At 38.5% G+C, this 72,089-nt stretch overlaps 3 protein-coding genes across 3 annotated transcripts; all 3 read right to left on the bottom strand.

Moving 5' to 3' along the window:
* Nucleotides 1-24,485: 24,485 nt before the first annotated feature.
* LOC126704848 (uncharacterized) lies at nt 24,486-24,875 on the bottom strand. Its single transcript, XM_050403841.1, has one exon. It carries the CDS (start codon nt 24,873-24,875, stop codon nt 24,486-24,488), a length of 390 nt encoding a protein of 129 aa, XP_050259798.1.
* A 2,094-nt stretch (nt 24,876-26,969) lies between these two features.
* Nucleotides 26,970-49,901, bottom strand: LOC126706733 (2-carboxy-1,4-naphthoquinone phytyltransferase, chloroplastic-like). Its single transcript, XM_050406267.1, has 4 exons — nt 49,595-49,901; nt 49,405-49,508; nt 47,701-47,772; nt 26,970-27,618 (listed from the first exon to the last, which is right to left on the bottom strand). Exons 1-4 carry the CDS (start codon nt 49,634-49,636, stop codon nt 27,579-27,581), a joined length of 258 nt encoding a protein of 85 aa, XP_050262224.1. The 5' UTR covers nt 49,637-49,901; the 3' UTR covers nt 26,970-27,578.
* LOC126706731 (2-carboxy-1,4-naphthoquinone phytyltransferase, chloroplastic-like) lies at nt 46,576-47,682 on the bottom strand. Its single transcript, XM_050406266.1, has 4 exons — nt 47,145-47,682; nt 46,960-47,059; nt 46,837-46,875; nt 46,576-46,743 (listed from the first exon to the last, which is right to left on the bottom strand). Exons 1-4 carry the CDS (start codon nt 47,297-47,299, stop codon nt 46,612-46,614), a joined length of 426 nt encoding a protein of 141 aa, XP_050262223.1. The 5' UTR covers nt 47,300-47,682; the 3' UTR covers nt 46,576-46,611.
* Nucleotides 49,902-72,089: the final 22,188 nt, after the last annotated feature.

Here is a 72,089-nt window from a genome sequence, read left to right as displayed (position 1 = left end):
AACACTTGGAGAATAGGTGGATTTACCAAACAAAAAATTGGTGGTTTATCCTAATGTCAGTAACTCTTCTTTTATATCGGTGGAGGCTACTTCCCTGCCCCGCTGGAAGCAATGTGTATTTTATATTAGAACTGTCGGGGCTTGGGAACTGGCAGACAATTCAAGAGCTTGGCGATTTAGTCCAGGCACAAAATCTTGTAGCCGTGTTTTTAGCCGAAACATGGCTGGATGAAGTTAGGCTAAGTGGTTTGTGTGATACTTTACTATTGAAAAACTTCTTTGGAGTTTCAAGAATTACTCGTGGGGGTGGATTGGCCATTTTTTGGAAGCAAGAATTTGATCTCCAAGTTGTGAATTCATCTTCGAATTTCATTGATACAATTATAAACCGTGACAAAGATGACGTTTGGCGGTTCATTAGTTTTTATGGAGCTCCCAAAACCTCTAGGCATCCGGAATCGTGGAACTTATTGAGGGGGCTCAACACTTTGACCTTTATTCCATGGTTTTGTGCTGGTGATTTCAATGAAATTACAAAGACCGATGAAAAGCTTGGGGGCTGGACTCAGCCTAACAATCAGATGCAAGACTTTAGGGATGTAATTGATGAAGTTGGTTTTCGAGACCTTGGATATGTAGGAAGTAAATTTACCTCGGTCAAACATAATCCGAATGGACCTATCATTTGGGAACATTCGGAGACAGAGCCCTTGGTATAAAAGAGTGGGTCAGCTTATTTCTCACTTTTTAGGTGGTGCATTTGGAATGTGGGATGTCCGACCATAAACCCATCCATATCCACCCTATGGGGGTTCTAACACGGAGGCAGAAACCATGGCGGTTTGAACAGGTATGGCTGTTCAAGGAGGGGTGCCATGAGACTGAAATTGGTTTGGGGGTCAGATTCAAACTGCTTTAATATGGGACAGGTTGGGGAAAAACTCAGGCGATGCCAGAGGGACATACAGTGGTGGTGTAAATGGTGGAACAGTGTACTTTGGTCCTGCTTCAGAAATAACTGTGGTAAGTTCTCTAATGTTTATGAAGTGTGTGTATATAATATTTATTTTGATTTTCAATCAAGTTGGCCGGTGATACCGCCATAGTTATCCATTATTTTGTGGTTATACATTACTTTGAAGTATGTTATCTCTAACAAACATTATTTTGTTTTATATCTATTTTCTGATAGCACTTCCACTCCCATATGTTGCATTTTTCGTTTACTACTTCATATCAGTTTGTAGTATCTGTTCTTTCTTTTGGTGGTAGGCTGAGCCTCCCGTTCATTCAAACTGTTTATTATCTTGTGATTATCTGTTTAAGCTAATCCTTTGCTTCCCAGTTATCTTCTTCTTCTTGTCTTTGTTTCTTTCCCCACAATTTGTTACGGATGTGTACTAAACCAGTTTCTATGAGGACATGTTGCCCGACAAGTCTAGGTAGAAGTCCAGTTCTGTGTAGGTTTTGCTGTCCGGTAAATCTAATCCCGAAGGTTGGTGTGAACTAAAGACCGAGAAACAAGCCCCGTTAGCCGTTAGTCAGGAGAGCGTTAGGCGTTTGAGGGAACGTGTAAGGGAAGGTTTGTATACACCAATAGCTAGGTACAACGGTGGTCAGTGGCAGCAAAAGACACAGAAGGCATCCGGAAACAGCCATAAGTGGCAACATATCATAGGAAGGTAGCCATACACTCCCTGTTTCAGATCTAAGGTTAGATCCAGAAATTGGAAGATAAAGGTAGTCTAGGTTGTAATTGATTTCTTAGGCTTGTAATCCAAAATGATAAATAGGATGTTTAGAAGGAGTGACTCTTCCACTTCCATTAGATCTAGCAGTACAAACCCTCCTGATATTCCACAAGAAGATGGAACAATCAACTCAGAGTCGTACAAGCTTTCAGATCTAGATCAGAAGTTAGGAGATTGGAACATACCCAAAGTTCCCACAACCCAGGTCTATAAGTCATCATCATGGTCCTTGAGAAAGTCTTTCAGAACGGACTACCATGTTAGGACTATAGAACAAGTTTACAGCATTAACAAGGAATATGAAACCTGTTATTTGTTGTCCCCTGCAGCCGTGACAGCTCACAGGGAAAAAGATCATAAATTCCTCCATATAGGACTTGTCCAAGTTGGAGTAAAACCATTGATCAGAGAAGGGTTGAACAACTCAATCCTTATGGCCCTTAGAGACACCCGCCTCATCAGGTTTAATGATAGTCTTCTAGGAACCATAGAATCCAGTTTGAGTAATGGTCCAGTTCACTTTGATTGTTACCCAAACCTCACAATTGCACTTGACGACCCTCACATCCTGAAGGTCCTCACTCTCAACATTAAAACCCATGGAAACCTTGTGTTACATGGCACCAGACAGATTGCTCTTATATACAGGGTGTATTATAAGTGCATGAGAACCAATATGTCCATACAAGCATTCGATAAGAGAAAGCCAGGTGAAACTACTCTTATCCAAACCTCGGATGTTAGATCCACAGTTCAGGTACCTAAAACCCTGAAATGGTCTGAAATAACATTCCCAGCACAATGGACTTTAGATAATGAGAATTATCCTCTACAGGTTCAGAACCCTATTAGGAACCCAGATCTAGATAGCATCCAGCAGTTAGCCGATGGAACGGTTAGACTAAGTTTTGATCAGTCTAGGTTTAGGTCACCCTTAGACTATGAGGAACCCAGATCTCCCATAGATCTACACTACAAGTCTAGATCCATAGATCTACGCCAACCCTTTAGGCAGCCAACTATCCTTCTCAGAGATAGGCCTGCATCCCAGTATAGTAGTTCGTCTAGAACACGAGCTCCTTCGTCTAGAACACGAGCTCCTACCTCTAGAAGAGACTTAGGTCCACAGTTTCAAGGTGTTAAAGACCACTCCCAGGTTAGTACCCCTTGTTACACAGCCAAACAAGACTCAGTTGCTGATCAAGAAGAAGACAGCAACAGTCAGGACAGTCTTAAACCACCTTCACCATCAGGATCTGATTTTAAGAATTCTATTCAGCAGGAAACTGAATACGACCATCAGCTCCTTGTATTGACCAAAGAGTTCATTCCTGATATGGACATGCTTGAAAAGGAATTTAATTCTGAAAAGAACAGAGTTAAAAGAGAAGCCTATCGAGCCAACCATACCAAGGAACAGAAAATTGAAGTTTTGGAGAAATGGAAGTTATTCATGAGAACGGTAAAAACAGATTATCCTTTCTTTGAATACTTTGAGAAACATTTCCGATGGCATAAAAAGAACTGTGTCATTACCAAAACTAATTGGAGACTACCTCCCAAAAAGGATACACCTAGTACTAGCAAACCAGAAATTGTTAGATCTAGTCATCCTCCTCAAGAAACCATACTCTTCAAAACTGGTAGTACAGATGTTATTGCTTCTCCCTTCAAATGTGCCACAACCCCAGAAGAAAAGGTTGTCCGGAAGGTAATAGAGCAAAACAACTACACCAACCAATGTTTAGGAGTTATAGGAAAACAACTTGATAGGATAGAAGACAGGATTGATGACAAGGTTCTAGGAAACCCTAGCAAACCAATCCAGATTCTAGAAAAACCCTTAGTCAAGCTCCCCACAACCAGGCAAACTAGCCTCAAACCTAAGGACCAGACAGCCTTACTGTAAGGTTGAATTTATTCAACCATCTAATTGGCTTTATTCCGTGCCAAATTTGCTTGTAATTCAGCATTTAGAAACCCTGTATTTAGGTGGGATTGTTGTAAGGGTAGTGAGTGAGATAGAGTGAAGATTGCTCAAGAGTGTGCAAGAAAACAGAGTGTCGCAGCTGGGACTCGCGGGTGGACTCGCGGCTTCAACCCGCCAGAAGATGCACACGTGCCAAGCATGCTGGAAGATGAACAGTCATGCTAGCTGGAGCACTACAGGACAAAACAGGACAACTGGCCATACGGTTAACTCGCGACTGGAACTCGCGACTTAGTCAAGCAGCGAGGTCAAGCCGCGAGCCACCCCTGTTTTGGAAAAACCTGACGTTTCGCATTCCTCTTCACTCCAGTATAAATACCCTTTTAACCCACGATTGAAAGAGAGCTTCCAGAGAGAATTTTGAGAGAGAAACCCTAAAGAAAAACCAGATTGTTTCACCCACAATCTCTACCTTAGAGTCTCTTCAAATTCCCCTACTCTCTTCCTCTCCATTGTCAAAACCTTGAGAGGCATTATACCAAACCTGGTTCTCACCATTATCATCTCTGTGAGACAGTCGTTTGGAGTTCTGGGAAGCAGTTAGGAAGGAGCCAATCTTCATTGGTTGATGCTACGGTGTAGTAGCGGAATCCGGAAAGCTAGAAAAGAAAAAGGTTCGGCGCAACCTCGTTGGAGCAAGAAGCTTGGAGGGCTTAGGTGCACTGGGTAGATTAGGCTTGGAAGGTCTATTGCTGTCCTTGTATCCCAACTGTATTTTCTAGTGGATTGATTACCGCTTGGAGGGCGGCGGAGAGGTTTTTCGCCGAGGTCTTCGGTTTCCTCTTCGATAACACATCGGGTGTTATCTTTGTGTTTGCATCTTCCTTCCTCTCTATCTCTGCCTTTACATTATCTGCTGTGGTTTTATTTTGTTATGGCTTAGATAGTTGTTTAACCAATTTCATATTATAACATATGTTAAGTTTCCGTACACTAGTTGTTTGACATATTGCTTGTGTTGGTTAAGTTGGTTTTTGGGGGTCTAAACGTTCAAAAGTGTTTTTGTACACGTTTTTGAACTTTCAATTGGTATCAGAGCGGGTACACTTGTTGTGGTTTAAATACCTAAGTGTGATCCTTGACCCCTTGTGTTTATTTGCCATGGATTGTGCTTTGTATGACTCTTTGCATGATTTGGTTGGTGATGAATGTAACATGCCACGTGTTTGTGAAAATGCCTCTATGAGTGTTAATCCTCATAAGTGTGATGACATGTTATTTGAATCTCTGGGTGTTGTTGACAAACTCTTCAAGAAAAATGCTAAGAAGTTTCAAAAGAATTTGAGCAAGATATTTTGTGAAAAGGATGATTTGATTGCTAAGCTCAATGAATCCAACAAATTGGTTGAGAAATATAAAAAACTTGCTGAAATTTCTCTTGAAAAGCTGAAAGAGTTTGAATGTTTGAATATGGACTTGGATGCTAAACTTGTTTTGTCTAACAAACTTGTTGATGATCTTAAATGTGAAAATGAATCTCTTAAGATGCATGCCAAGTGTTTGATTGCTGAACCTATTGTTAAAAAGGATGATAATGTTTGTTGCAATCATGTTGTGGTACCCGATTTTGTGCCTAGTGTGTGTTCTACCTTAAAGGACAAATCGGTGTACATTCCTCCACATAAAAGAAATCAAAAGGTGGAGAGAAAGGCTGTTAAGTCAAAGCCTTCGTTTAGGTCTCAACCTAAGGCTTTGGATGGATCTAAGTTTGTTCCAACTTGCCACCATTGTGGTGTGATTGGTCATATAAGACCTCAATGTCATAAGTTGAAGAGGGAACAAAACCATGTTGCTAGATCCATTCCCAAAAAGCCTAGTGGACCTAAACACATTATTTGTCACCATTGTGGTGCCTTTGGTCATCTAAGACCTCATTGCTCTAAGTTTCAAGCTCTTAAGAGAATCAAAAGAAAAGAGAAACTTGAGCTTTTTGGAAGTTGTGCTAAAAAGAGTAAACTGGATTTGAGTGAAAATAGCATGTTGTTAAAGAAAATGTTTAATGCTCTTAACTCCTTGACTATGTGCATCTCCGGTTCTCATTCTTCCAACCCTCGTCTCGCTTCTCTTGAGACACTCATTCCAAACAATCGTTCCGTTTGGATGAGGAAGGGTTCCTATGGTTGAGCTTTTGCTCTTTTGGTCCTTGATCTAATTCTTTCGATCTTTGTAGGACCCTTCATGCATTAAATGTCATATCTTCATGCATTTTGTGCATCTTGCATTTATTTGTATGCATTGTTTCGTTTTTGATCTTACTTTTATGTTTCTATTTTGTGTGAGTAAAAATCCAAAACCACATAAAAAATGAAAAATTCAAAAAGTTTGATCGTATATGTTTGAGCACATATCACATGTGAGTTTGGCCTTGTACCTTTGTACAAATGGCTTTGTGCATTTTCGAGCTTAGCTTGTTATTTTTGCACTTATATCTTTGTGGGAAAAATCTTGACATCTTTGTGTGATTGTTGTAAATCGATCTTCAAGCTTGTCATGAATGATTTGTCAATAGTCATGTTGGTTTTGATACATGCGTAGACTTGTGCTTATATCTCTTCCCACTCTTTTATCTTTATTGCTTAAAGAGCTCAATAAATGTAAATCTCAAAATGAAAAGAGATAATGAGCTGCAAAAGCTGTCGCACATACTAGTATTCGACTAGGAAAAAGGGAAAGCGACTTATATGAAAATGTATGATGCCCAAAAAGCCAAAGGCTTGTTCATCAAATTGAAATATCAAAAATTTCAGGCATCAATCTAAAAAATGAGATGTATTGCTCAAAATGAGTTGTATTGATTCAAAATGATCAAATGATATGAATTGTAAGAAGCCAAATGAAAAGCTTCAATCTTATGTAATCTTTTTCTTGTGGGAGGTCATATATGTTCACTTCTATAATTGAGATATACCACTTGACTTAGTACTAGTTGTGTATGACTTGATTGAATTGATCATTGAAGCTTCATTCTAGACTAAGGACTATTCCACATTTGATACACACACATAACACACTTGCCTTATGTTCAATGAATGTCTTATTCATTTGTTAGATTGTACTTGTCTAAATGTGATGTGTGTGTGCTCAATCATATATGGTTCAATCCAAAAAGATTTTTGATCATTTTATATGTTTTTGGAAGTGATTTTTATCACTCTTTGAGTTTATGTTTAGTGCTTACTTTGTTTTTCAATGTTTAAACATGTTCTGGATTGAAAAACAAGTGTCAGATTTTTTGGCCACTCATTTTGGCTACTTGCGTGAGCTGCCAGCAAGCTGCTAGTTTTGGCTGGTCGGTTTGGCGGCTTGCAAGCCGCGAGTCTAAGCCGCGAGTTCAGACAGAGAGGTTTCGCGGCTCACTCGCGACTTGGCTCGCGACTCGCCAGTCGCGAGTCGCCCAGAATCAGCTTTTTAAAGAGCTTTTTTGTGGGAAACTTGTTTTAAACCTCTCCCATCCTCTCTAAAACCCCTCTTTCAATATTTTTACATCAAAACCCAACCAATTTGAATGGTTTTTCAATCCATTAACATCTCTAAGGTAATTATAAACTCTTTTCATTGATTTTGATCCTTAGATTATGTTTTGGAGAGTTTTGTGCTCTTGGTTGGGATTTTCATCATAGGGGTTGGGAAAACTTATTTTTTGTCATTTTTCTTCATGGGATTGGTTTCTTTTGTTGATATACATTGGATGTTGGCCCCTTGTGGTAGTAAGAACATGTATTAAGGGTGGTTTTCATGATATTCATGCATTGTTTCACATTTTTGTTTATAGTGTGCATGCTAGGTGTTTGATAAAATGCCTCTTAGTCATTTTCTCGCTTGTTTGGACTCCGATGATTACCAAAATTTGGGGTTTCTCATGTTTCCTCATTAGGAACATGTTTGGTTCATTGGTTGTGTATTTTAACACACTTTGCCCCACATGTGCATTTTTCATGCATTGATCATGCATTGCACTTAGCCACCTCTTGCACACACCTTTGCTACCCTTGTCATGCATTGGTCTTGACCTTGCTGTTTCATCCTAGCATGTCATGCTTACCTTATGCTTTGTAGCATGTTACTTTGTCTTAGGTTTGAACTTCATTTTCTCATTCATCTTGCACCCCTCATGCATCATTAGCATTGTTCATACCTTCATCTCTTGCCCTCGTTTCTTCTTGACCCTTTGTCTATTCCTGACAAAAAGGGGGAGAGTATACTCTAGAGAATGTTTCGGAGTATTTTGTCTTTTCTATATGACTCTTGTGCACATCCTTAGGGGGAGAAATTCTATTTCTCATGCACATTTGTAGGGGGAGAGATATTCCATAGGGGAGATGCATATACCAAGGGGGAGAAGACATTGTGTTAACTAGAAAACCTTGTTCTGTTTGTTTTCTTGTTAGTTTTATGGTGCTTTGTGTTATGCTTTGGTGTTCTCATTGCATCATGTTTGTACTTTGGACATGCACATATCCCTATGTTATTATACTTCATTGAATGCATGTTCAGATGATCATTTGCTTTGCTATGTGATCATTGTAGTCATTTCTATACTTGTCATTTATTACTTGCTTTACCTTGAGGGTCTAATGTGGTTTGTGCAAGTGTTTCAGGGTACAAGTATAAATATGTTCCAAGTGCATCACAGCTTCTCATCACTTTGAAGGGGAGAAACTTTAATCACTTTGAAGGGGAGAAACTTTATGCACTTTTAGTTTATATTGTTTAAGTTTTTATTCAATATAATGTGTCTGTACCCATGTGCTTTTGTAAGCTTTTAGGGTTAATGTTTTATGCATAGTTTGTAGGCTTTATGGTTTGTACCTTGCTTAAGTGCAGCCTCTATGCTATGTTGAAATCAGTACCTTAATCTAAATGTTCTGCATTTTGGTTTATGTACTGTCACTCTTGTGCCCTTGTAGGATTGTTCCTAGATGCATATGCCATGTGTGCTATGCATTGGTTGAGTGTTGAGCATACAAGTGTCTTGCCTTGTGTTCGTTAACTTGTATGTCCTTGTGTTCATTCCAAGTGTGAATGAGCACTGTGATTACTACCTTATGGTGTTCACTTGGTTGATCAAGCCATGGTTTGTTTATTAACTCCATCTTTGCTTGATCACATTCTGCCTGTTTCATATGCATTTATATTTTTCTGCTTACAATGATCATGGTGTATTGTTGTGTTTCAGGAGTTTATGTTCATATGATTCAAGTGCTTCACAGCTTCTAGAGTTAGGTGTGAGTGAGTTTTGTTCAACTGTTCCCAACTCACATGTTAAGTCTAGAGTCTGTTTTAGGGTTTTGTCACGGAATAGCCAAAGGGGGAGATTGTAAGGTTGAATTTATTCAACCATCTAATTGGCTTTATTCCGTGCCAAATTTGCTTGTAATTCAGCATTTAGAAACCCTGTATTTAGGTGGGATTGTTGTAAGGGTAGTGAGTGAGATAGAGTGAAGATTGCTCAAGAGTGTGCAAGAAAACAGAGTGTCGCGGCTGGGACTCGCGGGTGGACTCGCGGCTTCAACCCGCCAGAAGATGCACACGTGCCAAGCATGCTGGAAGATGAACAGTCATGCTAGCTGGAGCACTACAGGACAAAACAGGACAACTGGCCATACGGTTAACTCGCGACTTAGTCAAGCCGCGAGGTCAAGCCGCGAGCCACCCCTGTTTTGGAAAAACCTGACGTTTCGCATTCCTCTTCACTCCAGTATAACTACCCTTTTAACCCACGATTGAAAGAGTGCTTTCAGAGAGAATTTTGAGAGAGAAACCCTAAAGAAAAACCAGATTGTTTCACCCACAATCTCTACCTTAGAGTCTCTTCAAATTCCCCTACTCTCTTCCTCTCCATTGTCAAAACCTTGAGAGGCATTATACCGAACCTGGTTCTCACCATTATCATCTCTGTGAGACAGTCGTTTGGAGTTCTGGGAAGCAATTAGGAAGGAGCCAATCTTCATTGGTTGATGCTACGGTGTAGTAGCGGAATCCGGAAAGCTAGAAAAGAAAAAGGTTCGGCGCAACCTCGTTGGAGCAAGAAGCTTGGAGGGCTTAGGTGCACTGGGTAGATTAGGCTTGGAGGGTCTATTGCTGTCCTTGTATCCCAACTGTATTTTCTAATGGATTGATTACCGCTTGGAGGGCGGCGGAGAGGTTTTTCGCCGAGGTCTTCGGTTTCCTCTTCGATAACACATCGGGTGTTATCTTTGTGTTTGCATCTTCCTTCCTCTCTATCTATGCCTTTACATTATCTGCTGTGGTTTTATTTTGTTATGGCTTAGATAGTTGTTTAACCAATTTCATATTATAGCATATGTTAAGTTTCCGTACACTAGTTGTTTGACATATTGCTTGTGTTGGTTAAGTTGGTTTTTGGGGGTCTAAACGTTCAAAAGTGTTTTTGTACACGTTTTTGAACTTTCACTTACAAATAGTGGCCCAAAAACTAGAAGATCTCGTGAAAAAGGAGCCAATCACCCCCTCACCAGATCACACCACTACCAGCAGGGATCTTAGGCTTGAAGCCCGGTTAGTAACCCTACATACCCATACAGCTTCTAACAGTTCTGCTTCTTCTGAGACTGAAAAAGAAATAGAAAAAATAGAAGACCAATTCCAAGGTTTACAGGTGAATAGGCTTTACCAATCCAAGGTAACCCCAACTAGCCTTACCAAAAATTGGTACCCCAGGCCCACACCCCCTGACCTCCAGTATGAGGAAAGAACCACCCAGTTCACAGTATCCAGTGCCAGGCTCTATGAATGGAACATAGATGGCCTCTCAGAACAAGAAATCCAAAACAAAATCCAGCATATAACCATGGTAGCTAATAACTATCTGAATGATGGTGTCCCAAATACCGAGGTTGTAGAGCTCATTGTTTTAGGATTTACTGGAAAACTGTTGTTATGGTGGAACAACTGTCTAACAAATGCCTCAAAAGAAGATATTAAACATGCTGTCCAGAAAGATGAGGATGAGAACCCTATCTTTGATGAACGCATAGGAAGAGGTGTTCCCGATGGAGTCAATACCCTGATCTACACAATCATGAAACACTTCATTGGCAAACCCAGTAATATCACATCTAGGATTTACGATCAGCTGAGTAACCTTAGGTGTAAGAACCTTGGAGAATACCGGTGGTATGAGGATGTATTCACCACCCGCGTTATGCATAGAAGCGATTGCAACTCTCCATTTTGGAAGGAGAAGTTCATCAATGGCTTACCTACTCTGTTTGGACAAAAAGTCAAAGAAACTCTGGCCAACCCTTTAGGTTTCATAGATTATGATAACCTAACCTACGGAGACATCTCTAGCACAATCCGAAATGAGGGAATGAAGATGTGTAGAGACCTTAAGATCCAGAGCCAGGCCAATAAAAGCAAAGCCAAGCACGAAATAGGAAATTTCTGCATTCAATATGGCTTACCTTCTATCATGCCAAAAAGAAAATCCAAACACAGAGGCGAAGAACCCTCTAAAAAATCCCATAGGAAGAAACCTGCCTCCAAACATTATCGAAAACAATGGTTTATAACCGATGATTTCTATAAGAAAGGTAGATCCCAATCTAGGTCTCAGAACACAGGCAAGTTCACACCTAAGACACCAGGAACGTGTCATCAGTGTGGAAAGAAGGGTCATTGGAAAAAAGATTGTCAAGCTAAGGCAAAAACCCTTATCAATACACTCATTAGTGACCAAGCCAACAAGGATGAGATCTTTAAACTCTTAGAACTCGATCACTTAAGCAGTGAGTCTAGTGACCAAGAGAAACACCAGTTGTTTAGAACATCTTCTGAAACCTCTAGAGTATCTTCTAGTTCCTCTAGTGGCACAGACGAAATCCTTGCTTGCCAGGATAGTTGTTGTAGAAACAAAACTGTCCAGGTTCTTTCCAAGCAAGAAGAAATGCTTCTCGATCTCATAGAACAGATCAAGGATCCCAATGAGAAAGCTCAGAGACTAACTGAGTTCCACAAAACCCTAGTCAAGGAAGCCAGTACATCCAAAACTAGGATTCAGGAACCTTTAGTCGATTTGGAAAAAATCTATAGTAGGTTTACCAAATCCAAAAGAGAGATCACCATCCAAGATCTCCACAAAGAGATTAAGGATCACAAAACAGAGATAAGAAACCTTAAGCAAGAGTTAACTATCCTCAGGGTTGATCATGGTCTCATGGATCTAAGAATAAAAAACCTAGAGTTCACTTCTTCACAAGGCAATGAGGATAAAATCTCATTACAGAACCCTTCTGATGAGGAAGTAGATGACACTGTTAATCCTACTGCAGATATGGAACCAGAACCATCCACTGGATCGTTCTTACAAACCATCAATAGCATTAATTTTCAAAAATGGCATTCCAAAGTCAGAATTGTCATAAAAGATTTTCAATTCGAGGTTGTAGCCCTAATAGATTCGGGCGCAGATCTCAACTGCATCCAAGAAGGAATCATTCCCTCAAAATACTTCCGGAAAACCAGAGAAAGGTTAACCTCCGCAAGTGGTGGGAAAATGCAGATTGAATTCAAAATCCCAGAAGCACAGGTTTGCCAAAACAATGCGTGTTTTAAAACCACCTTTGTCCTTGTCAAGAATATAACAGATAGGGTCATCTTAGGGAACCCATTCATGTGTTTGTTATATCCATTTACTATAGATAGTGAAGGAATCACTACCTACCCCTTTGACCAACCAGTCAAGTTTAAGTTTCTTAGAAATCCTGAACCTAAAGACATTGAGTGTCTCAAAAGAGTTTCTGTTTCTAAAAATCTTAACCTTATCAAAGCTTCTTCATTTGGCCCAAATCAAGCTCAGAACCTTGATCAAAATGATAATTCTTTGAGTCCCAAGAAACCTCATAAATTATCATCTCATCACATTACATACAAAAGTATTTGCTCCATGACATTTCATGATTTTAACAAAAATGTTTTCAGAAATAACCATTTTGTTAATACATGGCAGGAAGAAAAGCAAATAACTTTTCATACTAGCCCCACTAGTAAGGGGAAAATGGCTTCTTCATGCTGGAACAAAGGAAAAGCCCCTGTTCAGGGTTCTCCTTCCCAAAGGCATGAAGACGCTTCCTCTGGATCAGAACCTAGAGAAGTAACATCCCTTCTTGAACATGTTCCGCTTCAAATAACATTTTCAGATGGTTATAGGACTATCACTTTGCATGAAGTTTTATCCAGAAATTTCCAATTTTCAAATGGAGTGTATACAGGACTACCACCCTCCATCAAAATTGTTCTCGATAACCTTCAAAGAGCCTATACCCAAAGCAACAATCATCTTTTTCAAAGAACCCTCAAAGCATTAGAGCTACACCTAGTGAACCTTGAGGCAGAAATTGAGATTGAAAGAAACACCATTAGTCAACTCTTTGGCAAAGAGGATATCCATTCAATGGATGAAATGACTATCATGGGCACAGATTATGCTCGGTTAAGTCTTAAGACTCGAACCCAGCTAAGAAGTGCTGTTGCTAACTTGCCTTCTGATATACAGAATCGTATATTCCGAAGCAAGGCTATGTCTGAATCATGTGACCTATGGTTCAAACATTTACAGATATTGGTCATCACTCATTTTCCAGTATACGATGAATCAGAAGATGCTGCCTTCATCCTATCAACCTGGGAAAAGTACTTTGGAAGCAGCCAAAGGGTCTATGAGAAGCAACATCCCTTCCCTGGCCTAATAATCAATTATGAAGATTGGTCTGTTGAAGAAGATCCAAGCTGGCTTTCAAGGATGTTTGAATATGGGTTCATCCGACTCATCAGGCTCACAAGCCATGATCAGATCAACCAATTCCCACAAATCATCCAACAGGTTGTCTCAAAAATCAAAAGTCCATTTGTCTCTATCAGATGCTGGAGTACTCTCCCCCACTGGGACAAAAACAATTGGATGGAGATCCAACCTGCTCACCACCTTGTACTTATCAACGGGTACACCCACTGTAGTCCTTGGTATGAAGGAGACTCTTATCTCCATAATGAAGACCCTAAAGCTCTTGCAAGTTGCTGGAGTGGTTACTTCAACAATGAGATTATAGATATCACCCATGAGTTATGGCAGAATTACCACTTTGTTGGAAATACTGGAAGAATTACAGTATTCACCACCAGGCCGTATTCTGAATCTCTCCATACTGAAAGGATTGATTACATCGAGCCCGGACAGATAGTAATGCGACAAGCAGATTATGAACCTATCCTGTTCTGCGGCATTTGTGACAAGTTTGCCAGATACCATGAGCATAACTATGACTATGATCCTCCATGGGATCCTTATGATGGTTATCCTTCTGGTCACGATACAGATTAAGCTTCTTACAAGCTCCAAATGCTCCAGAAATCACTTCTGCAAAAAAACCGGTTACTATTCAGAACAGTACCCGCATGCAGACAAATCACTATCCACTGCACAGTCCAGAACACTATGCAGAGTCACTATTCCAGGAAAGCAAGGGGACAAAACACTGTTCATAAAAAGTGACCAGTTATTGTTCACTCCACAGTGCCCCAGCAGAATCATTGAGTTACTATTTGCTTTCGGTGGAAAAGAATCTACCCTCAGTAAAAGCAAATTACTCTCCGTGATTTCAACAGTCTCCTGACCTCATCCCAAGCTCTCCTCAGCTATAAAAGGGACCTTTGGCCTCAGTCTTCAGCAGGCTAAATTCTAAGCTTAACACACACATATATATATATATATATATATGTATATATATATATATATATTCACTTGTTGTTGCAATATATAACTAAAGTTTCACACTTTCAAGTTCATGTAGTTTTTTGCTTCAAATGGCTTTCCTTGCCCGACTCTCCAAAATCCATCTGATCATTTCCTTATAACCACAAACAAGGATTTTGAAAAGGTAAGTGACCCTTGGCTCTTATGTTCCGTAGTTTGTTGATATTAAATTTTGTTTGTGTCCTTAACCTTTAAACTTTATTTCAAAATTGACCTTATATTTTAAACACTTCATTTTGGTCATTATATTTCCAAAATTGTTTAAAAAAATTCCTTATAATTGGATGAAAAATGTTGACATGACAAACTAAATTCATGTTATGTCATAAGTTGCTATACATTATCAAAGTGATCTTGGTTTCATGAATTGGATTTGTCACATCATCATTTTTTATCCATCAAAGGACTCTAAGAACTTTTTTGAATTATCTTAAAATATAAGTGTAAAGTTGTGATTTCTAACTAGCTTTTGTTGGCTTTAATTTCGTGCCAAATTTGATTGTAATTTCTTCAATCATTTCCCTGTATTTATGTGGGTTTAATTGTAAGGGATGAGTGTGAGAGATTGGTGAAGAATCAAGTTTTGAAGAAGATTCAGTGTAGTTGCGACTAGCTCGTGAGAAGAGTAACTTGCGAAAGGCCACCTGTGAAGCACATGACTAGAAGCTGAAGAGTCATGCCAGATTGTCAAATTCGCGAGTACTTCGTGAGAAAGGCCATCTTGCGAGGTACCTGTGAAACTCTTTGTTTGGCAAAAAGAAAAAGAGTTTTACCAAATTATTTACCCACACTATAAATACCCTCATTACCCACGAAATGTAGGAGTGCTTTTCAAAAAGAAAACCCTAGCAAAAACACTTGAGAGTTGGAGATTGTTATACCCACAATCATCTACTCATTTTCTCTTAATTTTCCTCTAATCCTACCTTTCCATCTCTACATCCTTGAGAGGTTCTTAGCCCAAACACTTACCACACCCAATTTGAGTGTTGAGTTAAGTTTTGGTGCCTTTGGAAAGTATTGGAAGGAGCCATTTAGTGGCGGATGCAAACGGGTTGAATTGCAGGATTCAGAAAGCTAGCGAAGCCAAGACTCTGAGAAGTTTATTGGTAACAGGAGCTTAGAGGACTCAAATACATGAGATAGACTAAGCTTGGAGAGTCTTTTGTTATTCGTGTACTCCAACTTTATTCACTAGATGATTGATTTTGAATTGGAGGGTTGCGAAGAGGTTTTTTGCCGAGTTCTTCGGTTTCCTCTTCAATAACACGTTTTGGTGTTATCTCGTGTTTGCATCTCTCTTCCCTACTCTTTAAGCTTGTTATTTCTTGTTTGTTGTGGTTGGATATGACTTAGAGTAGTGTTACCGGTTTATTGCGCATATTTACTCTTGTTTCGCACTTTGTTAAATTAGAGTAAAAACAATCTAGCTGTAACTTTAAAATTGGGGTTTGAACAAGCTCTAGTGTTTTCACACTAATTGATGAAGTGCAAATCGTTAATCTTTGTAAGTGCGTCCAGATGGAGTTGAGTCCTCGTCCTTATTCCTGCAAATATAGTGAGATGGCTCCTTCGAGATGGTCACCGGTGTGGTGCCTACCACAACACCTCTGATGCCAAAGTTAATATAAGGAAGCCTTTAAAGAATAACAAAAAATATCAAAGTAGCTATGAGTGCTTTTAGGTGTATTTTTTTGTACATAGTTTGTCTCTGATCAAAGTGTATATATACAGCTTCATGGTTCCTAGCCGTTGGAGGCCCTAATTGTGCCTTTAGTGCCCTTTTTGTAACGCCTCAAGGTTTATGAATATGGGTTTTGATGAGGCCCCAATGGCCTGCCAATTGTTTGATAACTGATCGAGGTATTGAATGCTCTAATTAATGGCTCTTCTGTGTTCGTCCGTGTTGCGTCGGGGTGGACGAGTATATTTGGTGAGATCGTTCAGGGAAGTTGAACTCGTCAGTCCCATCAGTTGTCCCCCAGGTTCTGTGGTCGTCATGATGTGTTATGACGACCATCAGAAGGTGAAAGGTTTCCTGACTTGGACATGGCTCTTGGGATTTCGCTCCACATTTAATGCGTGGTGGTGGCACCACACCTATCGTGGCCATATGGCGTATTTTGATCAGTGGAGTTAATTCTCCAATTGTGTGACTCTTGAATTTCCCGTTGGATTTCAGTTTTCGTGCCTTGGTTTTAAAACTTCTCTTCTTTTCACTTTCCTATTCACTTTCTCCAACTCTCAATCATTGCTCTGAGCCTTTTCTTCTCCAACCTTTCTCTGTGATTCTTCTCCGAGCTGGTGCGTGGCTGAGCTTTCTACATTTTTCTTTTGCGGTATGCCTTTCTTCCTTCTTTCTGCTTTTTTCTTTTCGGTGTAGATATAAACTATGATAAATTCCTAATTTTCTCTCCCTTTTTTTGTGTGTTTGTTTTTGGTTTTTGGGGTTTTCAGTATTCATCTCTTTCCCTCTGTTTTCTTTTTAGTTTTCATGGTCAGTAGCTCTTAGGTTAGGGTAGTGTGCCCCTCGGTTTCCTTTTTGTTTGCTCGGGGGCTTCCTTAGATACTTCCCGTGCTTTTCTCCCATTTGTTGGGAATTTTGTTTTTGAGGATAGTGGTTTAGGGGTTGTATTGGGTGAGTTATTTCCTATGCTTAGTCAATCAATCAATTGGTTTGAAGGTTTGGTGGGTGAGAGGGAAAGAAAGTCTAAGGTTAGATCTAGTGAGCTCGAGACTGGGTTGTCTTCTAACGATGACCTGGTGCAGGGGGATACCACCGTCTCTACCCCTCGAGAGGTTAGGGTTTTTCATGCCCTTGAAGAGGTATGTGGTTTGGATGGCGATACACTCTCTAGGTTTAAGGATAGATTCCAGTTTCTAGATAGGGTTAGGGTTCGTCTACCCCATGAGGAGGAACGGGCTTGCCACTTCTTCCTTGGGGAGGTATGCTTTTACGAGGCTACCTTCCTATGTGGACTTAGGTTCCCCGTCCACCCATTCATTATGGAGCTCTTAGGTCGTTTTGGTATTGCTCCGGGGCAACTTATGCCCAATTCTTGGAGGATAGTGGTCAGCTGTATGAGGATACGGCTGGTTGCTATGGACGGAGACATGATTAGAGTGGATGAGCTCGTCTACTTGTACCATTTGAAGGAATCTAAGGAGCACGGGTTTTATGAGCTGGTGCCTTGGGAGAGGAGGACCAGGATCGTCCAGGACCTGCCTTCGTCCTTCAGATACTAGAAGTCTCGGTTCTTTTTTGTGTTCGGGGATGACTGGGAGACTCCTTTTAACGAGGTTTAGGATGATCTCCCAAGGTTGCTCCATTAGTGGAGTACCCTCAACTTAGGTGCGTCATTATATCTTCTTGTCCCTTAATTTTCATCGTGTTTATTTTATCGTCACTAACTCCTCTGTCCATTGTCTTGTGTAGTTAAAAGATGGTCCAAACTTAAAAGTAGGTACAAGAAACGCGTTGAGAAGGCCATTGAGTACGCAAGGAAGATCGAGAATTTTGACGATTTGGTGGACCTGCGAACTCTTGCCTTTTATTGCCTTGGTCCAAAACCATCTTCCTTTGTCCTGTAAAATATTGAGATTGAGGAAAAAAAGAGTAAGTGTTAGGCTCGTCAGTGTTGATTCTTTTGCCCTTTTTTTTTTTTTAATAAGTGTTTTCCTCTTGCAGGAATGATGACTAAGTTTAATCAAGAAAGGTACGCGAAAATGAGATCAAAGAAGAACGAGCCACTATCCAATCTTGGGAAGAGGACAATGTGCGTTACGGGGAAGGGCCCTCTCACTACTCCAACTGCCCCTGTTGCTCTAGTTGTCCTCGGTACTGAGGTGACGAGAACGGCCTTTCCTGCGACTTCTACCAAGGAGATCACTATTCCTATCTCCAAGAGGCCACGCTTGACAGACAAAGGGAAGGAGAAGGCTAATTCTCGTGTGTCCAGTATTTGGGACGATGCTGAACTTGTGGTGGAAAGGGCACACGAGGTCGTCACTGCTGAAAACCTGAAGGTTTTCACGGGCGTTCCTTCCAACGAAGTGGTGGCTCGTCATGTCCATAGGCTCATTCAGGTAACGTACTTGTGCAATTTCAATCCTTTCTTTCTCTTCTCCCTTTTTTTTTTTTTTTTTTTTTTTTTTTTTTTTTTTTGTAGTCTTAAGGCTCTAATTTTCTATTCAGGTGTTGGGGGAGAGTCTTCATATCATGGTGGAGTACCTCACCCAGGAAGCCAAGGTCGCGTCTATGAAGTCTAGGATGGAAGCTCTGGAGGCGGAGAACTCTAAGTTGAAGAAAGACTTAATTGTTGCCATGGACGAGGCCAATACCTTTAAAGGGAAAGTCAAGACCTTGAGCGACGACCTCAGAGCCGAGTGGCAGCTAACTCTAGAAAAAGATGAACAACTTTTAGCTATTAAGGAGAAACTCAAAACTATTGTTGCGAAGGCCGTTGAGGCTTTCCAGCAAACTGAAGAGTACAACACAGTGCTCTTCAGTTGGTATTTTAAAGGTTTTGAGCTCCTGAGAAGGTACTTCGTCAAGCACTCCACCGAAGTAGATCTAAAGAACTTGGATCTGGAAGTGGTGGACAAAGAGATGGCCGCTGACGAAGCCTTCTAGTCCTCGGCTCCTAAGGGAGATGCTCTTGAGAGTGCTCCTACTAGTCTTGACGACACCAATAATGCCGGAACCTGTCATTTTTCCTTTGTAGTCTTTATCCCTTTTTTTTTAGGTGCCCAATGTGTTTTAGACTCTTTAATTCTGTTTTGAGAACAATATTCTAATTTGAGAACAACTTTACCCAGTGTTTATGGGCTTATAATGATAACACAGTACTGGTTGCCCGTTATCTTTGGGCCTTTACTTATGTTTTCTAATTTTGCACTTACTTGTTTATATTCTTATCTCTTGTTTGCTTTGCTTCTTCTTCATCAGTAGATCCATCTAGGCGGAATTTACTTAGCCAATTTTATGTTTGACTTACACCCACTTAAGGGATCTTGTCATTTTTGGCTTCATCAGTAACTTACATCTGTCTAGGCAGAATCTTGTTACTTAGCCAATTTTATGACTTACACCCATTTAAGGGATCTTGTCATTTTTGGTTTTGTCAGTAACTTACATCCGTCTCGGCGAAATCTTGTTACTCAGCCAATTTTATGATTTACACCCATTTAAGGGATCTTGTCATTTTTGGCTTCGTCAATAACTTACATCTGTCTAGGCGGAATCTTGTTACTTAGCCAATTTTATGACTTACACCCATTTAAGGGATCTTGTCATTTTTGTCTTCGTTAGTAACTTACATCCGTCTAGGTGGAATCTCGTTACTTAGCCAATTTTATGATTTACACCCATTTAAGGGATCTTGTCATTTTTGGCTTCGTCAATAACTTACATCTGTCTAGGCGGAATCTTGTTACTTAGCCAATTTTATGACTTACACCCATTTAAGGGATCTTGTCATTTTTGTCTTCGTTAGTAACTTACATCCGTCTAGGTGGAATCTCGTTACTTAGCCATTTTTTTATGCTGCTTTGTTTACTTGCATTAAGTCATTGACTGAATAGTTCTTTTATTGCTTTAAAAAATGAATACAATCGCTTGTTACATCTAGTGGTGGTATTTCTTCAAGTGCTCAATGTTCCATGGTCGTGGGAGTCTCTGCCCATCTAAGGTTTCCAAGTGATAGCTGCTTTGTCTGGAGTAATGGACGACCCGGTAAGGTCTTTCCCAGGTTGGGCCGAGTTTCCCTTGGGTAGGATCTTTGGTCGCCAGGGTAACTTTGCATAGGATGAGGTCCCTTATGTCAAGTCGTTTGAGCTTCACTCTCTTGTTGTAGTAATTGACCATCTTCTGCTGATACTTCGTCATCTTGTTAGCGGCTCTGTCTCTGACTTCATGCAGATAGTCTAGGTTGACTCTTAACTGATCGTCGTTGCTGTCATCGTGGAACATTTCTTGTCTGATACTACTCATTCCCACTTCGACCGGGATTACTGCCTCAGTTCCGTAAGTGAGTTTGAAAGGGTTTTTTCTTGTTGGGGTTCTTGCTGTAGTTCGGTAAGCCCACAAGATATTGGACAACTTTTCTGGCCAGGCCCCTTTAGCGTCGTCCAACCTGGTTTTGATAATCTTGAGTAGTGCTCGATTAGTCACCTTTGTTTGTCCGTTTGCCTGTGGATGTCTCAGGGATGAGAACTGGTTCATGATCTCTAGACTTGAAGAAAAATCTCTGAAACCTTGACTGTCAAACTGCCGCCCATTATCTAATATGATCGTCCGTGGAATTTTGAACTTGTAAATTATGTTCTTCCATACGAAGCTCTGGATCCTTGCCTTGGTGATAGTTGCTAATGCCTCCACTTCAACCCATTTTGTGAAGTAATCAATAGCGACTAGTAGGAACTTTACCTGTCCCTTACCTTTGGGCAATGGACTGACGATGTCAATTCCCCATTGTGCAAATGGCCATGGGGAGGCTATCGTCGTCAGTTTCTCGACTGGAAGACGTTGAACATTTCCAAACCTTTGGTACTTGTCACACTTCTTGATGAGCTCCCTTGCGTCTACCTGCATAGAAGGCCAGAAGTAACCTATTCTGACAACTTTACTTAACAAGGATCTGGGGCTTGTGTGGTTTCTGCAAACCTCTTCATAAATCTCTTCTAGAATATACTTGGCTTCCTCTTCATCTACGCACTTCAGGTAGGGCATAGAAAAGCCTCTCTTGTACAAGGTGTCATTCAGGATTGTGAATCTGGCTGCTCTCTTCCTAACTTTCCTGGCCTTCTCGGTGTCTTATGGAAGGTGGCCGTCTTGGAGGTATGATATGATCGGGATCATCCAGCTACCTGTTCTCTGAATTGCAAATGTAGAGATTTCTTCAATGCTAGGGTGTTTTTGGACTTCCATCTCTAAGCTTATGCTCGTTGATCCTTCTTTTGACGATGCTAGCTTTGCAATTTCTTCTGCTATCATGTTCTGGCTCTTGGGGATCTGTATGGATTCCACCCTATCAAACTCCTGTGTCAAATGCTTTGTCAGCCTGAGATATTTTTGCCTTCTTTCCTCGGTTTTATACTTGTCCTTTATTTGCCTTATTACCAGCTTAGAATCGCTCTGGAGGAGTAAGTTTTTAGCTCCTAGTGCTTTTCTGACCTTTAGCCCCGTCAATATTCCTTTGTACTCGGCTTCGTTATTGCTAGCTGAGAATTTTAGCTAAACTCCATACTTAAGCACTTCTTCGTCTAGGGTGGTGATGATGACCCCTACTACTTCCCTCCTTTGGGCTGACGAACCATCAGTTTGTATCGTCCACCATTCTGTCTCGTTGGTGGGGCTTCCCTCGTCTGGAAGAGTGAACTCAGCGATGAAATTTGCCAAAGCCTGCACCTTAAGGGCAATCCTGGGGTGGTACTCGATGTCGAATTGGCTAAGCTTTATTGCCCATTAGACCATTCTCCCTGCTGCCTCGGGCTTGTTCATGGACTTCTTGATGGGTTGATCCGTCATTACCAAAATGGGGTTCGCTTGAAAATAAGGTCGCAACTTGCGCGAAGCTACTACTAATGCGAACGCAATCTTCTCAATCCTTGGGTACTTGGCTTCTGTCCCTTGGAAAGCTTGACTGATGTAGTAAACCGGGAGCTGTTTCCTGTCCTCTTCTCGAATTAAGGCTGCGCTCATGGCTGTGGCTAATACTACCAAATATAGATACAGGTTTTCCCCTTTCTTGGATGGACTTAGGAAGGGTGGATTTCTTAGGTAACGCTTGAGTTCTTGAAATGCCACCTTACATTCGTCAGTCCATGCAAAGGCTTGCTTCAACGTCTTGAAGAAGGGTAAGCATTTGTCCATCGCTTTAGAGACGAACCTATTCAGTGCTGCTATCCTTTTTGTGAGCTTCTGGATTTCTTTGACGATCTTTGGCGACGTCATGTCGAGTATGGCTCGCACCTTCTCCAGGTTTGCCTCTATCCCCCTTTGGGACACCATGAATCACAAGAACTTCCCCGAAGCTACTCCAAAAGCACACTTACTGGGGTTTAATTTCATCTGGTACTATCTGAGTGTGGCAAATGTTTCCTTGAGGTCGTCTAGATGAGTAAGCTCTTCTTTACTCTTGACGAGCATGTCATCCACATATACCTCCATATTTCTCCCGATCTGCTTGCTGAACATTTTATTTACTAACCTCTGGTAGGTTGCTCTTGCATTTTTCAGTTCGAAGGGCATTACCTTATAGCAATAGAGTCCTTGGTTGGTGATGAAAGCAGTTTTCTCCTGGTCCTCTTCTGCCATTTTTATTTGATTATAGCCCGAGAATGCATCCATGAACGTCAGTAGCTTATGCTTGGATCTAGAATCCACTAGCTGGTCTATCCTTGGTAGAGGGAAGCTATTTTTTGGGCAAGTTTTGTTTAGGACCGTGAAGTTTATGCACATTCTCCATTTCCCATTCGCTTTCTTCACTAGGACGATGTTGGCGAGCCAACCTGGGTAGTAAACTTCTCGAATAAAGCCTGCTGACAACGGCTTGCTAACTTCGTTCGTGATTGCTTGGTTTCGCTCTGGAGCGAAGACCCTTTGTCTTTGTTGGACTGGCTTCTTCGTGGGGTCCACGTTTAGCCTGTGTTGGATGACCTTCGTGGATATACCTGGCATGTCCTCGTAACTCCATGCGAAGATGTCTAGGTTCTCCTTAAGGAACTGGCCGAGTCTCGTCCTCATCTCGGGACTGAATGTCGTCCCTATTCTGGTCGTCTTTGCTGTTTCTCTTTCAACCAACTCTACTGTCTCTAGGGCTTCCACTTTATCTTCTCCCTTCTCCTCGATCATCCATGTATGGTTTTCTTTTGCAGCTAGCACGACCTGGTAGCATTCCTTGGCCAGTACTTGATCTCCCCTTACCTCACCCACACCGTTCTTTGTTGGAAACTTTACCTTTAAACAGTAGGTAGACGTGGCTGCTTTCCAACGGCTGAGCGTGGGTCTCCCAATGATCACATTGTAAGATGAAGGACAGTCTACCACCAAGAAGTCCAACTGACGAGTCAGCTGCCTTGGGTGAGTCCCCACTGTAACCGTTAGTGTCACTATGCCCTTGGGATACACCCTGTCTTCACTGAAGCTGACGAGGGGGGAGTCGAATGGGCGAAGCCTTCCTGGTTCTAGCTTCAACTACTAAAAAGCAGAGAGGTAGATGACGTCCGTAGAGCTACCATTGTCGACGCGGATTCTCTTGGTATTAAATCCTTCTATCGTGAGCATTATGACTAGGGGGTCATTATGAGGTTGCTTCACTCCTCTAGCATCCTCTTCTGAGAAAATCATGTCACGGTCTGTCCGTCTTTGCTTAAATGGGGGCATTTTGTGGACATTTTTCACCTGCCTCTGGCATACTTTCCTGAGGGATTTGAATGACTGACTTGTGGATGGGCCACCGGTGATCATCTTTATCTCCTCGATCATACTTGGCGGGTGCTAGGACGTGTGATCCTCGTCACGAGGTGAAGATTCACGTTGGTTTTTGTTGTCGCCTTTGAATCTGCTAGATTCCCCCTTTTTCACATACTTCTACAGTTTCCCTTTCCTTATAAGCTCCTCTATTTGCTCCTTTAAGTCCTTGTAATCCTCTATGTAGTGGTCGTGATCCTTGTGGAATCGGCAGTACTTCTTATTGTCACGCACATTAGGTGATGAATGTGATGGCCTTAGTCATTTGAGGTAGTGCTCATCCTTAATTTGCGCCAAAATTTTGTCAATAGGCATAATTAAAGGAGTGAATTTTACCATTCGAGGGGTTTTTTCATCTTTCCTTTTATTCCCGTCACTAGTCCAACGATCTGGACGCTCCCTTTTTCGTCCTTTGTGATCGTCCTTCTTTCCTCCCTTGTCTCCTAGCTTTTCTACGTCCTTTATGGCGGCTAATGCATCTTTAGCATTCATGTACTTCTATGCCTTGAGGAGTATCTCCGCCATTGTCTTAGAAGGATTCTTCGCAAGTGAAACCACAAACTCTCTGGACTTCAACCCCATTTTAAAGGTCATCAACTGCATCTTGTCGTCAGCTTTGTCTACCTCTAGAGTCTCCCGAGTAAAGTGTTTCACATACGACCTCGGGGTTTCTTTCTCCTTTTGTCTAAGGGTGAGTAAGTGATCTGTTGGCCTTTTAGGGCATTGTCCCCCAACGAAATGCTGCAAAAAGGCATTGCTTAACTGCTCGAAACTGTTGATGGACGATGTTGGTAACTTGGTGAACCACTCCCTTACAGCTCCTTTGAGAGTGGTGGGGAAGGAACGACACAATATTTTGTTAGGAGACTGTTGAAGGTCTAGTGTCATCTTGAAGGTGTTGAGGTGATCCTAGGGGTCCTTAAGTCCGTCAAACGGCTCAAGCTGAGGCAATCAAAATTTCGACAGCACAGGGCATTCCAAGACTGCCATGGTGAAGGGTGGATCTGTTGCCCTAACCATTCTATCTAGGCTTCGGTCTGTTTTCCCCTTAATGGCGTTCCTTAGCTCGTCCATCTCCTTTCTCATCTCCTAGAGAAGATCTGAGTTTTGTTCATTTGGGGTAGTTGGTCCTCGATGGTCACTTCTTCTATGGCTATCTCCCTCATCCTCTTGATTAGCTCTAGACCGATTCTCCTCCTGTTGAAGCTATAGCCTCATTTCCTGATTCTATTTGGTGAGATCTTTGACGCTAGCCGCAAGAGCCTGGACTTGCAGAGCTAATGCTGTAGAATCCTGGTTGGACTCTATTTGAATATAGAAATTAATTGGAAACTACACTTTCAAACTGAAGTACGAAAATGTTGTAGTCCCCACAAACGGCGCCAAATTGATGAAGTGCAAATCGTTAGTCTTTGTAAGTGCGTCCAAATGGAGCTGAGTCCTCGTCCTTGTTCCTGCAAATATAGTGAAATGGCTCCCTCGAGATGGTCACCGGTGTGGTGCCTGCCACAACATCTCCGATGCCAAAGATAGTATAAGTAAGCCTTTAAAGAATAACATAGAATATCAGAGTAGCTATGAGTGCTTTTAGGTGTGTTTTTTTGTACTTGATTTGTCTCTGATAAAAGTGTATATATACAACTTCATGGTTCCTAGCTGTTGGAGGCCTTAATTGTAGCTTTAGTGCCCTTTTTGTAACGCCTCAGGGTTCATGAATATGGGTTTTAATGAGGCCCCAACGGTCTGCCAATTGTTTGATAACTGATCAAGGTATTGAATGCTCTAATTAATGGCTCTTCTGTGTTCATCCGTGTCGCGACGGGGTGGACGAGAATATGTGGTGAGATCATTTAGGGAAGTTGAACTCGTCAGTCCCATCACTAATTTAAGCTTTCAATAAGAATAAATATGAAATAAATGTCAAAGGTTGAATACCAAATTTGTAATTTAACCTATTATCAATGGTAGTTTAGTAGGTGACTTTGTTAATGTCTTTTTATAGATACATATCCTTTCCATTTTGTTTGGAATAGAGTGAGTTCATTTGGGTTAAAATAATTAATATCATGTATATAGAAGATCATGGTACTTGATACATACCACACAACACATTAGTAATAACTAATTTTTTAAATCATGAAATAAATCAATTTTAAATAGAGGTGATTTTCCCAAGGGAACATCATGAGGATTGTGGCTTAGAGGGTTTATGAGATGAATGATATGATGACATGTGTCATCATATCCTTTAGGGTTGGATCAAGCTTCCCCTTAAATCTCCACCAATAAATAGAAGCAATGTTTAGCTTCATAATACAAACCACTAGACAACAAAGATGGCATAAGACAGAAAACATAACCTTGTGAATTGAAAAGGAGAGCATGTCCATAATCCATATTTCTAGTCATTGATTTGTTTAAACCAGTTAATGAGGGTGTGACTCTCCTAATTGTTTGCATGTGTAGCTTTGGAAGTCTAAAATCCGATTAAGGCTTGGAATCTCTACTCTATCTCAAAGTTATCTTGTCTTGCCTGTTGAATGCAAGTTTTTTGTTTCACTTTTTGTGTTTTACTTTAAATTTCACCAATCACAACTTGACAAGTTATTTGATTTTTTTTTCCCTTTCATTATAAACTTTGTATCAAGGCCAAGGCATTTTCCAACTAAAATATTAGGAATTCATTCCATGAGGTGCTTTTCGAGCCTAGTATGAGTTTTCAGGTAATCTAAGGGGTAGTTGGGATTTTGTTAGTTGAATGGGAAAGGAAATCCACAACCTAGCTAGCGGATAAAGTCATCCCTTGGCAAAGTTAAGCAATCACCACAACTTACTAGAAAACTAAAAGGTATTATGACTGCCCAAATTAGAAAACTAAACGGTATTATGATTTTTTTTTCTTTGTCTACATAGTCAATGTAAAAAATTTACTCAACTGCCTCTCTGTCAAAGACTTAAATCAAGTGTGTAATAAATTGATAATAAAGTAAAAGACTAAATTGCTACCCTTAAATTTAGTGTTTCTTTACACTATTTTTTGGTCATCCAAATGTTATATTGTCGGGCATCCAATTTATACCCTTAAATTTCATGTTTTTCTGGTAATGTCATCTTTAGGGGTTATATCCTCACATACAGTTTGTTAAGATGTGAAACATGTACTAAAAGTTGCTCTTCTGGTAATTTAATGTTGCAAAAGGGACTCCAATAAAGAATGGCTAAAAATTGGATGATACAACTTTGTCACATGTTTGTTGGTGCCAGATTTGACTCGAGACTTTAGAGAGATACAAAAAGGTTTCTACCCTAAAATCACTATAAAAACTCTGTAAGACAGCTCAAAAATTGTCCGGGACTAAGTCTCATTCTATTTGCTTAGTCCAGCAAACTGTCCAGCATGCATGAGACTGGTTATTTGACAACAAATTTTTATATCTCATAATCCTCAATAGGATCTTCGGTTTATCATGATTTTGAAATTGAAGACATGGAACAAATCTCAAGAGAATATAGGCCTTGAAACATATTTTTTAGTGACTGTTCTAGCCACCAGTCCAGCAGCCAATGCAGCTCCAAATAAAGCATGCAATCTCACACAATAGTACTTAGCCATGAAGACCTTCTGTTTGTCCTGTAAGAGAAAATTTTATTAACTGAAGTTAAAGCCCAATTGAAGTTAGTATGACAAAGGACAAATGATAGAATATGTATCTCCTTTGCTTCCAGATCTGTCACCATCCATATGCTTCCCAGTCATAGCTCAACCAAAAATATATGATTGAGAGGCTATTGTGTTGGGTTCTAAGACTTTAGGTTTAAGTGTATTAGAACTTCATTGTGTAATGTTGGCAAACTATGATCAAAACGTTTAGTCTTGTTTTAAACTTGCCCAAAGTTTGTTTAAGTGTAAAGTTGGAATCGAGTATACTGCCAGATTTACTGTGTAAATCTGCTTGGCTCGATCAATCGAGAATTAATCTCGAACAATCGGAGATCATGCAAATTGTTTTTGTGCAGAATTTTCCAACTCAGTCCAAGCCCGTTTGACATGTAGGGTTTTATATTCTGCCTTAAATATAAAAGGGAAAACCCTAGCCACATTTAGAGGTTGCTCTTTATGCTGTGTGTGTGAATCTCTTGTGAGATCTAGAGGTGTTTGCCTTTGAAAGCTTGAAAATGTATTAAAAACACAAGAGCTGATTAGACCCCCAAATTAAAGTTACGGCTCGATATATTTTACACTAACTTAATTCTAAGTGCGGAATAGTGTAAATGCGAGTAGATAAACAAACAAGCTACTCTAATCCATAAACAAGACAACAAAGCAGTAAAAAGAAATGTAAAAGAGTAGGGAAGAGAGATGCAAACACAAGATAACACCCCGATGTGTTATCGAAGAGGAAAGCGAAGAACTCGGCGAAAAACCTCTCCGCCGCCTTCCAATCGGTAATCGATCCACTAGACAATCAGTTGGGATACATGGGTTAGCAAGAGACCCTCCAAGCCTAATCTATCCGATGTACCTAAGCCCTCCAAGCTTCTACTCCAACAAGGCTTCTCAGAACTGTGTCTTTTCTAGCTCTCCGGATCCCACAACAAGCTCCATGTTGCATCTGCCATCCTTGGCTTCTTCCAATGCTTCCTAGCAGCACCAAAACCTCACTTAACACTCTGAAAGAGTGTGGTAAGTGTTTGGGCTATCAACCTCTCAATGGTATAGAAATGGAGAGGTAGGAGTTGAGGAAAATCCATAAGCAATTATGTAGAGGATTGTGGGTATAACAATCTCTAACTCTCAAGGTGTTTGGCTAGGGTTTTCTCTCAGAAGCACTCCTCAACATTTGTGGGTAGTGTGGGTATAAATAGTGTAGGCATAGAAAGTGTGTATCAGAATTGACAGTCTAGCAAAACAGAATGTCTCGCGGGTGTCTCGCGGGAAGGCCTTACCCGTGAGATACTCGCGAGACACAGTTGTTTCCATCCTATCCTGACTCTTCGCATTCTAGCATGTGCAAGTCACATGGGTCACTTCGCGGGATGCTTAGTCGCGAGATACTCGCGAAAACTCTTTAGTCTTCAATTGCTTGAGTCTTCACACTCTCTCTCTATCACACAACCCTTACAATCAAATCCCACAATAAATACAAAGTACAAAAGATTGAATAAAATTACAACAAAACACATAGTTGTAAATTACGACTTTACAGCCTTCATATTTGGCACGGAATTAAAGCCAACAAAACACATAGTTGTAAATTACAACTTTACAGCCTTCATATCCACTTAGGGTTTCCAAACTTAAGATTGATGTCAAGAGCTTGGTGATCAATTCAGTTGTTGCTTTAAGAGCTTAAAGATATACAAGCGGGAATGCTTGTGCTTGCTGTGAATCCAAGAAAGAAGTAGTCTGTGGACTCGGAGCTGTCACATGGTCGTGATAGTAAGTTTTGTACTCGATGTAGAAATAGGATGTTAGTGGTCTAATTCGCTATTGTGTAAACTTCAATTCTTTCATAGTGGATTTGTTTTACCTTGAGGATAGCTAGGTTAATCTTCCCGAGGTTTTTTATCGGTTTGGTTTTCCTGGGTTATCATATCATTGTGTTCTTTATTTTCGCCACTTGTCAATGATATGATTTATATTTGTTAACCTAGATCTGCATAATTTACTTAAGTTAATCACTTGGTTAAATAACTAGGTTAATCTGATTGTGTTTAAGGGGTCTAACAACGTACAAGTGGTATCAGAGCTGAAACTCCTGAGAGATAAAGCTGAGGCTCCTGAGAAGATGATACATTTGTGCAAGAAAATTGCAAGTTGAAAAAGGTACTGTGATAGCCAGAATAAAAAATGATCATAGAAGAGAATTTGAAAACACAAAGCTGGCTACCTTTTGCAATGATCATGGCATGCATCAAGAGTTCTCATCACCTAAGACACCACAACAGAATGGAATAGTGGAACGAAAGAATAGGGTTGTTCAAGAGATGGCATGTGTCATGCTACACAATAAAAAGATGCCCAAATCCTTCTGGGGAGAAATAGTTAACACTGCTTGCCATACACTCAACTGAGTGTATTTCAGACCTGATTCTAAGCAAACTCCCTATAAACTCTGGAGAGGAAAGAAGCCCGTTGTCAAATATTTCCAGATATTTGGCAGTGACTGTTACATTCTACATGATAAAGAGAACCTAGAAAAGTTTGATGCAAAAAGTGACAAGGGATACTTTCTAGGATACTTCTTCACTAGTAGAGCATATAGAGTGTACAATCTAAGAACCAAAACAGTCATGGAATCTCCCAATGTTGTAATCAATGATGAATTAAGTTCTGAAAGTCATTCAGAAAACAGTTCTCCAGTTTAAGAAAAGATTATGGAAGTTGATGATTCACTTCATGATGATTATGTGGGGAAGCATAGTGAGGAAGAGCTTTTGTTGTTGAATGATACAGTTTCAATACCATCAAGTTTAGAACCATCCATACTGGTTCATGAAACTCAACAAGAACAAAGTGAGCTTAGTCCTCCATTAGAATAGAAAGGTACCTCCACATCTTTGGTCAAAGGTCCATCTTCTAGAGTTAAGTAGAATCACCCTGCCACAAATATATTAGGTAGTCTAAATGATAACATGAGATTGATATCAAAAGCCTTGAATGTAATTACTCACTCATACTATCTATCCCAATTTGAACCGAAAAAGGTGGATGAAGCACTTCAAGATGTTGATTGGGTTAATTTCATGCATGAAGAACTTCATTAATTTGTTCAGAATGATGTGTGGGAATTAGTTCCTAGACCAAATGGAGTAAATGTGATTGGAACTAAGTGGATTTTTAAGAACAAGTCAGATGAACATGGTATAGTTATTAGAAATAAATCAAGACTTGTTGTTTAAGGGTACACACAAGTGGAAGGGATTGATTTTGATGAGACTTTTGCATCGGTAGCAAGACTAGAATCCATTAGGATACTTTTGGCCATAGCAAGTCACCTAAATTTCAACTTGTATCAAATGGATGTCAAGAGTGCTTTCTTGAATGGAATGTTACAAGAAGAGGTATATGTTGAGCAACCAAAGGGTTTTGTTGATCCTCGCAAATTGGATGATGTCTACAGGTTGAAAAGAGCTCTCTATGGTTTGAAACAAGCTCCTAGGGCTTGCTATTATAGGTTGATTGCATATCTCACTGAGCATGGATTCAAAAGGGGATTTGCAAATACTACTCTCTTTATACGAAAGAATAAGAATTATTTTGTTGTAGCTCAAATTTATGTTGGTGATATTGTTTTTGGTGCTACTAATGATTCTCTTGCTCAATCTTTTGCAGATGAAATGAAGGCAATGTTCGAAATGAGTATGGCTAGTGAACTAACTTATTTCTTGGGATTGCAGGTGAAGCAAACGGACTCAGGAATCTACATCAACCAAGCAAAGTATGCTAGAAATCTAGTCAAGAGATTTGGACTTGACAAGGCTGCACATGCTAGAACACCAATGGCTACAAATGCAAAATTAACCAATGATCCATCAAGTGAGTCTGTTGATATTACATTATATAGAAGCATGATTGGGTATCTTTTGTATTTAACTGCTAGTCGGCCTGATATTGCTTTTAGTGTTGGTGTATGTTCTAGGTTTCAATCTAGTCTTAAGGTTTCACATTTGAATGCTGTTAAAAGAATTATATAATATGTTGGTGGAACTTGTGATTATGGATTGTTTTATAGCAAAGAGTCAAATTTGTCTCTTGTTGGATTTTCTGATTCTAATTGGGCTGACAATGCCGATGATAGAAAAAGCACCACTGGTAGGTGTTTTTATGTAGGAGCCAATCTTGTTGCTTGGATGAGTAAAAAACAAAATTTTGTCTCTCTGTCTACTGCAGAAGCAGATTATATTGCTGCTGGAAGTTGTTGTTCATAGCTTCTTTAGATGAAAAAACTTTTGAGTGATTATGGGATAACACAAGACATCATGGTTGTTTATTGTGATAATTCTAGTGCTATTGATATCTCTAAGAATTCTGTTCAACACTCTAAGACGAAACACATAGAGATTAGATATCATTTTATTAGGGATCTTGTTGAAAGAAAGATTGTGTCTCTTGAGTATATCCCTACTAAACGTCAGAATGCTGACACCTTCACCAAACCTCTTGATAGAAGTAAGTTTGAGATACTTTGTCAAGTAATTGGTGTGATTCTGTGCCCCTGATCATCTTTGGCTTTCAAGGTTCTTGTGCTTCATCGCTCTACTCTTTGTGACCATTGTTCTTTGTTGTCTTTGTTTTTCTAGAATTTGCATTGCATAACATTCATGCATTTCATTTTAGATTTTTTTTGTTATTTCTTTTCAAAAAAAAAAAATAAATAAATAAAGGAAAAGGGAAGCAAAATGTGTTTTGCATTATTTTTCTTGGATTTGAAATCAAAGTTGGCCAATTTATTTTTCCATAACATGTTTATGCATCTTGTTTAGCTTGAATGAGCTTATTTTATTGCACTTTATTAGTTTGACTTTTGTAGTGCATGTTGTGTGGGAAGATGTTTATAGATTTTGATCACATGATCTTGATTTTGAAGTCACATGCCTTTGATTGTTGGACTTGAACTTATTGAGAAAGGCATAAATAACCATTTCACCAATGTTTACTAGCCAATCATGAACACCTTAGTGCATATCATAAGATATTGTACTCGAGAAAGTGTAGCACATGCACAAAAAGAACATAAGGTGTAGCCTCGGTTTAATTGCTAAAATGGGTGTGTATATTATTGGACTTTAATTATTTCAATCAATTAAAATTGGTGTGTACATTATCCTGACTATTTCAATAAGTTTCTAATTAAATAAAATTGGTGTGTTCATTATGAGGCAAATCAAGAAACTTACATGATTGCAAACTTGTTTTCTAGGAGATATGAGAGCTATATGATGTAACTCTTTAGGTGATAGTCTCTTTCAAATTTATGTGATGAATTTTGTAGAAATTTTGCTTGATTTCTATTTACATATTACCTCACATGTATCTCAAGTTTTTGCTAGTTGCACATACTACACAAGTTACTCTTTGCTAAACTTTGTACATGTTATTGTGTGTGATTTTGTTTTGGCCATCCAAGATTGAAACTTCCTTGAGTTTAAAGCAAAATGTGTTTAAAGTTTGAGAATTTAAGGAAAATTGTTTGAAAATCTTAATTTTGGGAGATCTGGGTTCAATACAACTGTTTTTGAAAAGCATTTCATCACATACTCATTTTATTCATAAAATACCATGCTTTGAAGAGTTTCTGCATAAAAGTGCTCTGTTTTTCAAAAAAATTGTTTTTTCCAGATTTTCGATTGATTGAACCTGTTACTTGACCGATCAAAATTGCGATTAAAAATTTGGTTTGAATCTGCCCGTTTCGATCGGTGCTGGATTGCTGTTGGATCAATCGAAGTCATTTTTGATCAATCGAATCTAATTTCTAATCAATCGAAAATCGCATAGAGAGTTTTTTAAAACTTTGAGTTTTCACGTGTTCTATCACTTTCAAACTTTTTCAAAAACACTTTTCTCTCTCTCTTCGATTGGTCAAGGCTTCCAATCAATTTTTTGTTGTTTTCCCTTAGACTTCTTGCAAGGTTTTTGTCTTCTAAGGCTGGTAAGACTCTTTTGCCTCTCCTTTTGCATTTATTTACATGTTTCATGCATTTTTTCATGCATACTTTGGGGATATTTTGAACTTATGAAAATTTGGGGATTTTGATGTTTTCAATCTTTTCTTTCAAAATTGATCAATGGGTTTTTGTTGTGGGATGATATAAACTTGATCTTTGAGCTTTAATTTGATCAATTTGTTGAAATGGGAAATTTTTAATTTTCTAGGGCTTGAAAGTACTCGAATTGGGGTTTTTGTTCAATTGAGCATTAATTGATGAAATTGGCTTGATTGATTGATTGATTTGGTAATTATAATCTGTTATCTAACTTGTGTAATGATCAATTGATCAATTTGTTGAGATTTGTGAAAGTGGGTTTTCAAAATTTGGGGTTTTTGATATAAACTCTATGCTTAAGCCAATTTTATGATTTTAAAGTGCAATTGAACTTATTCTCACTATATTAGAGCATGCATCATGTGTTGATATTGTTCATGCATCATATAGATTATTATTTTCTATATTTCTGTGCTAACTTGTAATCTACCCTTGTGTTTTTTTTTTTCCTTCTCTGTGTCTCTTTTGTGTTTGTCCTTTTGATCCTTAGCATCATGTCTAGGAAGACTAGAGCTAATAGGAAATCCTCTTCTTCTTCTGCCCCCACCTTTGATAGTGAGAGGTTCCTTAGTGAGAAAAATCAAGAAACTTATGAGAAACTGAACATTTGTAGGAATGTATGGGTTGAGAGGAAGGTAGTGTTAGATGAGTTAGATGGTGAGATTCGGAGAAACTTTGAGCGTAGGGGTTGGCTTCCTTTGTTGGACATTTCACATCTTCCTCCTGCTACTTTGATCAGAGAGTTCTACTCGAACCTCTTTGTCCACTCCTATGATTTCAACACTCTAGTGAGAAGTTGGATACGGGGTGAAGAGTACACCATTACTTCTTTTATAGTGGCTGATGCTCTTGGGGTGCCACTGGTCCAGCATCCTGTTTATCCTTACGATGAGTCTCCGCCCCTTGATGACATTATGTCATTTATTATTGGTACTTCTATCCAGTGGCGTTCTGATCCTCGGATCACCTCTTACAAGTTGACCGAGATTCACTATCTTTTCTTTCAGATTTCTTGCCATTCAATCTGGTCTATCTCTTATCTACACACCATTCCTTTGGAGAGATGTGCATTTTTGTATGAGCTTGTCACGGATGCTCCTATGAGCTTTCCTCATCTTTTCATTCGTTCTTTGATTGAGGTTCATAGGAGTAGTTCTATTGCTCATACTCTTTTCTTTTCGGTTTTTATTCATCGGATTCTTTTGCATTTGGGTTTAGATGAGTTTTCGGTGTCTGAGCCCGTTCATATCATTGCTCCTATAGGTGCCACCTTTCTTAGGCAGAGGGCTGCTCAGATGCGAGCTAGTTTTAAACGCCTTAGATTAGATTCTTCCTCTTCTGGTACACCTCCTCCCTCTTGTACAGGTGATCCGGCTGCTGATGCATATGTTGATCCTACTGCTATTGCTGCTCCTCCACCTTCTACTTTGGATGATTCGAACATTCGTCGTATGTTGGAGACTATCATGACCGTTCAGGCGACTCATGGTTAGCTTTTGGTGGACATGCTTAATGAGCTTCGGTCGTTGAGAGTAAATTTGGCGAGGCTTAGACAGTCACCTCCGTCACCTCCTTTTGATGATGAGTGATTGCCCTTTGACAATTTGTCAAAAAAAGGGGGAGTACATATGGATAGGGATAGGAGATTTTGTTGATAGGGTGAGATTTTTTTGTTGTTATGGAGCTATGGAGCAAATTTTGTTGATAGGGGGAGATTTTTTGTTGTTGTTATGGAGCTGTGGAGCTTTAGATTGTATCTAGGTGCTTCATCATGTATTTATTTTTCTAGCTCATGATGTATTTTGTTTGAGTTGTCTATGATACGGGGAGATATTGTGATATGTTTATTTTTGTTTCTTGTTTCACATTGTGGTACATTGATTTTTGATTTTATATTTATGAGGTTATTTATGATATATGTCTTGTAGTTTATGTTATGTGAAATCAAGAATTTATTTTTGTTTTACTTGTATTTTCCACACATGCGTTTATGTGTTTGTAAAGTATTACAGGAATATATAGGTTGATTCAGTCGTGCTGCTGTTTACACTTGCAACTGATAGATAGTAGTTAGGTTGGATTTGTTCAATGGGCAATATTATTGTAATGGGCTGTTTTTGTAAACTTTGAGCATTTTGTTTAGTTTGTGTTTTGTCACGGATTGCCAACGGGGGAGTTTGTTGGGTTCTAAGACTTTAGGTTTAAATGTATTAGAACTTCATTGTGTAATGTTGGCAAACCATGATCAAAACATTTAGTCTTGTTTTAGACTTGCTCAAAGTATGTTTAAGTGTAAAGTTGGAATCGAGTGTATTGCAGGATTTACTGTGTAAATCTGCCTAACTCGATTGATCGAGAATTAAACTTGATCGATCGAAGCTTGTGCAGATTGTTTTTCTGTAGAATTTTCCAACTTAGCCCAAGCCTGTTTGACGTGTAGGGTTTTATGTTTTACCTAAAGTATAAAAGGGAAAACCCTAGCCACGTTTAGAAGTTGCTCTTTATGTTATGTGTGTGAATCTCTTGTGAGATCTAGAGGTTGAAAGTTCAAAAACGTGTACAAAACACTTTTGAACGTTTAGACCCCGAAATTACAACTTAACCAATTCAAGCAATATGTCAAACAACTAGTGTGCGGAAACTTAACATATGCTATAATATGAAATTGGTTAAAAACTATCTAAGCCATAACAAAATAAAATCCACAGCAGATAATAAATAGGCAAAGATAGAGAGGAAGAAAGATGCAAACACAAAGACAACACGCGATGTGTTATCGAAGAGGAAACCGAAGTCCTTGGCGAAAAACCTCTCCGCCGCCCTCCAAGCGGTAAGCAATCCACTAGAAAATACAGTTGGGATACAAGGACAGCAATAGACCCTCCAAGCCTAATCTACCCAGTGCACCTAAGCCCTCCAAGCTTCTTGCTCCAACGAGGTTGCGCCGAACCTTTTTCTTTTCTAGCTTCCCGGATTCCGCTACTAGACCGTAGCATCAACCAATGAAGATTGGTTCCTTCCTAACTGCTTCCCAGAAATCCAAACAACTGTCTCACAGTGATGATGATGGTGAGAACCAGGTTTGGTATAATGCCTCTCAAGGATTTGACAATGGAGAGGAAGAGAGTTGAGAAATTTGAAGAGACTCTAAGGTAGAGATTGTGGGTGAAACAATCTGGTTTTTCTTTAGGGTTTCTCTCTCAAAATTCTCTATGGAAGCTCTCTTTCAATCGTAGGTAAAATGGGTATTTATACTTGAAAGTTCAAAAACGTGTACAAAAACACTTTTGAACGTTTAGACCCCCAAAAACCAACTTAACCAACACAAGCAATATGTCAAACAACTAGTGTGCGGAAACTTAACATATGCTATAATATGGAATTGGTTAAACAACTATCTAAGCCATAACAAAATAAACCACAGCAGATAATGTAAAGGCAGAGATAGAGAGGAAGGAAGATGCAAACACAGAGATAACACCAGATGTGTTATCAAAGAGGAAACCGAAGACCTCGGCGAAAAACCTCTCCGCCGCCCTCCAAACGGTAATCAATCCACTAGAAAATACAGTTGGGATACAAGGACAGCAATAGACCCTCCAAGCCTAATCTACCCAATGCACCTAAGCCCTCCAAGCTTCTTGCTCCAACGAGGTTGCGCCGAACCTTTTTCTTTTCTAGCTTTCCGGATTCCGCTACTATACCGTAGCATCAACCAATGAAGATTGGCTCCTTCCTAACTGCTTCCCAGAACTCCAAACGTCTGTGTCACAGAGATGATAATGGTGAGAACCAGGTTTGGTATAATTCCTCTCAAGGATTTGACAATGGAGAGGAAGAGAGTGAGGGAATTTGATGAGACTCTAAGGTAGAGATTGTGGGTGAAACAATCTGGTTTTTCTTTAGGGTTTCTCTCTCAAAATTCTCTCTGGAAGCTCTCTTTCAATCGTGGGTTAAAAGGGTATTTATACTGGAGTGAAGAGGAATGCGAAACGTCAGGTTTTTCCAAAACAGGGGTGGCTCGCGGCTTGACCTCGCGGCTTGACCAAGTCGCGAGTTCCAGTCGCGAGTTAACCGTATGGCCAGTTGTCCTGTTTTGTCCTGTAGTGCTCCAGCTAGCATGACTGTTCATCTTCCAGCATGCTTGGCACGTGTGCAGCTTCTGGCGACTTGCAGCCGCGAGTCCACCTGCGAGTCCCAGCCGCGACACTCTGTTTTCTTGCACACTCTTGAGCAATCTTCACTCTATCTCACTCACTACCCTTACAACAATCCCACCTAAATACAGGGTTACTAAATGCTGAATTACAAGCAAATTTGGCACGGAATAAAGCCAATTAGATGGTTGAATAAATTCAACCTTACAATCTCCCCCTTTGGCTATTCCGTGACAAAACCCTAAAACAGACTCTAGACTTAACATGTGAGTTGGGAACAGTTGAACAAAACTCACTCACACCTAACTCTAGAAGCTTGTGAAGCACTTGAATCATATGAACATAAACTCCTGAAATACAACAATACACCATGATCATTGTAAGCAGAAAATTATAAATGCATATGAAACAGGCAATATGAGATCAAGCAAAGATGGAGTTAATAAACAAACCATGGCTTGATCAACCAAGTGAACACCACAAGGTAGTGATCACAGTGCTCATTCACACTTGGAATGAACACAAGGACATACAAGTTAACAAGCACAAGGCAAGACACTTGTATGCTCAACACTCAACCAATGCATAGCACACATGGCATATGCATCTAGGAACAATCCTACAAGGGCACAAGAGTGACAGTACATAAACCAAAATGCAGAACATTTAGATTAAAGTACTGATTTCAACATAGCATAAAGGCTGCACTTAAGCAAGGTACATACCATAAAGCCTACAAACTATGCATAAAACAATAACCCTAAAAGCTTACATAAGCATATGGGTACAAACACAGAATATCCTGAATAACATCAACAACATATAATAAAGTTTAAACCAAGAGTATATGAAAAGAGTTAGAAACAGTTATACACCAAAACACAGTGTATCAAAACCATAAGAACCATAAGTTTAGAAGATAAGACTAAAAACAAAAGTATGACAAAAGTATGTGTGTACTCCCCCTATCACTATGCACACTTCCCTTTGAACTTTTCTCCCCCTTACTGAATGCTCTCCCCCTTTTTGTCACGAATAGCTAAAGACTCTCGTCCAACTTTCGTTGAATCTCATCTAGCTGATTCTCCATAGTCTCGAGGCGCATTTGGACATGGTTGTTTGTGGAGTAGAGAAGTGCCACAAGCTCATCAACGCGTTTCTGAATATGCTCAAGTACACTGTCAACTCTGTCAGTATGAGAAGCAGTTTGTGCTTGCGGAATACCAGCCGGTGAAGCTTCAGGAACAGAGCGAGATGCAGATGTGGTATGTGCAGGAGTCTCTGAGTCAGGGGCAAATGAAGTAACCGGAGAGATGTGAGCACGTCTTGGTGATTTGGAGGAGTGACTTCTGCTCGCTTGAAGAGTGAATAATGAAATGGGACGTTGACGAGTCAACATTTTACCATCTGCAGGAGGAGTAATGCCTGCACTAAGAATGAGTTTCATGACGAGACTGCAAAATGGAATGATTCCTCGAGCTGTAGATCGACACGCGGTCTTCCTCAAGTTGTAGTAGATGTGAGCACATATATCAATGGGGGCTCCGGTAATGAGATCACACAGAAATATAGCTCTCCCAAGATTGATGAATGTAGTGTTGGACAGTGGGTAGAGATTGGTGAACATGATCAACTTCAGTGTGGTCAGCTCAGATGCAAACTTTGCGGTGCTGATGGAAGTTCCTACACTGGATACCTCATGATCGTGGCCTAGGATTTGTAAAATTTCTCCAACCTCTGGATTTCGTTCATCATAGGGAGTTAAATTCACATTCTGAGGTCTGGTGATGCCGAGAAGATCTGCGATGGAGTCTGGGGTAACACAGAACTCTGTTCCTCTGACCCAGAAAATGAGGTTAGGTCCAAGATCAGTTGCATTGGAGAAGCATTCTTTGACCAGCTCATCCATTGGATCATCAAAGTTTCCGAACAAGTTTGCCCAGTCTCGTTTCTCAAAGATTCGAGGGATGAAAGTAGTCTCTAAGGTGTTGAACTCTACTACCCGTTCCACTATAGTGGTTGACTTGTCAAACACATTTGAGTAGGCATGTGAGTTAAGGGGAACTCTGAATCTATCCTCATTGGGATCTTGAGATGCCTGAGATGATAGATGAGTTCTTTTAGCAACTGGTGTTGCTGGTTCGTCAGCAACAATGTCTTAACCTCAGGAAGATCAACGAGACATCTGCAAGAGAACAGGCCAACAGAAAAGAACCAAGCAACAAAACCCCACAAAAAAAATTGTCAACAAGATTCAGTGCAAACAATATATAAACCCAGACTGAAGATAGTGCAGACCCAACCAAAACTTCCAACAATACACAGAAGCACAAACTAATACGTGCATCAAACTTGGTGAAAGTGTACCAAGACAAAAAGAGACGGCTCAACAGACAAAAACTGTCACTGAGACAGGTTAACATGACCATGATATGCAATAAGATACAACATTTGAATATTTAGAGCAGATAACATAAATCACTTCAACAGAGGCATGAACATAGGGAAAATATTTCAATCATGAAGAAAACAAACATCCACACCGGAGCACGTGGATGAGTGACATACATTATGTTATCATAACCACTCAGTGACCAAAACCAAACACCAACATCAATATTCAGGCAAGTGTAATGAGTAAGTCAAATAAACACCAAACCCATTTCAGAAAAGATTCTCAGATTCAATAATAGGCAAAAATCAGAACAATGAAATATACATTGTGACTGCTCAGCATGAAAACAGGTGAGAACAATATCAAACAAGACACTCCATACCCATTACACATAGAGAAAAGTATAACGAACACAATACCAGTCCAAACAGTAACAGAAATATGCAGGACAAAGAAAACTGAGATTGAGAAAGCAGAAACCATACCTTTTCTTGATGATTTGGATAAGAAACGAAGCACCAAAGGGGTTTGAAAGAAGGATTCACAAAGTGTTTGGAAGGAAACAACAGTTTTAAGAGAAGATGAACAGTTACAAAAGTTCGAGGGAAAACTGAAAGAGGTTTAAAAACTGCTCCTGTTTCTGCAAAACACGCGATTTTCGCGACTGGATTAAGTCGCCACACAGTCGCCAGCTCAAGCCGCCAAAGCACTCAAGAACAAAATTTTGAAAAATTTTTCTAAGTGTTTTTCGCGACTGGAAAGTCTACCCGCGAGTGAGTCGCGAGCTGAGCCGCAAAAATCTCTGAGTGAATCTCGCGACTGGACCTTCCACTCGCGAACAAGTCGCCAAAACTGACCAGCGAAGATGCGACTAGGGCTCGCGACTTGACATACCCGCGACTGAGCCGCCAAAAACAGGGCAAAACTGTATTTTTGAAATTTTCAGATTTTTCCAACAAAACACTTTCCAAAAACACCTAAAACACTCAAAAATCTTTTTGTGCTTGAATTAACAAAGATTGAGCATGTGAAAACACATTTTATCAAGTACAATCACACAAATGAATATGGCATTTATTGAACATAAACTTGTGTGTTGTGTGTGGATATCAACAATGAGATAGTCCTTTGTCTAATGTGAAGCTTCAATGATCAATTCAACCAAGGCATACACAATTAGCACTAGATCATGTGACCAATCTCAATTATAGAAATATGAATATATGACCTCCCACACATCTTGATAACATAACTTGGAGCTTTTCATTTGACTCCACTTTCAATCATAACATTTGATCTTTTTGATCTTTTTGAGACAATCATCTCTCATTGTGAGAGGGATATATGTAACATTTCTCTTTGAAGAACAGGCCTTTGGCCTTTTTGAATGAAATTCCACTTTTAATATAAGGTCGCTTACCCTTTTTCCTAGTCAAATACTAGAATGTGCGACAGGCTTTTGCAGCTCAATATCTCTTTTCATTTGGAGATTTACATTTGGTGAGCTCTTTTTAGTAAAAAAATAAAAAGTGGGAAGATATATAGATACAAGTCTATGCATGTTTCAAGATCAACATAACCATTCACTAATCATTCATGACAAGTTTGAAGATCTATTTACAACAATCACATAGATTTCAAGATTTTTCCCATAGTGATATGAGTGCATGAAAACAAGCAATGCTCGAAAATGCACAAAGCCATTAGCACAAAGGTACAAGGCAAAACGAGTTTTAAGACAAAACTCAACAAAGTCAATCAAGCTTTTTGATTTTCAAATTTTTTATGTAATTTTTGGATTTTTGACTCAAGAAACAAAAAGATTGATAAAACACAATTAAGAACTATTCACAAGAAGACAAGCAAACAACCAAAGTCAAAAACAACAAGCATACCACACAAACATAGTCACAAAGCATAGGAAGTATTAATGCATGGACATGTTGTAATGCTTATGCATGAGTACCCCTTTTCACCCACACGTCACTTGCGTTTGGGGTGATTTCCTTAAAGGATTGGGTACGAGAGTTAGGGCTTTCAAACCTTCATGAGAAGCTTTCCAAGCAGTTGGTGAATGCACCAATCATCTTCATCACGTTCATCATTCCGGGATCTCCATTTTGCTCTCTAGGTTGATCACCTGCCCAAGTTCTCCTATCAATTCTTGGTCCTCCTGACCTTTGAGGAGTTGCACTGTTCTTTGCTCTTAGCTTTTGGCAATTTGGTCGAGTGTGCCCTTGAAGTCCGCAATAATGGCACACATACATTCCTCTAGGACCTCTTTGTGGTCGTGGACGTGACTTGGCACGAGATTCAGACCTGCCCACAGACTGATTACGATGATTCAGCATCCGTTGGTCCACCACATTCTTCTTCTCTTCCACCTCGAGCTTCACACCAGTAGGGTCAGCTACAACTGGATCTTTGGCCTTCACAAACTTCACTTCTTTAGTGACATTTCCAGATGAACTACTTCCCCCGGTATATCCCAGTCCGGATTTGTCTGAAAAACTCTTTTGAGATGATATAACATCATCTAGCTTCTTGGTGGTGACCCTCTCTATTTTTGTATTTGCTTGCATCACCTCGTTCTCAAGAAATCTCACTTTAGTGTAAGCTTCGGACAGCTCACCATTCAGTGTTTCAATCTCGCATTTGGCCTCCCTATACCGGATTAGAAGACTTTTGTAGTCCTCCTCAGCCTTCTTCATTTTTCTTACAGCAGCCTTAGCTACCCTTGTGTATTCACCCGACTTCTCCAAGAGTGAGTTGCTGTGCTTTCTTCTTCTTCAGCTTCTGATTCTTCAACAATTCCTAGTGATTCATCATCACTATGTTCTCCAAGGTCTTGTACAAGCAAATTCAACTCATCCGACGACTCAACATGAGCAATAGTCATGAAAGCTGAATAGTTCCCCTCTCCATCACAACTTTCTTCAGATTCTGAGTTAGACGAATCTGAGTCACTCAGGGTCGTGGCATACACCTTGCCTTTCGATTTCAAATAATTAGGACATTCCTTCTTAAAGTGTCCATGCCCGTTGCATTCAAAACAAGTGACACCTTGTGTGGATTGGTATTCTTTTCCATCTTTCCTTTTGAAATCCCTCTTCTCCCTTCCAGAATTTTGGAATTTTCTCTTATCATCAAATTTTCCATTGTTTTTGAATTTCAAAAACTTTCTGAAATTTTTAACAAGATAGGCTACATCTTTGTCCACCATATCTTCTCCCGATGAGCCTTGATCTTCCACCTTCTCATTAATGGTCTTTAGAGCAAGGGATTTACTCTTCCGTTGATTTGGCAGCGACATCTCATAAGTCTGTAGAGAACCAACCAGCTCCTGTACCTTGATGTCGTCAAGATCCTTGCTCTCTTCAATAGCTGTCACCTTAGCACGAAAACTTTCCAGCAATGATCGAAGGATCTTCCTCACAATCTTTGAGTCCTCCATTTTCTCCCCCAAGTTAAACTTACTGACAACCACTTCATTTAGCTTCCCATAGAAAGTGTCGAAAGACTCATCCTCACTCATCTTGAGCTCCTCAAACCGAGTGGTCAGCATTTGTAACTTGGTATCTTTCACTTTCTTCGTGCCTTCATAAGTTGTTTCCAGAATCTCCCATGCATCTTTGGCAATGGTAATGTGAGAAATCCTGTGAAATTCATCTGGAGACACACCACAGAAAATAGCATTTAGTGCTTTACTGTTAGCATTAGATGCAGCAAGTGCTGCCTTATCCCATGTGGATTTGGCTGCCTCAGGTTTGGTCCAACCAATCTCAACAGCATCCCACACGGATTCATCAATAGAGCATAGAAAAGCTCTCATACGAACCTTCCAAAACGCATAATTACTTCCATCAAAATATGGAGGTGCATTAAGGGATTGAGACCTATCCATCTCAAAAAGGGAGTCAAGGATCACACAACTGGTAATGAAACCAAACAGCAGTGTACCCGCTCTGATACCAATTGAAAGTTCAAAAACGTGTACAAAAACACTTTTGAACGTTTAGACCCCCAAAAACCAACTTAACCAACACAAGCAATATGTCAAACAACTAGTGTGCGGAAACTTAACATATGCTATAATATGGAATTGGTTAAACAACTATCTAAGCCATAACAAAATAAACCACAGCAGATAATGTAAAGGCAGAGATAGAGAGGAAGGAAGATGCAAACACAGAGATAACACCAGATGTGTTATCGAAGAGGAAACCGAAGACCTCGGCGAAAAACCTCTCCGCCGCCCTCCAAGCGGTAATCAATCCACTAGAAAATACAGTTGGGATACAAGGACAGCAATAGACCCTCCAAGCCTAATCTACCCAATGCACCTAAGCCCTCCAAGCTTCTTGCTCCAACGAGGTTGCGCCGAACCTTTTTCTTTTCTAGCTTTCCGGATTCCGCTACTACATCGTAGCATCAACCAATGAAGATTGGCTCCTTCCTAACTGCTTCCCAGAACTCCAAACGTCTGTCTCACAGAGATGATAATGGTGAGAACCAGGTTTGGTATAATGCCTCTCAAGGATTTGACAATGGAGAGGAAGAGAGTGAGGGAATTTGATGAGACTCTAAGGTAGAGATTGTGGGTGAAACAATCTGGTTTTTCTTTAGGGTTTCTCTCTCAAAATTCTCTCTGGAAGCTCTCTTTCAATCGTGGGTTAAAAGGGTATTTATACTGGAGTGAAGAGGAATGCAAAACGTCAGGTTTTTCCAAAACAGGGGTGGCTCGCGGCTTGACCAAGTCGCGAGTTCCAGTCGCGAGTTAACCGTATGGCCAGTTGTCCTGTTTTGTCCTGTAGTGCTCCAGCTAGCATGACTGTTCATCTTCCAGCATGCTTGGCACGTGTGCAGCTTCTGGCGACTTGCAGCCGCGAGTCCACCTGCGAGTCCCAGCCGCGACACTCTGTTTTCTTGCACACTCTTGAGCAATCTTCACTCTATCTCACTCACTACCCTTACAACAATCCCACCTAAATACAGGGTTACTAAATGCTGAATTACAAGCAAATTTGACACGGAATAAAGCCAATTAGATGGTTGAATAAATTCAACCTTACAATACTGGAGTGGGAGAGGAATGTGAAACGTCAGGTTTTACAAAACAGGGGTGGCTCGCGGCTTGACCTCGCGGCTTGACTAAGTCGTGAGATCCAGTCGCGAGTTAACCGTATGGACAGTTGTCCTGTTTTGTCCTGTAGTGCTCCAGCTAGCATGACTATTCATCTTCCAGCATGCTTGGCACGTGTGCTGCTTATGGCGGCTTGCAGCCGCGAGTCACCCGCGAGTCCCAGCCACGAGTCTCTGTTTTCTTGCACACTCTTGAGCAAACTTCACTCTATCTCACTCACTACCCTTACAACAAACCCACCTAAATACAGGGTTACTAAATGCTGAATTACAAGCAAATTTGTCACGGAATAAAGCCAATTAGATGGTTGAATAAATTCAACCTTACAGAGGTGTTTGCCTTCATATACACTTAGGGTTTCCGAACTCAAGATTGATGTCGAGAGCTTGGTGATCAATTCAGTTGCTGCTTCAAGAGCTTAAAGATATACAAACAGGAGTGCTTGTGCTTGCTGTGAATCCAAGAAAGAAGTAGTCTGTGGACTCGGAGCTGTCATGTGGTCATAGTAGTAAGTTTCCTACTCGAGGTAGCAATAGGATGTCAGTGGTCTAAGTCGCTATTGTGTAAACTTTAATTCTTTCATAGTGGATTTGTTTTACCTTGAGGATAGCTAGGTTAAATCATCTCCAGGTTTTTTACCGGTTGGTTTTTCTGGGTTATCATATTGTTGTGTTCTTTATTTTTTGCACTTGTCAATGATATGATTTATATGTGTTTACCTAGATCTGCATAATTTACTTAAGTTAATCACTTGACTAAATAACTAGGTTAATCTGGTTGTGTTTAAGGGGTCTAAAAACGTACATAGTGGACTATAGTTTTGAGGAAAATTTGCATCCTCGATTAAATGACTATGTTCCTCTTATCCCAGTGGCAAGACATGATTGTGAAACCATATTATGGTTAGATCGGAACAAGAGGTTTGAAACCTCAAGCATCTTAGAAGTTTACTACTGACCTTGTGGTTATCTTCAACATATCTAACTACCAGTTTTCCCATGGGCAATGTCAGAGCACAGAGAAGCTGGAAAAAACCTTGATTTAGGAAAACAACGATGAGAATATCGTTAAAATGAGTAATCAATCAGGCAGAAAGTAAGAGGTAGAGGAAATAAAATGAAATAAAGTCTCAATCTGCCGAAGTTAAATTTGCATACTTTACCAATTTGCAGGACTTACAATATAAATAAAAGGAAGGGCCTTGATTAGACCAAAGGCAAACAACAAGAAGTAATGTGCTATGACAGCAACCTTCACTACACTCAAACCTCTTTCGGTGCCAAGCCTTACCTGCATATAAATTGAAATACAGATAAAATGCCATTATTTGTTTCTCTGTCAAAATTTCTAAAACGTTAATAGTTTAGCTAGAAGAATATTCACCAGAGGGGACATTTTTCCAACTGCCTTATCTTCTTCTACCTAAAACATTGATAATTCATGTCAGCTGACACAGTCAATCAAGGAGGGTTAAATGCAGAATAAATTGTTATAGAAGTAAAATACCTGATGAAAGTGACTACAGAAAAGAATTAGGGAAGTTGTGAAGCCAACAAGGATTGAAGCAGAAAGAATTGTACCACTTAAGGGAAGATAGTTCATCTGACTGTCAAAACCACCTGAATTCATTATTATAACTGTGCAAAACGAAAATCTAAAGGTATGGCCTGTGATTATATAGGTCAAACAACCTTGTGCTGCCTTGTAAGAGGTAAAAAGCAGTACAAGCAAATGGCCCGAATGCTGCAAAGCACAGGGGTTCTCCCAATCCTTGGTAGCTTAACCGAAATGGAGGGCACTGCAAAAGAGACGATATTGAACGGATGTGAAAACCTTTGTTTCTCATTTCTCATACGATTTGAACCTAAGACCGCCACAACTCAATCCCAACCATTTGGGAAACATATGTGAAATTCTGGTTTTCCTCTGTATTGTGGGGGAGGCATTAGCAGTTGTGAAGCAAATACCTCAAAAGCCAGGAGTTTGAATTGAACCTCAGTTCTTGAATTTTTTTTTTTTTTTGGATTATAGAGTATTGGCTCCAATGGGAGGGGGAATGGGACATTTAAACTGTCAGTTCCTGCAACTAAAATGTGGGATTATTTTTTTCTTTGAAAATTGCAATAGGCATGTGATATTATTGAACACTGTACGGCTTCCCAAATGCATTATAGAGCATAATTAGGCAATTGTTATTGTACATCAAAACGAAAAAACAAAAAAATACCAAAAACAAATAACACTTACCTTCCAGCGAGGTTTACAACTGATTCTCTTTTGTTTTTATCTGCTCCTGTGTCGAAATCATAAACGTCATTGCTGAAGAGGCCAAAGGATAGTGGTTAACATAGTTCCATCACAAAGATAATTAGTACTAAGGAGTCAACAAATTTCAGTCATGAAGATAACGAGTTGTGTTGGTATCTTGACTTAAACCAATTAGATGGACTCTACAAACTCAGGCAGTTTTTTTTTTTTTTTTTTTTTTTTTTTTTTTTTTTTTTTTTTTTTTTTTTTGATATAGTTTCAATGGGTGAAACTAGACATGGAGTTAATGTCAAGTTAGAAATTTGGATAGATGCTTCAGAATTTGGAAGTGTTGGACTGATTTGGACTAAAACCTAGTACATGGAATGCAATTATAGTAAAAGTAGAAATAATGATGAAAGAGATGTAAGACTTGATGGGCCAGAGATACTAGGAGTTTGGATCAATAATTCATAAGGACGAAGAAATTGAAGAGAATGTGAATTAGAGGGGAAGAGAATGTGAATTATAGGGCAAGAGCAGAGTCAATGAAACAGATAAGCAGATTAGGGGTCTTGTGTGATCATAAAATACCCCCGGATCAATAATTCATAAGGATGAAGAGATTGAAGAGGATAGGGATGGAACTACACACACAGTAGGTGGCCACCCAATTTTTTTTAAGTTAATATTGGGGGGGGGGGGGGGGGGGTGCACCTCCTACAAATTTAAGAGCACTAAGGGATTAACTTAAACATTTGAGGGGGCCAACCCCCCTATTTTTTAGGCTAAACCTTTAAAAGTTTCAATAATTATATATACTATTAAAAAAATGTTAAAAATTTTGGGGGGAAGTGTGGATTTGGAAAGGGTTCTGAAGGTGAAGTATTAAGTCAAATGGGAGTTTTACAGGAAGTCAAACTGTCCAGGATATAACAATTAGCTGCAAAGTTGGCCATTTGTTGGGACCTATAGCTTGAGAATTGTAAAAGACTTAATTAGCATGTACAAATTATTAGGAGATCATTAGGAAACATAGATATTGGCCATCCTATCATTTAAGAATAGAAAAAGACTCCTTTAGCTTGTAATGGACTATCAGGAACTGTGGATGCAGCCCTCCATGTTATTAATGCTCATATATAGGAGGCCTGAGACTTGGTTAAATCTTATAGTAAGTTACTCAATTAGGATAACATAGCCAGACTGTTGTTGGGAGATAAAATACTCAAGAAGTCTTGAAAAGCAGCAAGGAAAGCTGGAAATAGGGTGATCTAGTATTATGTGGTACACTTTGGCCCTATAATTAATTAATTAGATAGCACCCCATCCTTTCCTTTACCCCCTTTGTGATTCAACTTCTGTGAAACCAGAGATTTCTTACAGCAAAAAGGGTTTTGCTAAGATCTAAGTACACCCCTTTCCAAGAAGCTCAAAGACCAACAGCAGACTGAAGCACAGCTGCTTTTGGGAAGACAAAAACTTATAGACTCACTATGGTTGCTAAGAAAAAATCACATACTCCATATGTAAGTGTCCTCACACTATAAATGTATGTAAAAGCAAGAAAAAAATGATTGAAAACAAAAAGAAAGATAATATCATCTTTCAAGACCTACAAGAAGAGCAGTTTCTCTCACAGTTAAGCTTGCTCAGACTCAAGTCATAATCAACTCACTACATGAAATAGTAAATATGACTCACCTTAAATTAATCCATGTGATAATAAGAACTGAGGAAGCCAGGAGAACAAAATAACGCCTGGCGGAGAATATGCCTGTTTGAAAATAAGCAGCTGCACTACCTACCTGTTTGTGGACACTAAATAGAGTAAGACACAAAGTGTATACAATTAAACTGCAGGGAAAAACACCAAGATAGACGAGTGCATTACTGAAATTTTGATTCCAATGTCTATAACACAATTAGAATTCATTGCTTTAGTGTGGGAGTGTGCAACAAACAAAATTTGAAGGGTCTGATAAAGCCTGTTTCACCAAATCAGCAATGGAAATTGAAGGCCTTAAGTCATAACTCTTTCAAATTTCTCAGAAAGAGAAAAGTAATAGAATATTGCAGTGTGTAAAAAAAGAAGAAATATTTACCGGCTCAGTCCCTCCATATCTCAATAGGCATCTTCCTAAAAGAAGAAATATTGTTTTTGTGGGACCAGGGTTGCAGTTAAAGGAGGACCGTTGACGAATGTGTCTGACAATGTATTTCCGGTCAGTTCATTTTCCAATTCCAACTCTCTTAATCGGCGCTTTATTCCCAATTTTTTTTAGGTTCTTTTATTCCATTTTATTTTATTCTATTTTTTTATTTTTTTTTCTCTACTTTTTACGCTCACTTTTTATCGGTAAACTGTTTTACACATGGTTCCAAAAAATAGTTAAAATCATGAAGTTATAGTTTCAGTTGTTTTTTGGATTGTGTAAATTGTTTTGCATCAATATGGTATTAGTCGCTCTCTTCATGGATGGAACCAAACTAGCCCTCGAAGGGGTCTTGGCCTCTTGATTTGAGCTTGTTTGGTAAGAGATTTCTAGTAATGTTATTTATATTTTGTGAAAATACGTGTAGGTAAAAAAATGTGTGGAAATATATGTTATGGTGTTTAAACAACAGTTTTTATTATTTAAACACCGTTACCAAATGGCACCTAATTCAATTGAGCTCATGGAAAATAAAACTTAACCCATTTCTATAGAATAGCTCAAATCTTCACTTATCAACCCAAACAATCACATTTCGTGTGTGTTTGGATTGCACTGATTGCACGTTTGCATTTGGCGTTTTAAATGAAGGCAAACACACAAATAGCATTATAGACAGAATATTCAATAGTATTAATCAAACGGACTGAGTCCTATCGAAGTACATGCTCAATTTTAAAGTGATTCTCTATGTGTGTTCATCATCTTGAGAATTTAATTCACGATACTTTAATTTTAAAATTTTTAATACCTTGTCACGTTAATTAAAGAGCTTTTGACTTAATATTTGTTTATGACATACTAATTTAAATGTTTTAACTAATCTTAGGGTGTCCGTTGGGCTATTACATAAGAGGTAAGGGGTGAGAGAAATTTAATATGTCCTAGATTCAAACCTACAGAGCAAAAAAAAAAAAAAAAAAAAAAATTGTAATTTAAGATTAAGGGTTCAATAACTTTGGTTAATGGGTGCTGTTAAGACATTTTCTAATTGATTATTTTAAAAAAAAAGGTTTAATATCACTTCTATAAAAAATATAAAAAGTTGTCAAAAAAGTTAGTTACCTTTTTCTGTTATCATAAAAAGTTTTTAAAAATATTACATATGTTAGGACATATGTGATTCACTTGTTAGGACATATGTGATTCACTTGTTAGGAACATATGTCACTATTTTATGTAATTGACAAATCTTTTGACAAAACGCACTTTACTTGTATTTGGATAGATCTAGGATGTGTTTAATACTTCAAGAAACCTTGTTTTAAGTTTAAGTGTTAAAGTCATGCAAGTTTGTCCAAGATTTAAGCTGAGAAAGTGTCTGTCATTAAAGCTCGATAGTTAGCCATCTATCGAGCTTGAAGAGCTGTTCCAACCCTGTGGCTCGACAGCAGCTCGACAGATAGGGCATCTGTCGTGGTTTATGAAAAATGGAATTTCAGTTCTTATTTGACTCCAATCCGTGATTGTATGTTTGAACTTTTTTTTTTCTCACAACCCTAAACATATAAAATGATTATTTTAAGGGCCGTCAAAGGTGGAACAAGTTGCACAAGTGTTGAGCAAAATTTGTTCAAGCAAATTGTAACTGGAGACAAAATTTGCCCTAGTTTATCGTTCTTGTGAAGAAGTTGCTGTGTTTGTATACCGTAAGGTTTTGTGACCAAGCATCTTCTCGATCTTCATCTTGTGATGAACTGAAGAACTTTGCAGCCAACAACCTTCTCTAGTTGGTGATTAAAGTTGCGTACTAGGATCCGCGCAATTGGTTAGTCACGTACTGGGAGCCGTGCATTACAAGGAGAGATTGTTATTATAGAATAAGTCTAATTGTGTATTGGGGTAAAGGTTCAACTATAGGTTAATATAAGGTACTGAGATTCCTTTACTTGTAACCGCTTGTTGTGATAATAGTGAATTCTCAGGAGTAATTACCTTAAAATCACCCGATGGGGTTTTTACTGTGTTGGTTTTCCCCATTTGTAAACAAATCACCGTGTCAATTTAATTTCCACTGCACTTTGTTTAATTGGTGATTTGTTTGTGCTACCACGCGCTTTCTGTGTTAATTTGATTAATTAATAAACTTGGCTAATTAGTCAATTGATTAAATCACAAGGGGTCAATACATTTTTGGCCTATCAACATAAACTAATGTGGGTATTCATTAACTTTTCTTTAAGATTAATATGCTTGTTCACGTATGCATGCGCATGTGTACACACAAAAAAAAAAATGTTAAATAAAAGTTTTTAGAAGTTTTAAGCCATTTATTGGTTTGGAGAATACCCATGTCTTTTGTTTTTATTTTTACTATTAAAAAAGAAAAGAAAAAAAGGTTAAATGATTGCTAAATAAGTTTGAGGAACCTAATCTTTTTTGGCTATTGAGTTCAGTTTTTTAATTTAAAAAAATGCATTTGGAGAAAAGTTGTGTGTGTGTGTGTGTGAAGAAATGGTCTTTCGTACAGTATTAGTATATTTGTCGAAAAAAAGAAAAAGCATATTAGTTTATTATTTTCAAATGCTATACTTTTTTGTTTAACTTAAATTTCAAGAGTAGTGCTACAGATACAAATTATTCTATAAACATTTTACAAATTGTTATGTGGCATGCTTCACATCAACTATAAATTAAAAAAAAAAAAAAAAAAAAAACCCTTTGCCTCTCTCCCTCCCTGCTCCATCTCCTCTGCCTCCCTCCCTCCTTGCCTCTTTGGTCTCTAATCCCAAATCTGCTTCCTCTTGCAATTGTCACATTTCTTTTCCATAAGGCCCATAAGTGAGGTTAAACTTTAATGCCTCTTGTATTTGTTTATCCCTTTTTCATCTTCATTTTTATCATTGTTGAAAATACAAATGAGTACTTTCATATCTTCACTATGATATAACCACATATTTCTATTTGATTATAAAAATTGAGCATAACCCACATCACCATGTCACTGTCTTAATTTCTTTCTTTGGCTCTTCTCTTTAGGTGGGTTTATGAGGTAGGTTTGAATCTCTAGCAACATTGCTATCATCATTATTATGACAACATTGTTTTTTAAAAAACAAGATTATAGAATTCAAAATAAAGCAAATTATGAATATATTCAATCCTCAATTATTGATGTATTAGACCTCCATATCCAGATGTATGCATTAATGAAAACCTAACCACCTCTAAATGACAAAAAATACTCACGAAACCTCTATAGTGACCAAAATAACCCAAAACCTCTACAATGACCAAAATGGCCCCAAAACTTCTAAACGAAAAAAAAAAAAAAAAATATATATATATATATATATATATATATAAACCTCTATAATGACAAAAATACCCCGAAATCTCTAAAATGACAAAAATATATCAAAACCTCAAAACGAACAAATTTCTTCTTGAAAATCTCTAAAATGAAGAAAGTAGAATTATTGGTCATTTTGGAGGTTTAGAGGATATTTGGGTTATTTTTAGATTTCATGGGTATTTTGGTCATTTTAGAGGTTTTTGTGTGTGTGTCATTCTAATGGTTTAGATCTTGTTCCAGTAGATACTTGTAGAGTTAGAAGGTATAGAACCTCTCAGATTTGACAAGAGTAACTCACAAGTCTTCCAAGAGTTTTTAAAACATAGTTAGGGTTTTCCTTTTATTGGATTGAAAACCTAAACATTTTTGCAGACTTGGGTCTGATTTAAAATTCTGTGGAAATTGATTTTCTGCAATTTTCGATCGGTTGAGCCTATCCTTCAATCAATCGAGCTTCACTGAATTTCAATTCTTTTTCCTGCAGCTTGAATGTTCTTGAGACTTGAGTTAAATCACCTTGAGCAATGTCTAACACTTATTCTAGACATGTTTTTGTTCTTAGTTTGCCAACATAAACAAATTAGAACTCTAAACATTTAATCCTAAATCTTTAGAACCTAACAATCTCCCTTTTTGGCAATCCGTGACAAAACACACATACACGAGAATTGCTCAACTCAAGAACTAGCCCAATTTACAAAGTGTTGCCCTAATACAATTCTATCACAATCCACTAACTATTAATTGCTAGAATAGATAGCAATTGAGAAAGAATTAACCTGTAAATTCTTGAAACACTGAAAACAAACCATCAACGCATGTGTGGAAATTACAGCATAAATCTGAACTAAAAACTGAACTTGAATTCAAAAAACATAAAAGATAGATAGATATATCAAATGAATAATCATCAAATAACCCATCATAGTCAAACATAAACCATCAATGTTTATGAAACAAGAAAAGAAATATACATCAAATATACATAAAAAATGATAAAAATATGTCAACTAACATAAGCTACTCCACCTAAGTACAAAAACTCTCAAATTCTGCCCCTAAGTACAAGAGCAACAAATCTAAACTTACTCCCCCTTTTTTGTTATACATTGCCAAAGGCAACCATCAAGGATCAGAGGGTGGAGGTAATGGAAATGCAATCCTATACTCAGCAAAGTCTACTCCCAAGACAGCAACCTTAGTAAGTAGCTCATTAATAAGTTGTCCATGAGTTGCCTAAATAGTCATAAAGGTCTCCATTATGGCATGAAGTGAGAGAGAAGGTTAATTGTAGGATCACCAGTCTTAACATCAGCAGTAGGATTCATAGTAGTAGTAGGATCCACATAAATATCCTCAATAGTAGGGTCCATCGTAGCAAGCTGATCACTAGTAGTAGGAGCAGCAGTAGAAGCTTCTACTTTAGGTCACTTTGAAGTAGCAGTGCTTGGTTCAGCATTCTTCATTTGAGCAGGTCTACGTACAAGAGGTACATGAAGAGCATTAGATACGACTTTCTTCGTTATCTAAAATTGTTCACCTCTAATCCAAGTGGTCTTTCCAAGTAGTCAAGTAATGACCACTTGAATCATCAGAATGAATAAAGAGTTTCGAGTAGCATTCTCTAATCAAAGCAGCGGCAAGAGGATGAGAAACCTCACAATGAGACAACCAATTCCTAGACTTTAGATGCCTACAAATCGAAGGATCTAATTCATCTAGGACAATTTGTCTTTCTCCCAAAATAGACCTATACTGGGTTAAATTTTCAAAAATTTCCTCATTTCTGGCTGTAGGAAACCTAACCTTATCAAAATGAATAGGAGCAGAGGGGGATGCAGAGGTTTTCTTAGCATTGGTTTTAAACTTTTTACCAACCTTAAGAGCCATATCTAAGATCTAAAGAAAAAGGAAAAACCAAAACAGAACAAAAACCAAGAGCAGACTGCATCAAAGAGAGTTAAAGCACAATATAGAGATAATTTTCAAAATCTATATGATGCATGATGCATAGACACAAATGATGCATGATCTAATGCATAAAGCAATTCAATTATATCATAATTTTTAAAATTGACCTAGAAAATAAGAATTTATTCAAAATCCCCAATTTTGAAACCCTAATTTTCCAAAAATCCACATATTGAGCAATTTGATAAGTTAAGAATGTATTGACCCCTTGTGATAAATTAATCAATCAATACGCGTGGTAGTACAAAAAAATCACCAATTAAGTTAATATGCAACGGAAAATAAAGTTGACATGATGATTTGTTTACAAATGGGGAAAACCTCTAAGGTGGAACCTTACTGGGTGATTTTAAGGTCACCACTCCTGAGAATTCACTATTATCACAACAAGCGATTACAAGTAAAGGAATCCTAGTACCTTATACCAACCTACAGTCGAACCCTTACCCCAATACCCAATTGGACTTGTTCTGTAGTGACAATCTCTTCTTTTCAATGCACGACTCCCAGTACGTGACTAACCAATCAATGCATAGATCCTAGTACGTGACTAACCACCAACTTGAGAAGGATGTTGGCTGTAAAGTTCTTCAGTTCATCAATATGATGAAAATCACGAAGTTCCTTGGTTACAAAACGCTATGGCGTACAAACACAGTAGCTTCTACAAGAGAAAGATGAATTAGGGCATATGTCTCCAGTCACAATATGCTTGTGACAAACTTTTGCATTAAGTTGCATCAGCTGTGATGGCCCTTAAAATAATCCTTATATATGCTTAGGGTTGTGAGAAAAGAAAGCATAAACAAATATACACTGATTTGTGTGAAATCAGATTTGAAAATTTGATTTTTGTAAATCTTGATAGATAAGTTATCTATTGAGCAGCTGTCGAGCATCGAGTTGAAGATCACTTTTAAACCTTGATAGATGCTATCTGTCGAGTTTTAAGACACAACATTTCTTCACTTGATTCTTGGACTGATTTGCATGGCTTTAACACTTGGACTTGAACTCTTGTTCCTTGAGTATTAAACACATCCTAGATCTACCCAAATACAAGTAAAGTGCATTTTGTCAAAGAATTAGCCAATTCTAGATGATATATGTTCCTAACATGATTCACATATGTCCTAACAATCTCCCCCTTTAGCAATCCATGACAAAACCACAACAAACAAATGAACATATAAGAAAAGTCATAAATCACTCAACTCATACTCACTTGTTGAATACAATAAAATCTCCTAACACAAACTCTTGAAAAACTTTGCAAAAAGAGAGTTCATGGCAAGAAAGACTTTGACAACCTGTATTTCTAAAACACTTTAAATAAAACTCATCACAGCATCTTAGTGTAAAGCAGAATTATAAAAGATTGCATAGAATAAATAATAAGTATGTGCATAAAGAGAGAAAAGAAACAATACATAAAGAGATAGGTGAAAGAATGTAATAACAACCTCAATACATATATATCAAAATGAGTACAAAGTTTGCTATCACAAAGTAAGAACAATGTATCTAAAAAGAAAAGAAAAGAAAAGATACAAAAAGTCCTCACTACATCCCTCAAAAAGAAAACACTCCCCCTAACAAAAATATCTCTTACACTAACTTTTCCCCTAAGTATATGACTACTCTCATACCTAAAACTACTTTCCCTTTTTGTCATGAATGACAAGGGGTAAGTCACTGAGAAGCAATCATCTCCTTGTCATTGGAAGAGCTAGCACCATCATCCTCATCAACATCATCACTGGAGCCATCATCATCACTCTCATCCTCTGAAGCTTGTGGAGATGGAGAAGAAGATGTAGTGGAACCACCCATGACAGCCTGTTGTCATGTGATACGACCAAGACGGGTGTTCACTTGACACAACTCATCACTGAGACTGTCAAGGCGAGCATCCATGCGCACAAGCTGTGCCATGATGGCCTCAAGAGTCACTCCACACGCAGAAGAAGAAGAAGCTGAAGTGGATGGAGCGGAAGAAGCCGGAGGAGTCGTCGTCTCGGTTTGTGGCTACTTCAGTCAAAGCTGGGCCTTGCTTCATGTAACGATCGCTGCGTCTATGGCACACATGAAGGAGAAGTGTGAAGACTCAAGATAGGAGACAGACGCATGGTGGAGAATCTGCGTGATAGTTGAAGGGAAAATAAGCTTATCACCGGTCGCCGTATCCTTATAAACATTTATAAGGGAGTATGAAGTGAGAGAGAAAATCTATAGTGAGTCCCTCAAGTAAGGATAACAAAAATCTAGCGCGAGGCTCAGTAATGGAGTTATATTGAGACAAGGGATAGAGAACAAATTTCATCACCATATTAAGGAACCTTAGACCTTTTGCAAAGCTCGAGCAAGGGTGTTTTAACAGTCACCCCAAGATGAAGGTGTCTCATAGAAGATAGTCGCTGCGTCTATGGCACATATGACGGAGAAGTGTGAAGACTCAGGATAGGAGACAGACGCATAGCTGAGAATCCGCGTGATAGACGAAGGGAAAATGAGCTTATCATGGGTCGCCGTATCCTTATAGACATTTATAAGGGAGTATGAAGTGAGAGAGAAAATCTATAGTGAATCCCTCAAGTAGGGATAACAAAAATTGAGCATGAGGCTCAGTAATAGAGCTATAGTAAGACAAGGGATGGAGAACAAGTGTCATCACCATATTAAGGAACCTCAGAACTTTTGCAAAGTCCGAGCAAGGGGTGTTTTGACGGTCACCCTAAGATGAAGGTGTCTCACAGAAGAGAGACGAGAGTTCGTCTTTGGACACAGTCTTAAGACGATCATAGCTGGGGTAGTCAGGATGCGCTACCCTCGAGACGTGTAGTACCTCAGATATAAGATCTGGAGTGACTACAATACGCATACCTCGAATGTGAGTGATGAAATGAGGTACTGAATAATCAAATCAGTGCATATTGGAGTAAAACTCCTATATGATCATGGAGGGACAAGTGACCGTGATGCCATAAAGTGACTCCCAACCTCCACTGTAGATGATAGTGGGAAGGCCAGTATTCGAAAAGTCCAATAGGACAACTTGGCATTCCGAATGAATGTTGTGTCGTGAAAAGTTCTTTGAGAAGTTCGTATGGGCCTTCTCATCACAGAACCGAATGTGAGAGGGGGTAGAATCGGCAGAGGGAGAAGAAGATGTTGCCCTTGAACGAAGAGGGTTCTGGGACGGAGTAGACTTATGCTTAGGTGCCATAAAGCAAACTAACTGAAAGAAAGAGAGAGAAAGAGATGGGACAAACGGAAAAGTACCAAGCACAGATCAATATCAATAAGATAGAGAAAAAAAGGTACGTATGCATGAAAAATGCATGAGCATGTGACATGCAATAATAAAAACATCGTAGGCTCAGCCCAATCTAATCCTACCAGCACACATGATTTTACCATAGTAAACACACATCTATAATGCATGAAATATTGTGAAAATGCAAATGTGATGCAATGCATGAACATTTAAGATCATTTAAACAAAACCCATCCCAAAAATTTCACAAAAACTTCAACAATTTTGAAAAACCCCAAAATTTAGGTTAGAGTGAATGAAATGCATGATAAAATGATAGAAAAGAGATCATACCAGAGAGAAAATGCAAGGAATAGACTGAAGATTGAGTGGGGAAGATGAAAAGTGTGATTGAGAAGTGTTTGGGAGAGGGAGAGACGTTTTTCTATCGAGAGAGATCAGATAAAATGAGAGAAACTATCGCGCTGAGATATGTATAGAAAACACGAAGCTCGATGGATCTAGAGGTATCGAGCTTTAATTCTTGATAGTTGGAGTTGTCGAGGAGCTATCAAAAGGTGTCCAAAGCAAAGTGACCTTGATGGATCGAGAAGCTATCAAGCATCTATCGAGCAAATAGAAACTTTCTCGATGGATCGAGAAGCTATCAAGAAGCTATTAAGAAAAATTCTCAAAAACTTCGATGGATCGAAATTGCGATAACAGTTGTCGAGAAAGGAAGATCAAGAGGCTCGATAGATGGTCTAGCTGTCGAGAGGTATGAAGAAGCTGTCGAGATTGCTCAAAAACAGTTTTTCAAAGAAGAGAAAAACACAGAAATGAATGCAATAGAGCATGCTAGTCAACCAAAGATCCAATCAACATTTTAAGCTCTTAAAAACATCTCTCAACAAAAAAAATGTCAAGCATTTAGATCCAAAACACACACACACACACAATAAACAAGTTTAATCAATTTTATATTTCAAAAACAAGTCAAGACAGTTTAGTAAGCATACATTAACACATGCATTCCTTGTGATGGCCAAATCACATTATATCTGCACATGTATCAAAAGTAGCAAAGAATTTGCGTGTTGTGTATGAAAAACATCGCAAGATTGCATAAGTGTCTACATGTTATGACAATTTGAGATATGAGAAAATCGCTTTAACTCACACACAATCATAACTGCTTGATGGGGACTATCACATTCGAGGTACATCCTATAACTCCCACATCTCCTAAAAGACACGCTTGCAATCATATATAAAACATTTTGATTCTTTTTCACTTTTATTTTTCTTTGCATATTTTCTTTTGTTAAGCATATCATGCATGGGCATATAAGAGAGAGAAAAGAAATACCCAATGATGTTAAGCTTTTGACATTGCCCTTTTGGTATGTCGAAGCATACAGATGTCATTTTATGATTGGCAAGTAACAGTGGTGAGATGGTTATTTATGCCTTTCTCTTCGAATTTTCTAGTCCTTCCCTTCAAAAAGAGTGATACGAGTGTTAAGTACAAGAGATTACTTAATCTTATTTATCACAAACATGAGCCACAAAGTTCACTTGCTTGATTGTGCATAGAGATGCTCATCTAAGCTACAAAAGATACAAAGTTTAGAGAACTTTATTTCAATGGCCATTCAAGGTACACAAGTACCAATGTACATAAAACACACACTGTTTTTATATTTTTTTGACTTTTCAATTTATTTTTATTTTTATTTTTAAAAATAAAGCAAAATTGAAAACAAACAAACAAAAACATGTTAAACAAACTAGACTGACTCAAAACAAGAAAGCAAAACACACAAGTAATGCATACCTAAAAACAAGAAAAGGAGAGAGAGAAAATGTGACTAAATCACTTAGAGCCTTTTTCCTTCCACACATTGGAAGAACCTTTCCGTTTGATGAACCCTTGATCCGGCGGTGAGGGGGAAGAATTGAAACCGTTCAAATTCGAAAGGAATATGAAGGTTTTGAGTAAATCTCAAAGAGAAGCAAAAGAGGATGGAAACTAATTCTGGTTTCCCAATGAGATCATACTGTTACTCTGTTAATTGGCTAACCACATATAGCAATTTGGCCAAGTATGTCCAGTTACTCCACAGTGATGGCAGAGATGCTGCTTCTTCTGTTTAGACTTTTGACTATTGCCCTTCTTAGCCCCAAGGTTTTTAGTTTCTTTCTTATCAAGCTTAGGAGGTGCTCCTAAGATAGATTTACCATTGTCTATGTTCTCACTAGTTAAAGCAGTTTTGACATTATTGTTCTTAGATTCAAGATTTTTAGCAGGTGAAACAAAAACAGTAGTACTAGTAGAAGCAATACTAGGAGAAGAGAAATCATACCCTAAACCAGTTTGATCAGAAGCAGATTTCTGAAAACTGAGCATCTTATTAAGCTTTACACTTGAAGTTCTCTCAAATTGAGCTCTAACTTGGAACAGCTCTGCCTCATGCTTTTTGGTCTTCTCAGCCAAGAAATTGTTCTCAAATCTCAATGCTCCAATGGCTTGATTGGCTTCATCAAAATTTGTGGAGATTTCTTCTCGTTCAAGCTCCACATCATTGAGCTTCTTGGTGGCTAACCTATACAACTTTTCATGCTTTTCCGAGACTTTGTATAATTTTGCATAAGCTATGTGGATGTCATCTTGTTCATCCATCTTTTCAAACTTTGACTTCACCAAGTCCTCTTCTTCATCCTCATCTTCAATAATCCCCTTAGTAGGATTCACAGTGGTAGTGAAGGTATTCAGAATTCCATCATTCTCATTGTTTGAATCATCCTCAAGCTCGGTGTTTGAATCATCCTCAAGCTCGGCTTTGCTTTTCCCAATGGTCTTGAGATAAGTTGGGCACTCTTATTTCATGTGTCTGAAGCCTTGACACTCAAAGCACTTTGGTCCAAAGGGAACAGTGTACTGACATCTATCCCTAGCATCCTTCTTCCCTTTGTCTTGGCTTTTGAATTGAGATGAATTGGACTGCTTGCGGTCTTTGTCAAATCCTTTAGCATTAGCATTCTTCATACACTTTTTGAATTGCCTTGTAATGTAGGATTTCATTTTAGAATCTTCATCGTCTGAAGACTCATCTGCGTCCCAATCCTTGTCAAACCCAACTCATAGGTTTGTAGATTGCCAACCAGCTTTGTCAAAGGAATTTTTTCAATATCCTTTGATTCCTCAATTGCGGTGATCTTGGCATAAAATCTCTCAAGTAGAGATCTAAGCACCTTTTTGACAATCTTGGATTCGGGAATGGTTTCCCCAAGATTAAAGGTTGAGTTCACTATGTCCTTGAGCTTGGCATAGAACTCATTGAATGACTCATCCTCCTCCATCTTGATCTCTTCAAAGCTTGTAGTAAGCCTCTAAAGTTTCGAATCCTTGACAGCCTTGGTTCCTTCATAGGTTGTTTGGAGGATGGTCCATGCTTCCTTCATAGTTTTGGTAGAGGATATCTTCTTAAACTCCTCATTTGTGACCGTAATAAATAAAGCATTCACTGCCCTACTATTGAAATTAGCCACCTTGATATGCATAATTAGTGTCATCAAATAATGGAGGTATAATCAACAATTATCCTCTATCCATGACAATAGGGGTCAATGGATCACACAGTAAAGATTAACCCTAATCAGAGTGTGCCAGATCTGATACCACTTGATAGGCCAAGAATATATTGAACCCTTGTGATAAATTAACCAATTAATTAGCCAAGTTAATTAATTAATTCAATTAACATGCAATATGCATAATAACACAAACAAATCACCAACTAAGTTAATATGTAGTTGAAAATAAAGTTGACACGGTGATTTGTTTACGAATGAGGAAAACTTCCAAAGCAAAACTCCACCGGGTGATTTTAAGGTCATCACTTCTAAGGATCCATTATTATCACAACAAGCAGTTAAAAGTAAAGGAATCCTAGTACCTTATACCAACCTATAATTGAACCCTTACCCCAATATCCAATTGGACTTGTTCTATAGTGACAATCTCTTCTTTTCAATGCACAGCTTCCAGTACGTGACTAACCAATCAATGTATGGATCCAAATACATGACTAACCACCAACATGAGAAGGATGTTGGCTGCAAAGTTCTTCAGTTCATCAACACGATGAAGATCATGAAACTCCTTGGTTACAAAACCCTACAGCATACAAACGCAGCAGCTTCTACAAGAGAAAGATGAACAAGGGCATTTGTCTCCGGTTACAATATGCTTGTGAAAATTTTTTGCATTAAGTTGCATCAGCTGTGACGGCCCTTAAAATAATCCTTATATATGTTTAGGGATGTGAGAAAAGAAAGCCTAAACAAATATACATGAATTTGTGTGAAATCAGATCTGAAAAACTGATTTTCGTAAATCTCGATAGATAACCTAAATCTTGATAGATAGGTTATCTATTGAGTAGCTGTCAAGCATCGGGCTGAAGTTCTCTTTTAAACCTTGATAGATGCTATCTGTCGAGCTAACTGTTGAGCTTTAAAACATAGCACTTCTTTGCTTGATTCTTGGATAGATTTGCATGGCTTTAACACTTGGACTTGAACTCTTGTTCCTTGAAGTATTAAACACATCCTAGATCTACCAAAGTACAAGTAAAGTGCGTTTTGTCAAAGAATTAGCCAATTCTAGATGACATATGTTCCTAACATGATTCACATATGTCCAACACAATTGAATTTCACAACAGGTATAAAACATGTTATATTCACTCAATTAAACTATATCACAAGTCAATTTCAATCAATTTTACCCAATTGAACAAAATCTCCAAATTCCTCAAGAACATATAAACCCTAATTTTGAAATTTTGCACAAATCATGAAAATTTTGAAATTAAAGTGGAGGAAACATGTTTATATGATGCATGAACAAAAACCCATTCAAAAAATTAGATCAGAACACCTAAAATCACCAAAAACCCCAAAATTTCTTTGGTTCGAAAAATTTGAGGAAAGTGCCTGAATGCATGTAATATAAACAAAAAGGAAGGGTAAAAGTGTCTTACCAGATGATGAGGAAGAAACATTTGAAGCTTTGACTTAGACAAGAAAAAAAAAATTGATTGAAGAGCAATCGAAGAAGAAGACAATTTTTTTGAAGAACATGTGTTCTGATCCCTTTTATTTTTGAATAAAAACGATTTTCGATCAATAGGGAGGAATCCAGCTAGGAATCAAAAAAGTTTTAAAAACAGGTTCGACTGATTGAGAGGAATTGAAGGAGGAATCGAATTAGGTAGTGAGTTTTGGTCTAAAAACTTCACTTTTTTGATTGGTCGAAAAATAGGTTCGATTGATCAAGACTTGAAAAACCTGAATTTTTTGAAAACCTGAAGTTTTTTGCAGAGAGTCTTTTCAAAATAGGATTTCATGAATATGAAATGCGTGCGAATGATTCCAAAAGTTTTCAAAAACCACATTCTCTTCAACCAATTCAATTTTTATCAAACTTCAAAATTTTCTCAAAACTTTCAACTCAAACCCTAAAAGGAGCATTAAATATCACAAAAAGCATAATCTTTGGATGGCCACATTAATTAACACACAATCATAAGTACAAAGTTTAACAAAGATTTGAGTCTTTTGCATCCACACTCTCTTAGATGCAAACTTAGAATTGGAGTTTCCAGAAAAATTTGATTGATGATCAACTCCTGCATTGGCATAAAGGTTAAGAGCCTTTACCAATTCATGAATAAGTGCCATGGGATCTTGTGCTTTTGGCACAGACACCTTTTGTTTGGTTGCTTGCTTTGAAGCTTGCAACTTGCAACTTAAAACAATTTGGGTAGTTATGCCCATCTCCATCACAAAAGTGACAAAACTACTGAGGTTTGTGTTGTTTCTTACTTCTAGGATGATTGGGTTTCTTGGGTTTTGACTCACTAAGATCTACCCTCATCTTCATAGTAGCTAGAATCTCTTCCTTAGGCATCTTAACTTCTGGTGTAGGAATAGATGAAGCAGGTATAAACTTAGTAGGATGAACAACAAAAGTAGAAACAATCTCAAAAAACCCTAACCCTGTCTTATTATAAGTAGGTTTTTGAACATTCAACATGTTATCCGATTTAGAAGTTGAAGTCCTATTTAGTTGTTCTCTAGCAATAGATAATTCAGATTCTAAACTTTTAACTTTCTCAATCAAAGACATGTTCTCAATCTTAACAGAGGTTATGAGTTCATTAGCATCAAACAATTTAACCAATAGATTTTTCTTTTCTTGTTCAAGAGTGTTTATATTTTTCAAACCTAAGTCAACATTCATGGCATCCTTTGCTGCAATCTTGCAAAGTTTTTTATAAGCCTCTTGCAAGTCAGCATTCTCAAAGAGTTCCCCATCAAAAGGGCTCTTAGCAATAATTTCAAACTCACTTACCACAGCAGTAGCAGTGAAAGCCATGAAATTTCCTTCTTGATCACTTTTAGACTCATGATCAGAAACTTCATCATCATTAAGGGTAATTGCCATAACATTTCCCTTAGATCTCAAATAAGTAGGACATTCTAACCTAAGATGACTATACTCTTGACAATCAAAATACTGTTGACCTAGAGAATTGTTAGAGGATTGAACAAATTTGACAACCAAAACACTACTGACCTAAGATGATACCACTTGTTTGTTTGTTTAGACCCCTTAAAGCAGATTTATTTAATCTAATGTATTAGCCAAGTGATTATTTAGGTTAATTATGAGATCTAGGTTAAACAGTGAAAGATCATATCATGCATAGCAGCGGAAAAGTAAATAACACATAGATATGATCACTTAGGAAAACCAATGAAATGAATCGTTTTAGGGTAAAAACCTATGGAGGATTTGACTTACCTATCCTCAAGGTAAACAAATCTACTAATAGAGAATTGAAGATTTTACAATAAGATTTTACAAGCTTCCACGCTTATGACTTTGAGATTCCACTCAAAGTTTTAGATCATCACTTGTTGATCTTGCAACAGCAACTAAATTCTACTAGCACTTGATTTGTTCCGATAGATATTTGTAGAGTTGGAAGGCATAGAACCTCTCAGATCTTGCAGGAGTAACTCATAAGTCTTTCAAGAGTCTTCAAAATGTAGTTAGGATTTTTCTTTTATACTTAGGAATGTTGGACTAAAACCCTAAATGTTTTTGTGGGCTTAGGTCTAATTTAAAATTCTACAGAAACTGGTTTTTTGCGATATTCAATCAGTTGAGCCTATCCTTCGATTGATCAAGCTTCACTAAATTTCAATTCTTTTTCCCATAGCTTGAATGTTCTTGAGAATTAACTTGAATCACCTTAAGCAATGTCTAACACTTATTCTAGAAATGTTTTTGTTCTCGGTTTGTCAACATAAACATATTAGAACTCTAAACATTTAATCCTAAAATCTTTAGAACCTAACAAATATTACTCTTAAAATAATTAATGATATTGCTAAGAGGGGGTAAAATGTACTTTTATAGAACAAAATTGTTAAAATTAATGCATATGTACTCACACACACTAAGATATATATTTTTAAATGAGTGGCTCAGTCCATGGTTACGAGATACACAATACCAAACAACATGAGCAAAACCCAGATTATATGAATTATTTTAAAATATATGTTTCTCAAAAAAAAAAAAAAAACTGTATTATATAAATTGGATGAGATCAATGTGTTGTGCAAAAGCGTACTAAGTTTTAAATAGGGTATTTGTTAGATTAATGGTGTGTTTGCATAAGTTATTATGAAATAGTGTTTTGAGTTGAAAATTAATATTTGTGAAAAAACTATGAAAAGTTGTTGTTACAAAAAGAGTTTTGGGTTTAAAAATGCTCGTTTAAGTTCCCAAAACACCTAACAAAACGTACCTTAAACTCGATTATATAAGCAATTAGCCACAAACCCGTGCTATGCACGAGAACCTATCTATTTCTGAGGTAGACTAAAATAATTTTATAAAATCTTTGATTAAAAAATTACACCACTGCATGATTTGCTTTTGTATGACTTCAATTTGTGTTACAATTTGATGAAGAAGCCATTGCTTGAACGTGCAATGGCTTACAAAATTTTTTTTAGACAATTTCAGATACTACAAAAAAATAATTCAAAAATTCAGATATTAAAACTTCTGAAAACCAAAAAATATTAAAAAATAAGATGATTCACTGCTTAGAAATTATTGAAACAAAACAAAATATATATGATTAAAAAATAAAGAAATATAAGAAAAAGAAAAAAGTACACGAACCCATAAAGCAATAAGTTTTAAATTTTAACAAGTCTAAACTTTAAACGAATCTTATCAGCATATGGCCCACAATAAAAAATGTTGAGTAGGAGCCCACGTTGAAATAATGAAAGCCATACCTCTTCTTAATATATCATATATAATCTTTCTGCTTAAGAAATTAACATACTTTCATATCATGAGGTGAAGTAAAAACATATGTAGCAGCAGCAACTTTAAATTTCAATTATTGCAAGCTTTTCTATCTTGTAAAAAACGACTAAAGAGAGTTTGGTGGTTCATGTACAAAAATTATTTAAAAAAAAATACATGAAGAACCATAAAATATCTCTACTTGGTTTAAAAAAAAATAAAAAAAATTGGGGTTTGCACTGCTTTTATAGTGTTCATGATTAACCACGCAAATTTGAAGATAAATTATCAATGTTTGAGTTTAAATTTAAATTGGACTTGTTAGAGAGAGAGAGAGTTTCACTCCTTGTTAAGTTTGGACTAAACAAAAATAATTTTGTTTAAAAAAAAAATGATAATGATGAGTTTGATTTTAAGTTGGACTTGTTAGAAAGATAGAGTTTCACTCTTTATTAAGTTTGAACTAAATAAAAATAATTTTATTTAAAAAAATAATAATAATGTGGTAAGGTCTAGAGAGACAAATAAAAAGTAAAAAAATTTCAGTTATATATATATATATATAATATGGGGAGTTACAACTATAACTTAATTTAGAAATTTTAAGGGATGTTTTTTTTTTTTTTGGTTGTGGGTTGAGAAACAGCCCTTTTAAAGTTATAACGCGGTATTATTTCCCGTTAAAACGAGTTTCGCATGGGGACATCGCAATTCGCAACTCAAATAATAATGGTTGTCATCCGATAAGCTTGATAGGTGGGGCATGAGAACGTGAACAATAAATGGTCCAAGAGATTGACAAATTCTCCACGGTACTGTGTATTATAGTCTTGCATGGTCTCAATCTCACCTGCAAAGGTGGCCATAAATGCACCCAAAAATATCTATGCAGTTAACACTGTCCAAAATGAGAAGCATTCTCTCGCTCTCTCTCACAAGGACAAAACAAAAAAAGCATGATATTTTCCTTGACAATGATATCCTATTTTTCTTTCACAATTCAAACAAATAAATCATGGGTTCACATCCAAAAGCAAAAAAAAAAAAAAAAAAAAATCATAGGTTAGGTGAAAGTTACTAGCATATATACTAATACCACATACAAACAAGGACAAAAGAAAAAAAAAGCTGATTTTCTTTGATCTCTTGCTTTACTTTCTCAAATCAAACAAATCATAGGTAAGGTGAATGATACCAGGCTCACTAGAACATGCTTACTACACACACACACACAAAAAAAAAAAAAACCTAATATCTTGTTTATTTCTCAATTCAAACAAATTATCATAGCCATAGGTAAGGTGAGTGTGATACTATTCTTGCTCATTATCAAACAATCACTTATTCACAAACCTCGTGTGAGGCTAATAGTTTTCATTTCCCATCTCATGGAAAACCCTTTTCGCTTCGCTTAGCTCTATCCCCCTCTAGGGGTATTTTAGTGATAGGTTCTATAGGAATTGGATAATCCTATTTGGTCAAATACCTAGCGGAAAACTCCTATGTTCCTTTCATTACAGTATTTCTGAACAAGTTTTTGGATAACAAGCCTAAGGGTTTTCCTATTGATGATAGTGACGATATTGATCATGACCTTGATATAGAGCTGGAGCTTCTAACTATGACGAATGCGCTAACTATGGATATGATGCCGGAAATAGACCGATTTTATATCACCCTTCAATTCGAATTAGCAAAAGCAATGTCTTCTTGCATAATATTTACTAGCATTTACTACAAGTTCCAATTTTTACAAATTTCTCAATCCAAAAAAATTTGTGGGACTCAAACCTCATGAATATTGATTCAACCATGTTTCTCACGAATGAGCATGCAACATCTAACAAAATCAAGAAGAAAAATCCATAAAATATGGACATGTAATAATAAGATGTTACACCTATAGAATGTGTTTAGATTTGATCAAGTCAAGTACATGTGTCATAAACTTAACAACGTACAACAAATTTGTTATACTTCATGTATGACTTGTGATTTTTTCACAAAAAAAGAAAAAGAAAAGAGAACTTGCATGCTTTTTATTGACAACTGGTAATGAATTATGTTGTAATGGGTGAATTTGGGTTAAGCATAATGACAACTGATAATGAACTATGTTGTAATGGTTTTGAAATATAAAAGCTCCTAAAAGAAAATTGTACTACTTTATATATTTACGTGTGTATTTTTAATACCAGACGTGGATACAATAGCAAGTTTTCCATGGAATGAACAAAATCTTGTTCCAAAGACTAATTTATTAGAATAATTTGCTTTTTTATTTATTTATTTTTAAATTATGGCCATTGTAATTCTTATATTTTTCTGTGCTGGTTGTGCCATAAGTTGCTAGTATGCTATTGATATACATGATGCTCTATGAGTAAATGTGTCCCAGAACCAAAATACTCAAATATAAAACATTAAATAACCTTATGACCTTTCAGAAAAATTAAATAAGGATACCCCAGTCAATTATGCCTAATCCTTATTAGTCTGATTGATGAGGAATGAGGAGATATGAGATTCTTAGTGGTCTTTCAGTTAATTTTGTCTTTTCAATAGCCAACTGAAGCATCTACTCATCAACATCACTAACTTCTAGTTGCCCTTAGGGTATTTATTAATGGGTAATTTTTAAAAAGTTTTATACCACTTTTAAGAGAAATATAAAACATCGTAAAAAATTAGTTATTATTTTTCTTTTTTTCATAAAATATTTCTAAAAATAGTTCCTAAACTATGGTTGTGGGGACCGGCCCAGAATAATGAGTTGGCTAGGCCTTGGGCTCGTCCGAGGACGATCTTGTCCGAGGAGACGTCGCGGCCTATAATCCCTGCCCAAGCCAACTGGGCAAAGAAAACACGTCCGAGGAGTGATTCCTCCTCGGACATCCCAAAGTCCAGATCAATGATGCATCCCAATTACTGTAGCCCTCACCTCAAACGCATAAAAAGAAAGAAGGCTCAAAATATCCCAGAAAAGGATGTCACCACCACATTAAATGCACCACAACAACTCTCCTGGCCGCATTAATGAAGAGAAGACCCCTGAACAGTATTACCTTGGTCACTGCAACTCACAAAGAACTGGTAAGGGCGTCTGATGGGACAGGTGCTCAAGTGGGGGTTTGGATGATCAACAAGTGTAGGGCCCAGATGATAAAAGAGGGCCTATATCATATGTAAGAGTCCCCCAGAAAGGGGCACGGAAAGAGAAGGGGGAGAGGAGAGAGAAAAGAAGGAGGTCATTGTATGAAAGCATGTCTATGAATAGAACTACCACTTTACATATCTTTTCTTGATTTACGTTTTCTACATCCACTAAGAACATGCAACGAACCGTTTAGGACAACTGGAACCGAGTTCTTCAGCCCATACTCTACAAATTTCATTGTGTGGGACTTTTTAGGCCAGGGTCTGATCGTCCAGGACCGGGCTAACGAAAATCGTGTCCCTACAATTGGCACCGTCTGTGGGAAGAACTAGGGTATCAGCTAGCACAACGGTCGAGCATGGTAGAACTAGGTCCACACCAGGAGAATCCTCACCAGGCTAACTCCCAACAGACACAACCCGTTGAGTCCCAGAGGCAAAATAACCCTGCCAACCTAGGCGGCAGGGGGAATCGTGAGGGAAGTGTGCATACTATCCGGACGAGTCGGAGTCACACTCAGATAGGTAGTCACGTGTCCCAGAGGCGAAATAGTCATCAGGCCATGCAACGAGAGATAGATGACTTGAAAAGGAAGTTACGACGTGTGCAGCGAAAACGATCTCCTTCTGGTTAAGATGAGTCCTCTAATGCGGAGGATGCGAGTTATCGACGGAGGACAAGGACCCCCCAAAGTGAAACCTTTTCTTACGAAAGGGAACCATGCCCTGTACGGAAATATGAGAGCCCATCCAGCAAGGGTTTGGGAAACGATGCTATGAAGAGGGCGCTAGACCAGGTTTCAAGGTCACCCTTCACGTATAGAATCGAAGGGGCTAAGCTGCCTCGACGCTTCAACCAACCAGCGTTCGCCATCTATAACGGCCGAGCAGACCCGGTAGAGCACGTGAGTCAGTTTAACCAAAAAATGGCAATCTACTCGCAAAATGAAGCCCTAATGTGCAAAATCTTCCCATCCAGCTTGGGATCAATGGCGATGAGGTGGTTCAACAGCCTGAAGACAAATTCCATAGGCTCATACAAGCAGCTCACTCAGACTTTCTGCTCTCGCTTTATTACAAACACCAGAGTCCCTCGACCCCTCAGTTCGCTATTGTCCTTATCCATGCACGAAGGAGAGACCCTGAAAGCATATTCGGATAGATATTGGGAGGTGTATAACGAGTTAGATGACAACCATGATGATGTTGCTATCAGCACATTCAAAAGCGGTCTCCCCACCGAGCATGGCTTAAGGAAATCCCTCACTGGTAAACCAGTTGCCAACGTTCATCAGTTGATGGATAGGATTGACAAGTACAAAAGGGTGGAGGAAGATCAGCTGCAAGGAAGGGGAAAGAAGAAGGTCACTCCTCCTAAAGCAAATGATTTTAGGTCGGAACGATATAACCACAACCAGCCGAGGAGAGATTTTTCGCGACAGGCTGGACAGAGCAACACGCAAACGGTGAATGCCGTATTCAGGGAGCCGGTACAATAGGTGCTGGAGAAAGTAAGAAACGAGCCCTATTTCAGATGGCCGGGAAAGATGGCTGGAGACCCTTCCAAACGTAACCAGAACCTGTACTGCCACTATCATCAGGACCATGGGCATACCACTGAGGATTGCAGGAATCTATGGAATCACCTAGATCAGTTGGTCCGAGAAGGGAAGTTGCGTCACCTTCTGCACCCCTCGAGCGGCCATCCCAGTCAAGCAATACAAGAGTCTCGAAAGGATGTGTCCTTAAGACACCCCACCGGAACGATACATGTCATCCTCGCCGCACCAGGAAGAACTGGGCCACCCCTCCCCAGGGTACTGGCTGTTGATCGGCTCCCTTTCGAGGACAGGCAAAGGGAACCCAAAAGGTCAAAAAAGGGAAGCTTTTTGATACTGGGATTCTCGGACGAGGATAAGAGAGGAACTATTTAACCTCACGACGATGCCTTAGTGGTTACGTTAAGAATTGGAAGCTTCGATGTGAAAAGGGTGTTGGTAGACTCAGGAAGTGCGGTAGAGATAATGTACCCTGATCTATACAAGGGGTTGAACTTGAAGCCGGAGAATTTGACAGCTTATGACTCCCCCC

Source organism: Quercus robur, chromosome 11 (assembly GCF_932294415.1).
Source record: "Quercus robur chromosome 11, dhQueRobu3.1, whole genome shotgun sequence".
Taxonomy (NCBI): Eukaryota; Viridiplantae; Streptophyta; class Magnoliopsida; order Fagales; family Fagaceae; genus Quercus; species Quercus robur.
The sequence above is the reverse complement of the archived record's forward strand: the minus strand, read 5'-3'. Positions and strand labels throughout refer to the sequence as shown.

Excerpts from the sequence above, each read along its gene's own strand:
- LOC126704848 (XM_050403841.1), bottom strand. The coding sequence starts at position 24,875 with ATGACACTAGACCTTCAACAGTCTCCTAACAAAATATTGTGTCGTTCC.
- LOC126706733 (XM_050406267.1), bottom strand. The coding sequence starts at position 49,636 with ATGAATTCTAATTGTGTTATAGACATTGGAATCAAAATTTCA. Across the intron at positions 47,773-49,404 it reads ATCACATGGATTAATTTAAG|CAATGACGTTTATGATTTCG; the intron begins GTGAGTCATATT and ends TGGCCTCTTCAG. Across the intron at positions 27,619-47,700 it reads GTTGTAAACCTCGCTGGAAG|GACAAACAGAAGGTCTTCAT; the intron begins GTAAGTGTTATT and ends TTTCTCTTACAG.
- LOC126706731 (XM_050406266.1), bottom strand. The coding sequence starts at position 47,299 with ATGAGAAACAAAGGTTTTCACATCCGTTCAATATCGTCTCTTTTGCAG. Across the intron at positions 46,876-46,959 it reads TCTGTAGTCACTTTCATCAG|GTAGAAGAAGATAAGGCAGT; the intron begins GTATTTTACTTC and ends TCAATGTTTTAG. Across the intron at positions 46,744-46,836 it reads TTGGAAAAATGTCCCCTCTG|GTAAGGCTTGGCACCGAAAG; the intron begins GTGAATATTCTT and ends ATTTATATGCAG.